General features: G+C 38.5%; 2 protein-coding genes and 1 long non-coding RNA gene across 3 annotated transcripts; 2 read left to right on the top strand and 1 right to left on the bottom strand.

Moving 5' to 3' along the window:
* Window positions 1–3,617: 3,617 nt before the first annotated feature.
* LOC139737132 (uncharacterized) lies at window positions 3,618–38,677 on the top strand. The gene is made up of 2 exons (XM_071647811.1): window positions 3,618–4,119; window positions 36,853–38,677. Exon 2 carries the CDS (start codon window positions 36,879–36,881, stop codon window positions 38,631–38,633), a length of 1,755 nt encoding a protein of 584 aa, XP_071503912.1. The 5' UTR covers window positions 3,618–4,119; window positions 36,853–36,878; the 3' UTR covers window positions 38,634–38,677.
* On the top strand, window positions 13,048–16,263 carry LOC139737111 (uncharacterized). Its single transcript, XM_071647790.1, has one exon. The coding sequence runs from the start codon at window positions 13,048–13,050 to the stop codon at window positions 16,261–16,263; it is 3,216 nt and encodes a 1,071-aa protein (XP_071503891.1).
* On the bottom strand, window positions 24,465–26,268 carry LOC139737131 (uncharacterized). The gene is made up of 3 exons (XR_011711361.1): window positions 26,130–26,268; window positions 25,586–25,691; window positions 24,465–24,629 (listed from the first exon to the last, which is right to left on the bottom strand). It is a non-coding gene; the product is annotated as an uncharacterized lncRNA (long non-coding RNA).
* Window positions 38,678–53,488: the final 14,811 nt, after the last annotated feature.

The following is a 53,488-nucleotide window of genomic DNA, read 5'->3' as shown; positions in this document are numbered from 1 at the left end:
ACCGTTCAGAGGTTTTCAAGAACATGATGAAAATAATAATAAGCAGTTGATCATAGGCACGATGGACGACGCACGACGCCCTACGGACTCCGGACGATGAGTAATCGCAAAAGTTCACTTGCGCCTTCGGCTCAGGTGAGCTAAAAATTCCACCATGGTCTTCCCATAGCAACTGTCCTATCATGCAGGCATGATATTCACCTTTGAAAACAGTCAGCGTTTGGATAAGGGTCATTTGTGTGCCTAGTTAATTGTGTCATGTTTTTGTAGTACATGTACATGTAAAGCTCTTATCTCCACAAAGAGCAAGTTTAGACAAAATAATTGCCATCACAACCACCATGTTATAGAAGAAATATTAGCTTGCATGACCAAAATTTTGATGGCAAACAAAGATTTATGCCGCTAGACAATCATGTCATTTTTAAAAGTTGATTTTTGTTCAAGAAAATTTATACACATCCTTGTCAATCACCAAATAAAACTTATTGCAAACCAGGCAGTACCGTTTTATGTTGTATCAGGGGTGGATCCAGGAATTCCGTAAAGGGGGGCGCAAACAATATCTCTGGTGCTATACTTCCTGATTTCATCACATTTTTCTTTTTATTTCTTTTGTTTTAAAATCAAATAAAGAGGGGGCGCGCGCCCGGCGCGCCCCCTATGGATCCGCCACTGTGTACGTACAATGGGAACTGCATACCTTATCAACACTCAAGGTACATGTCGACGCCCGCCCCTTCAACCCCTAAACTTGAAATCAAAGAAGAAATGACAATGCCAGGGAATCAGGGACAAAAGAGAAAATATGTGAAGAGGTATTAACAGGCATAGAAGGGAGAAAAATACACTGAGAACCAGAGAGAGGGGAGAGAGGGAGAGAGAGGGAGAGAGAAGCTGCCCTGTCAACACTGTTATACACCGACTACTCTTTTTTTTTCTGGATTTTACTGATCAGAACAGAGACATTGTCCTTTTTCATAAATCATATGACATATACATTTTTGACATCACAAAACAAACATTTTGATAACATTCAATGATAGTAAAATTACCAGGCGTCTGATCCTTTTTTTGGACTATCTAAAGGCCGTGTCACATCTTTCTGGGCAAGCGTTGCGTGCGACTTGCAAAGAGCATTTTTGACTACCCGGAGGTCCCCGTAGATGATCCGCACATGACAGTACCTAGCATGTATCTCAAAAGTAGTCTCCCGGAGGTACGCACGGTATTTTTACTTGCTGGACGCGTTCTACCAAGGAGCTTCGAAGCTCCTTGGTTCTACTTGAATAATACTTGCGAGTAAACTGCGTGACCTTTGTACCAGTCGCGTGGGGGCTGACAATTCAGTGAAGGAATTCCTCTAATGGAATGGCTGAAATCCCACAGAATTTCATTATCTTGGCTGCATACGGGACTGCGAAGTACCTGCGTGGGAGTTGCCTGGGAAGTGCTGCCGCTAAGGGCCTACTACTGGCGTTCTGCGTGGACCTCTACGGGCATTCCCACGACTCACCCGGAAAAAGCTTTGGTCATGCTCAAAACTTGGCTGCGGTTAAATCGGACTTGCGTGAGCACCTCCGGACCAACTGCGGAGAGCTCCGGGGAATAAATTTGTTTCCCCGCAAGTCAAGCCGCAAAACTTCCCCCGTACGGTATGACAAGGCATGAATGAAAATTGCAAACATTCTTGTTCGCCCGCTGAAAATCTTCTACGTGCTGGAAACTACCTCCTCGCCACAAGCCCGCGTAGCTTGCCCGGAATGGTGTGACACGGCCTTTACACACGTTTACACCAATAACTCTGGAATCGTATACACAGAAAACGAGGGGAAAAAAAGAGAAAAAGATAGCCTTAATGGAAACACTAAATATTACCAAAGACACAACAAACCAAAGGCACAAGAACACACACTAGACAATCTGAGAAAAATATATATATAAATATTAAAAAAAAACCAATCAAAGGTATTACTCACCTAGCTCATTTATGCACTCTCCGTGACTTCCTCTATATACTATACAACCAGCCCTGGGCTGAAGATGCCAAGTCTCCTGTCCCCTCTCCCGGCCCGCGGGAGGGGGGGGGGGGGGGGGTATTCGACGCTGCAGTCTTTGGGATGATAATGCAGAACAGAACAATTGGTTCATAAACATAAACTGCAGTAAAGGCCATGACAAGAGAGAGAGAGAGAGAGAGAGAGAGAGAGAGGGAGGGAGAGAGGGAGGGAGGCAGTTGAAAAGGAGTATAAACCGCGGTGAGGAAGAAAAGACCATCTGAGCAAGGAAAAGGTAAGAGAAAGGGGGAAGGGCAGTTGACTTTCTATAAAGATATAATATGTTCTATTTTCCTCCACTTTGCCTCATGCAAATCAAATTTATTTTTGCTTTTAGCTATTTCTTCTTCAATCAAGCTATATTTTTGTTTTTACATATTGCACAAAATGTTGCCTTTGAGGACACAAACTTTGATACTTACAGCTTAAAATGAATTGTTTACCTAATAATATTATGAAATTATACGAAAAAAACAAAATCGTTCGTCGGATGTTTAACACCATATTACATATTTTGACATGAAAACAATTGCAAGGAATCAATTTTTCTTTTATCCTCGTTAAACAATGATTCCCAGAATACTGACACCTTCCGGTATTCAAAAAATAAATGTTCTATCGTTTGCGGTTCACTTTTACAAAAGAACATCTTGAGTCATCTTGATTAACGGGAATCAAATCATTAATATCTCATGTTGCGTTATACTAAATTTTGTATCAATTGTCAAGCTGGCAGGTAATTTGAAAATAGATTGAACATCTTCAATCCAATGCCATGCATAACATCAAACCGATCAAAAACACTAGATTTTCCAGGGTTATTCAAATACGCATATATATCATATAACTGTTTTGTTGTTACGTTATGTAATTCCAACCATCTATCCTTAATCCAAATTAAAGGAAAAATACCAAGAGGTCTGATAAAGGGGTGATAGTCTTGACAAAGAAAAAAAAAAAGCTTCCATTCACTTGGCATCTTCTTGAAGCAATCAAAAAGAGTGAAATACTGAGTAAACTGCAAACCTTTACCCTTACAATCCTTCCAACGCAGAGGTCGGCCATGTTCATCTAACATATCGGTTACCTTCAAAAGACCTCTTTCTACTATATGTGTATTAAACATAGACTTTCCATGAAAGAAAATGTATTTATTATTCCAAATTATTTGATTGGGTAAACTTAATTCTCTGTTCTAAAGGAAGGACCACGTTTCTAATACCTCTGAAAACCATCGTGAAACATTAATCTTTAACTTTGAAACATCAAAGTTGCAGAAGAACAAAAATTCTCCTCCTACAGATGCTAACAAATTCAAACAAGTGGATTTCCACCCTTTTGAACATGACCCAAATAACCTCTGCACCCATTTTATTTTTTGAGCTTGCATCATTGACTTTAAACAGCACGTTTTCAAACCTCCCTCCTCATAATCTTTTACTAAAACATCGCGTCTTATTCTAACCGGGCCTCTCCGAATAAATTCATAAATAACTTTATTCACGTCGTGTATAAAAGAATCTGGCACTGAAACTATACTTACGATAATAACAACTGACATAAGGCATAAGTCTTAACAATCCGAATTTTCCCGTAAAGGGATAAGACTACTCCGAACTGAAAAACAGGATCACAGTCAAGTCAATGATATCACACCCATGATATAAAATGCTTCAATGATTTCTTAGAACGACGGACGAGGGTTGCCGATTTAGCAACAAATATATGATTGATATGATTCAAATAACAGGCAAAAATGTTTTTTTTTTCTCAAAATAATGGAACTGACGAGTCAATCTTTTTTTTCACAATTTGTTCCTGCTATGATAATTATATACCCCTCAAAATTTTCATTCGGAAAAAAAAAATGTGGGATAAAAATAGTTGTTTTGTTCACAGAAAGGGATTGTCACAACCGGCAATATGCAAGCATTCTTTTGCACAGCGTGCTAATTTGCGGATTCGTCTATGATGTCATTCACGGAAATGGCTGCCTGACTGTGCCAAAGTCCCTTCCAAGTTACTGGGTCTGCACCTGAATTTCACAAAGTAAACTGTGCAGGTAAGCGTTTCTACTACACTCTGAGTAACCATTTTTTCTGTGAATCAAAACTCTAGGTTTTCTGTAGTCACCGAATAATAAGTATGGGTCAGTATAGCTGGATCGTCACGAGAGGATATCATAATTAGTCTAACTGGATGATTTAATGTTCATTACTTCCGCAAGTAACTACAGGTGAAACCTATAAGGCCGACAGAGGTTTATGTGTTCGGTTCCGTATGTTTGTCAGTTTGTTTGTCTGTCTATCTATGTACAAGATCACTCGAGAAAGGATGATCGATTTTTTTAAACAAAATTTGCATTTGATTTCATTATGGGGCAAAAGAAACCACCTGATTTTATATAATAGGGATTATCCAAGGACGTAAAAAAAAGCTTAAATAGATCTATAAAAAAAAATATCCCCCAATAACTCAACAACAGATGATCGGATGCAAATCAAACTTACAGCTAGGTGTGTTTACTTCGAAGTATTAAAGATACGATTAAATTTGGGGTCATGAGGTCATAGATAGAAGGTCATTGGTGTTAAAGGAGTCCTAAAGGACATAAAATAAGCTTATAGGGATGGTATAGTATTGGTGGAGATGAGTATCGAGCTTTTAATTTTTGCTAGATACCAAGAACCATTTATGAAATAGTACAGAGCATATGCCATTCTGAGAGCGATTATAAGTTAATTGATGAAAATCGTTTTTGGAATGGCTAAGAATCTAAAAACAAAGTAAAACAAAGCGATCCACGTGTTAGTGTCAGTATAAGTAACACAATATAGGCTAACAGAGCATTTGCAGATAGATCCATAAACTTAAGAATAAGAAATGCGTCTGTTCATAAATGTACAAATGAGTTATTTTCCTACATAATATTAACAGAGGCTATTGTATTTTCTCCTAGTTTTACCGGGAACAATAAATGAACGCTGTGGAACTAAAAGTGAAAATGTAGCGTAAAGTGGAAAAAATGACAAATGAAATTCAAGGGCGTAGATGCGCTTTCACGATGGGGGGGGGGGGGGGCAAAAAAATGGACGGTATGTGCGAGGAAATGGAGAGACTGAGCGGGTGGCGGGTATGGAATGCGGTCCCACAAGAGGGAGATTTTACATTTGCAGACCTGAAATTCAACGATCTTGTGCTAAATTTTGATGAAATGTCCAGAAATCAGAGAAGTTTAGTATTCTAAAGTCTGTTATTTATGGAGGGAGAGCAAACGGGGCAAGGATATGTGAAAAGAGGTATCCCCCTCCCACATGAGGGAACTTTTGCATTTACAGAATTGAAATGAAAATATCCCGTTTACATATTCTATATTTGTTGAAATGTTTGAAAGTAAACTAAATCTATGAATGGAACTGAGAGGGGGTAATGTTAATTGAAAGGGGATATCCCCTTCCACAAGCAGAAACTTTTGAATGTGTTGGAATTGAAGTGCCTGATCTGGTGCACACTTTTTTTTAAATAAATGTATTCTGAAATTCGTAATTCCCACAAGTATACCAGGTGTATGGAAGGAGGAGGTTGTGTAAGGGGTATCCCCCTCATTTTCATGGGGCCAACTGCCCCCCCCCCCCCTGCTGAAGTTACAGTCGCATTTGTTTAAGGATGTTCCTCAGATAGAGTGAAGTCCATGTCATTTTCTTCAAACTTTCCGTACCGTATAAACGTTGACCCATCCGAAGCCAAATATGCAAATAAAACCAAAGGTTCATGTGATTTCTTTTTCTTCTGCGGGACTTTGAAGAATATTACAATCTGCCGTTCAGTACAAAAATGATAACGTTACAGGATCAAGACCATTTTTTTTAAATAATGCATAGACATACTTGTATAGTGCAGCTACTATATAGATATACTCTACTGAGATGTGATGTAACAGAGCTCTTAACGTTGTTACTGATTAGACACACGAAAAATAAGTAACAAATTAATCAAAGACTTCTGAAAAAAGATAAGTCTTCAACAAAGAATTATGAAGACAGCAAATGATGGGGCCTTCCTCATTTTCTCAGGTAATCTAGTCCAAAGTCTTGGAGCAGCACAACTGAAGGCACAATCTGGCAAAGTTACTTAGTTTTTTAAGTGAGGTTGCTTTAGAAGCAACTTATCCTGTGGGTACTTCGTAAATTATGCGCATATTGACATGATTTCAATGGTATTAATTCTGATGAATAACCAGGCGCTTGGCCATTCAGTACTTTGTAAGGAAGTAATAAAATCTTAAATGCAATTCTCTGCCTTTACTGGCAACCAATGTCTTTACTTTTCCTCCACAGCCAATATATGGGTGCAAGTGTGGAAAACTCCACACTGACCTTTTTGTTCCACCTTCTTGCAGTAACTGTGCAAAAAGTGATACTGGAGGAAGAATAATAAGGAAAGGAGAGTTCTGATATTATAGTCTGTCCTCTAAAGGAAAAAATAAATCTTGATATGATAGCATTTATTGTATATTGCATTTGTCGGTTGTTGCAGTGGTTGGTATGTTGCAAACTGGCGATATACCTTGAGTAAATGTGTCGAACACCGGCACTAAACAAAAATTGTGAGACAAGGATGCTTCCTGGAGCATGACCAGACGAATTTGAATCCAAATTGATTATACTTTCTTACTATACAAATTACATACCGTAACTCTCGATTACAAGTACATAGTTGCGCTATCTATTTAGAGAGCTTTCTTTTACATAAAAGGTTAAATGGAGTAGAAATTGATTGATCTGTGTTTGCAACAATAAAACAATATGCATTCTCACTACCAATGAATACATATCAATAATCCAAGAAATATAGAGGATGCTGTCCTTCAAGGCGATATGTGCTTCTAATCGAGAGTTTACGGTCACCCCACACTGTCAGACTTTTATTCTTCTTGGTTTACCCTGTTTCGTTATTTTATTGTGTTCTTTTTAAGTAGAGCAGATAAGCCGAAAAATGGTGCAAAATTTGACTAAAGCATGAAACTTTCACCAGTGTTAGTACATGCTATAAGATTCATTTCAAAATCAGGAGGTAAGTCTGAATTGACCTCTGATGATCTCCAAAGGTCAATGACGTCAAAATGTCAGAAAATTAATATTTTGCGTCATTGATTAATGTTAAACATGGCAATGATGTACTAAAAAAAATCACTTTTATTACAGTGGAATTGTCTTCATGTTACACAGAGCCCTGACTGGTTTCTACCTTTGACCTCTGATGACCTCCAGAGGTCGATGTCCTCAAAATATCAGAATATTGATATTTTGCGTCATTGGTTAATGATAAACACGGCAATGATGTACTAAAATCTTTTCTTTTTTTTTACAGTGGAATTGCCTCAATGTTCCACAGATTTTTGACAGGTTTCTACCTTTGATCTCTGATGACCTCCAGAAGTCAATGACCTCAAATTAACAGAATATTGATATTAGGTGCAATTTGTTGATGATAAACATGATAACGATGTCCTAAAATTCATTTGTGTTACAAGTGAATCGTTTTCCTATTCCTCAGATCAAAGGATATCATTTACATGTCTCTGGCTTTGACCTCTGGGGACTGTGACGGGTAAATGACCTCAAAATATCAGTGTATGTATTTGATGTATACTCATTGGTTAACTGTATACCTGGTGTGCGATCATGCTTTATGCTATTAGCATTTATGCTACAATAGAAGTGTCTTTTTATTTCACAGAACATTGGTCATTACCCTGTGTATATGCAACTTTGACCTCTAAAGACAATGTGAGGTCAGACTTTTAGAATATTAGAATTTGATAGGATTACATATATTGATGTTTGGCTTCACTGGTTTAATCCTAAATGTTTAATCACGTACAAATTACGCCTTGACGTTAAAATCAAAGTTTGTATGCATATTCCACAGAGCATTGGTTCATAGTAACAGGTCTCAGGAACGTGAGCGGTCAATTACTTCAGAAATGAAGCTTACGTGTGTTCAGTGATGGCAGCGACCTCAAATATAATATTTGTGTTTGTGTTAGTTATGCAGACTAGCTTGCACGAAATTATGTGCAACATTATTCAATTTGCACTGGACAAAGTTTGTACGCTTTAATTATAGAAGGTGGGGAGAGGAGTACCATGTTTTGGGTTGATGCCTAATAGTTAGTGAACAGGCATATGGCAAAGTCCCTTGAACTGGATGAAAGGATGAAAGATGTTAACCAGAAAACAACAGGCCCACCTCATCGGGTGTACGTCATAAGTCAAACAACCCAAGAGTCGTACAGCACATGAGTCACGCAGCCCACGAGTCATACATCCCGTGACCTAAACATTAGATGAACATGGTCCACGAGCTCGAAATCAAATATGATAGGCCCATGCACAGGCTGTGCGTTCCGCAAGCTCGACACTCGAGGAAAACAAGTCTCACGAGATTAATATTACATCAGAGAGCTTAATCTTTTCAGGGTAGGTCTAGTGTCAAGCTCATGGGCATTATATAGTTTCGAGCTGGCGGGCCTGTGTTGGCCAGTGTCAAGCTCGTAGGCTGTATGATTCCAATGAATGACTCATGGTCCTGGAGCATACAGTGACGTCATGGACTATCTGGAAAACGACATACTATGAGGCCTAACATGTATTCCACATGAAGAAATCCGGTGTCTTGCAACTTGTTTTGTCACCCAATTAAGTTTGGGTCATTAAGTCACAATTTGGCGCATTTTTTAATGACCTATTTAGGTACCTCACTTTCAAATTGGAGTGGAACTCCTATTTGCTCTAATTGTCTTCTCTATATTCTATACTCCTTAAAAATTGGGCACGGCCAAGAGTGGTGTCCCCATGCCCAAATATTGCTTGTTTCCAATATGGCCGCCATCCGGTTTGCATCCAATGTGTGAATAGTAGGTACGCTGGCAGCGGGTAATATCACCTGCATGATCCGATAATACTCTCTGCCAGCAAGTGATGATTCAGTGTAACCTCCTGCTGAATTTATTGGTCTAGATCTATACCCTTGATCTCTTTCAAGACAGGGCAGAATCTGCGTCTTCAGGAAAAGCACTCAATGGATTGCATTTGCAGGGATTGGAACACAGATCTCCTCCACGACTAAACTGGATATACATCCTGAGGTCAGACCAGCGTTCTCATAATGTGTCGGTCATGTGGGCCTTATTTGCTTAGTGTCGAACTCATGGGCTGTATGACTCGTGGGCTGTATGATTCGTGGGTCGGTCTCGTGACGTGCACCCAATATATTCCCTAGCCATGTCCAAGCACCTCAGAATCTTAATGGACCCTGAATGTCGTCATGAATGACGTATTACGGCATACCCAATATGTACCGCCTTAAATGACGTTATACCTGTAAAACACACCCTTCTATGGCGTGACCAGGGGATGTGGTACCAAGTACGATATAGTACTCTTGTCACAGGAGAAATGTATTTGTTTGTGTTTTTTTTTCTATTTTATTAGAATATATATACTAGTGAATAGAGTAGGAACAGTTGCCATTGCTGGTGTAGTATAAGTGCGTTGAAATGTGATGAAGCGCGATTTGTGTTGTAACAAAATGACGAGTGTGTTTTCTATAACCCACTGCAGACAGCTGTGTGGGGAATGCGATGAGACAAAAGCGATGAGACAAAAGGGTGGAATTTCCACAGGTGCCAGATTCCGCGGGCGAGCCGTCCAGGGTTTCTATGTAGTACATTGTGTAGTTTTGTACATGATAGGGTAAGAATATTTTTAGTGTGTGACAGACTGAGCAGGGATGTGGTCGAAGGAGGAGTCGTAGCAGAACCTCGCCAGTTATTAATCCTTTTAAGCCAGTCTGGAACACTTGAAGCCAGGGTTCTTTTTCCTCTCCACGGAGAAGAATACTCTCCATACAACCAGCAGTAAGTACTCTCGGTTATTTGTGTATTTTTTTGTTTTGTTTTACAGGAACAATAATGATGGGACATGAAACGCATTATTTGTCATGTATGCCGTGTGAGATTGAATATCACTAACGTGATGGTGAAAACAGTGTTATAACAACATGATATTATTGAAGTTAGGTATGAATAAGACTGATACATTGATGTGTGCTGTTTAGAGTACATGTTACATCGTGCTATTATACGAAATTCAGTATTTAAGCATCAAGATTTATGTACAAAAAAGTCAGCTGCCCGTAGTATGTAAGGTTTTGTAACACTGCTTTGATAATTTAGATGGCAACTGGGTTTCGGGACTTTGCCCCAAAGTCGGCAAGGTCATTCAAGATGCGGTAAAGGCTGCTGTCAACTGCGATACCGGCCAGTGGAAAACCAGTTCACTGGATGTGCTGAACGTTGGCTAAACTACGCTCTTCAATCCGCCTGTAGACACTTCTGTATGCTTTTTCGCGTCCAGCAACATTGGTGATGTACACTGACAATTGAACATTGGACATTTCATGTACTAGGAACAGTGGCCAAACAAATTACTTGGCGATGTTATACGCCCGATTATATTTGAGTTGGCTCACCACGTTGCAATTTGGAGAGGAGTGAGATGTTCATTAGTGCCTATGATACACGACAACAATATTTTTTTTATCATATATGGTGCGACCATGAGGTGTTCTTTTTTTTTGTGGGCATGACTGACAAGATGAAGGGCTAAGAAGCCCGAATGATTATTAGCTCAGCAAGAGGTTGTTGATTTTATGTCCCCTACACGTACACGCCTTCCTATGGCGAATTGTGAGTGATGTACCTGGAAGTTTGTTTGAGGGACCGTGTATAGTGAGCTTGAGCATTTGATGCTCCATTTTGATGCTCTTTTCGTAGCATTTGGAGAAGGTTGAGTGAATATATATATATTTTTTGTTGTTCGATAACACAGATTACTTAGAAGTTAAACACTTAATGATATATCAGTAGGAGGATATTTAGTCGCTTCATGTGTACCCCTAGGACCATATAAGTGAGGGTGGTATATAGATGTTAATGGAGTAACGATTACCCGTTTGTATAGTTACAATTATAATTTCTAACCCCCCCTTTTTTTTAGAGGAAGTGTTACAAGTGTTATCGAATGGTGTTAAACATGAGTATACTAGCCCATGTTAGTTAGCTAGGTCCCATACTCGCCCTAAGTGAAAAGTGAGTTGCAGAAGTGGTGTAAAAACGTACTGCAACAGTTGTAACAGTAGTAAGGGTGACGGAGTGGTTATTGATGTAAAGATATCACAGCAGGTTCATATCAGGAACCTGAGATATCCAATAAGGTACTTGTGTATGGATTTTAGAATCAAAATTCGTGTACACGAATGTGGAACTCAGTTGATGAGATATAAGTTAACGATGTTTTGAAATTGTGAAGCCCTGAGGGTTGTTGTGTCCGAATAAACACTACAGATTGGTTGAGATACTAGATCAGTAAGTGGCATGTGTGATTATATCTGACTCTGGTTTAACCCATGTGACAATTACTGGGGGCACGTCCGGGAGAAAGTGTAGCATGCCATTTACTGTCGCATGGGTGTGATATAGAACCCAGAGTCGGTTTTTTTTTCTCTTTCTCGTAGAGGGAACAGTAACTTGGCGTCACTTTGAGAAAAAAAAAAACACAGGACAAAACAACGAATAAAGTATCAAAATGGATGTAACCAAGCTCGCGAAAACTGGTGAGAAATTAGGATTTAGTGGATCTGAACTAAGAGCGTTTGTCAAAGAACAACAAGACATAGCGAGAGACGAGCGAGCAGAACAATTAGAAATAAAACGAGCTGAAAAGGCAACTGCCGAGTTAAGGTTGAAAATTGTAGAAACTCAAGAAAACGCAAATGCATCCACTTCCACCCCGGAAGTGAACAGGCCGAAGGCTAGGACCCCTAAGCTGCCACCATTCCACGCAGAGAAAGACGATCTAGATGCATATTTACAACGCTATGAAAGGTATGCGCAGAGCCAAGAGTGGCCCCAAGAAGAGTGGGCTATAAATCTGAGCGCGTTGTTAACTGGTAGTGCGCTGGAAGTGTATGCACGATTGTCGGCGGCAGATGCAGACAACTATAAGGTGCTCAAAGCCGCGCTTTTAAAGCGATTCCAGTTAACCGCAGAGTCTTTCCGTCAAAAATTCCTCACTTGTAGACCAGAAAATGGTGAGTCAGGGCATCAATACGCTACCCGCCTTGAAAGATACTTAGAGAGATGGATTGAATTATCAGGGACTGCCTTCACGTTTGATGGGCTGAAAGATCTACTCCTTCGGGGACAATTTGTAGAAGGCTACCCACGAGAACTAGCTTTATTTGTAAAAGAACGGCAGCCATGCACGCTAGATGAAGCTACTTCTATTGCTGAACAGTATCTGGAGGCGAGGGGCGGTACCTTCAAGCCTTCCCCTGCTCCGCGAGCTAACGCTCCTAGAATGCTACTTGGAGAGACGAAGAGGGCTCCAGGTAAGACAAATGCTAACGCGCGATCACTGTTTCCCCCTCAGACGCAGAACCAGCGACAGTGCTTTTTGTGTGGTAGGCCAGGTCACCTCGCTAGAGACTGTCCAAAGCCAGGAAACACTCAATCCCCACCAACATGTTTTGTGTGTAAGAAACCGGGACATTATGCAAGGGACTGTAGATTAAATCCCAAGAATGTCGCAGGGATGGTTTCCCATGGTATGTGGTCTGAGATGCCCCGTGAAGAATCTAACTCCTTTCCGGGTGAGTATTACTCTTCACCCCCCCCCCCCCCCCCCTCAACCCCAACGACAACTTACAGGGAATGATGAGCGGAGACCCTACTGTAAGTAACCCCGTCATCCCTCCAGAGGTAAGTTCCCCAAATAGAGTAGAAGCTTCATGCATGGTAGTAAAACTCCCACCGAGCGCTCCGCAAGCTTGTTGTATGGGCCCATGTGGCGACCGGGTGCAATTGCCGAGTGGACATTCACTGCCCATGTTGAGTGCGGCGTGTAGTGAAAACGTCGTGAGAAAGATGCCGGTGGTGATTGGTGCCGTGGGAGGTAAACGAGCCACAGTTTTGCGGGACAGCGGGTGCAGCAGTGCAGTGATAAGAGAGGATCTCGTTGATAAGTCTCAGCTGACAGGTGAGGAAAATACGTGTGTTCTGATAGATGGCACAGTGAGGAAGCTACCTATAGCTATGATCAATGTTGACACACCATATTTCACTGGCAGTATCGAAGCTTTATGCATGAAGACACCATTGTATGATTTGATCCTAGGCAATCTCGAAGGTGTACGAGCACCAGGCGATCCGGACCAAAACTGGACCTTGTCTACCAACCCGGCTGGAGCCGTGGAAACTAGAGGTCAGAAGAAACAGTTGGGTAAGCCATTCCGTCCGCTGAAGGTACCTGCACCCCTCGAGGAAACTGTCGCACCAGCATTGTTGAAACAAGCCCAAGCAGATGATGACAGTCCTCGAAAGCTCAGGGAATTAGGGAAATCACAAACAGAAAAGGTGAATGACCACTGTGCAGTATCGTCTTTCTTCTATGAAAATGGCATCCTGTACAGAAAATTTCATTCACCCAAAGTCGAGTCAGATACTCTTTTCACACAAGTCGTAGTCCCAAAGCCCTATCGTGCCCAAGTCATGAGAGCGGCTCATGAAACCCTGCTTGGAGGGCACCAAGGCGCAAAGAAGACCGTAGACAAAATACTCTCGAACTTCTTCTGGCCAGGAATTACTGGAGATGTTTCGCGATATTGTAGGTCATGCGATGTTTGTCAACGCACGCTGCACAAGGGTAGGGTTCCAAAAGCCCCTCTAGGAAGAATGCCCCTCATTGAAATACCCTTTGAGCGCATTGCTGTCGATATCGTGGGCCCAATACACCCGATGACTGAGCGCAAGAATAGGTATATACTCACCATCATTGACTATGCGACGCGATACCCCGAGGCCATTCCACTGCCTAGCATAGAAACAAAAAGAGTTGCTGAGGCCCTTGTCAGTGTTTTCACTAGAGTAGGGATTCCTAAAGAGATGCTAACAGATCAGGGTTCGCAGTTTACCTCTGAGGTAATGAAACAGGTAAGCAATCTCTTGTCTGTAAGGCAAATTACCACTTCACCCTACCATCCCGCCGCAAACGGCCTAGTGGAGCGGTTTAATGGAACCCTGAAACAGATGTTCAAGCGTATGTGTTCAGAACGACCCGTTGACTGGGATAGATATGTTGAGCCACTCCCCTTTGCCATTAGAGAATCACCTCAGGATAGCTTAGGCTTCTCTCCCTTTGAACTCTTATATGGTAGGAAGGTGAGGGGCCCAATGACCATCCTTCGAGAACTCTGGACGGGGAACATAGAGACAGGTGAGACCAAAACAACATGCCAATACATGTTCGACCTGCGAAACAGACTCGAAGAGACATGTCATGCAGCCCGAGATCAACTTCAAAGGTCAGCTTCTAGGTATAAACGCTACTACGACAGAAAATCTCGACAGAGACAGCTGGAAGTGGGGGACTTAGTCCTCCTTCTTCTCCCCACGGACAGGAACAAGTTGCTCCTCCAGTGGAAGGGTCCGTTTGCGGTAACAGCCAAGGTGAGTGACACAGACTATCGAATAGAGGTAAATGGCAAATCAAAAGTGTTCCATATCAACCTGCTCAAGAAGTATAACGAGAGAGAAAGTTCACTTCTCATTTCAGATCCCTCAGCTGACGTAGCGTGCACAGCGGTTCTTGAACCAGATGACAACGAGATGACCAGCCCCAACCTCCTTCCCGAGATGTCAAACTCAGCCCTACTCCAGCCCTACCCAATGGAGGCCAAAGAATCACTAGGTGATGTGGACGTAAACAACGACCTGACCCCGACTCAACAAGCACAGGTACGTGAACTCATGGGAAAGTATGAGGATATTTTCACTGATATTCCTGGCCACACCTCCCTTGGTGAACATGACATCGAACTCACCGTAAAGGAGACCCCAAGATCAAAACCCTATCCAATTCCCCATGCCCTAAGAGAGACGGTTCAAGAAGAGGTGAGGACAATGCTGTCACTAGGGGTTATTGAACGTTCAAATAGTCCGACCGCTTCGCCTATTGTTTTGGTGAAAAAACCAGACGGAAGCAACCGCTTCTGTGTGGATTTCCGACGACTTAACAAGGTGACTAAGTTCGACTCAGAGCCAATACCAGATCAAGAAGAGCTGTTCACTAGGCTAGCATCCGACAGATTCTTCACCAAAATCGACCTTAGCAAAGGTTACTGGCAGGTCCCAATGTCTGAGAAGTCTAAAGAGCTAACAGCATTCATAACACCTGATGGTTTGTATCATTTCAAGGTAATGCCGTTCGGCCTAGTGAACGCGCCGGCCACCTTCAGCCGGCTGATGAGAACCCTTCTCATTGGACTGAAAGGAGTTGTCAACTACATTGATGACATCCTTGTACATTCGGACACATGGGAACAGCACCTCGACACCCTGGGCCTACTGTTCCAGAGGCTGAGGGACGCGAACCTCACCGCAAGGCCAAGTAAGTGTTCAGTAGGTCATTCTCAGGTCGAGTTCCTCGGTCACGTGGTTGGACTCGGCCAGGTCTCACCTCGACCAGGAAAGGTGGAGTCGATCATGAAGGTAAATCGACCAGAGACCAAGAAACAACTCAGATCTTTGTTGGGAATGACGAACTACTACCGTAAGTTCATCCCGAATTATGCAGCCATCGCGGCACCCCGCACAGACAAAACAAAAAAGGCGGAACCAAACAAACTGGAATGGGGGGTCCCTCAGGAGGTTGCGTTCAACACTCTCAAAAACAAACTTGACAATGCACCTATCCTCCACCTGCCTGACCTAAGCCTTCCGTTTGTGTTGAGAACAGACGTCTCAGAGATCGGTGTGGGCGCGGTCCCACTCCGAGCCCACGGGGATACGAAATTCCCAGTAGCTTACATTACCAGGAAACTCCTACCAAGGGAGAGAAACTATTCGACCATCGAGCGCGAATGTCTAGCGATTGTGTGGGCCGTAAGAAAACTTGAACCATATCTCTACGGCAAGGAGTTCGTACTGAAAACTGATCATCACCCTCTGACGTACATGCAAAGTGCAAAGGTGATCAATGGACGAATCATGCGATGGGCGCTTGCCCTACAACCATATAGGTTTAAGATGGAGGCGATCAAGGGTACCGACAACGTCGGAGCAGATCTCCTGAGCTGCATGTAGTCAGTGAAAAGAAAAAGAAAGTGGAAGTGCAAATACATTTCTTGAAGGGGGAGTAAAATGTCACAGGAGAAATGTATTTGATTTTTTTTTTGTTTCTATTTTATTAGAATATATATACCAGTGAATAGAGTAGGAACAGTTGCCATTGCTGGTGTAGTATAAGTGCGTTGAAATGTGATGAAGCGCGATTTGTGTTGTAACAAAATGACGAGTGTGTTTTCTATAACCCACTGCAGACAGCTGTGTGGGGAATGCGATGAGACAAAAGCGATGAGACAAAAGGGTGGAATTTCCACAGGTGCCAGATTCCGCGGGCGAGCCGTCCAGGGTTTCTATGTAGTACATTGTGTAGTTTTGTACATGATAGGGTAAGAATATTTTTAGTGTGTGACAGACTGAGCAGGGATGTGGTCGAAGGAGGAGTCGTAGCAGAACCTCGCCAATTATTAATCCTTTTAAGCCAGTCTGGAACACTTGAAGCCAGGGTTCTTTTTCCTCTCCACGGAGAAGAATACTCTCCATACTACCAGCAGTAAGTACTCTCGGTTATTTGTGTATTTTTTTTGTTTTGTTTTACAGGAACAATAATGATGTGACATGAAACGCATTATTTGTCATGTATGCCGTGTGAGATTGAATATCACTAACGTGATGGTGAAAACAGTGTTATAACAACATGGTTTTATTGAAGTTAGGTATGAATAAGACTGATACGTTGATGTGTACTGTTTAGAGTACATGTTACATCGTGCTATTATACGAAATTGAGTATTTAAGCATCAAGATTTATGTACAAAAAAAGTCAGCTGCCCGTAGTATGTAAGGTTTTGTAACACTGCTTTGATGATTTAGATGGCAACTGGGTTTCGGGACTTCGCCCCAAAGTCGGCAAGGTCATTCAAGATGCGGTGAAGGCTGCTGTCAACTGCGATACCGGCCAGTGGAAAACCAGTTCACTGGATGTGCTGAACGTTGGCTAAACTACGCTCTTCAATCCGCCTGTAGACACTTCTGTATGCTTTTTCGCGTCCAGCAACATTGGTGATGTACACTGACAATTGAACATTGGACATTTCATGTACTAGGAACAGTGGCCAAACAAGTTACCTGGCGATGTTATACGCCCGATCATATTTGAGTTGGCTCACCACGTTGCAATTTGGAGAGGAGTGAGATGTTCATTAGTGCCTATGATACACAACAACATATTTTTTTATCATATATGGTGCGACCGTGAGGTGTTCTTTCTTTTGTGGGCGTGACTGACAAGATGAAGGGCTAAGAAGCCCGAATGATTATTAGCTCAGCAAGAGGTTGTTGAGTTATGTCCCCTACACGTACACGCCTTCCTATGGCGAATTGTGAGTGATGTACCTGGAAGTTTGTTTGAGGGACCGTGTATAGTGAGCTCGAGCATTTGATGCTCCATTTTGATGCTCTTTTCGTAGCATTTGGAGAAGGTTGAGTGAATACATATTTTTTTGTTGTTGTTGTTCGATAACACAGATTACTTAGAAGTTAAACACTTAATGATATATCAGTAGGAGGATATTTAGTCGCTTCATGTGTATAGGACCATATAAGTGGGGGTGGTATATAGATGTTAATGGAGTAACGATTACCCGTGTGCATAGTTACAATTATAATTTCTAAACCCCCTTTTTTTTAGAGGAAGTGTTACAAGTGTTATCGAATGGTGTTAAACATGAGTATACTACACTCTTAGAAAAAAAGGTTCTTTTGAGCACCATTAAATGGTTCTCAGCACTGTCACAATAGCGACACCCTTTTTGGTGCTCGTGAGAACCTTTTTTAAATGGTGCTTGTCGGCACCTTTTGCAAAAGGTGCCCATTAGAACCTTTTTTTCCGATGAAATGGTGCTCGTGAGTACCATTTGAAAGGTGCCCATAGGCACCTTTTTGACTAAAGATGGGCACCTTTTTGACTCTTTTCAAAAGGTGCTCATGAGAACCATTTCATTGGAAAAGGTTCTAATGGGCACCAATGTTAAAAGGTGCTGACAGGCACCATTTAAAAAGGTTCTCACAGGCTCCAAAAAAGGTGTCGCTATTGTGACAGTGCTGAGAACGATTTAATGGTGCTCAAAAGAACCTTTTTTATTTCTTAGAATGTAGTATGTGAATTGATGTCTGTGTATTGTCTGTGTATTTTCTGTGTGTTTCACACGCAGTGCTGGTAAGTTGCTTCACTGGCACCATTCTTAAAGGTACATTTGTACATATCTGCATTGAAAATGTGCATCACAAACTCATTTGAAATGAAATGAATTGAACTGAATTTCATCTCATCAGTCAAACCTTCGTACAAAACCTACATATTAGCAATACATAAGCATGTCATACATTATCGTTGACACTGGAAAAAAAGCAAGGATAACACACCCATGCACACACAGTTTCACAAGCATGAATACAAACGTGTACATGAAGAGTTTGTTCGCAAAAACCAATAAGTCCATATTTGCCAACTGGAGATATTTGCGATTAAAGGTCAAGAAAAATAAAGAGAATAATAAGAAACTTTCTGCTTCTTTTTTCATATTTGTCCTAAAAGCAACTACAAAGGGCAGGCAAACAATTCCATTAAACAGGACCTTTGGTATTGTCACAGAAAACATACATTATATTGCTGGTATGATACTTGGGAGAGGATAAGCTTTACACTTCTCCACTTCACTTCACTTCACATTTATAACGTCGAGTACTTGAATTAACTTATCTCTGTTTGTATACGAGTGCCCTTTTTTTTGTTCTGCAATTTGAAAGCACATAGACACATCTATACAACTGCAAATACAAGAAGAGTATCAATTCGGGTTAATCATGACCTCTGACAATTTACAGCATGTCCTACGAAAACACACACACACACACACACACACACACACACAAAAGAAGACATTGTTTTATGTGAAGGATAATAAGAATCCCAAGGGAAAAGAGCTAGGATACCACACCCACATAGTTTCACAAGCATGAATGAACAAAATTCCTCAACCATGATCTAAAATATATAACATTGGGAATCAATAAAAATTAACACTTTTTAAAAAGCAGAGCCATAAATTCATTAGAGTAAACTATATACAATGCAGGCCTAAAGCTGAGGTTTGAATTTTCTGTCCTATAACCTGCCTATGACAATAATATGTTGTTAGCAATTTGGCAACAGTCTTTTAAACACCACCACCACGTACATGTACATGTACATTTTGTATTTCTGCAAAAACATATAAACTGGTGACAAGAGGTGCATCAGTGCTTTGAAATAATTACATAATATTCAATTCTCTACACAATACGTAATTCCTGCGTGGGTATAAATGTAATAAGTTTTACCAGTTTAGGTGCAAACTTTAAAAGTGTGCAGAAATCGACCACACAATGACTGGAGAAGTATAAAGAGCATTTTCCGTTTGTGCTCTTAAAGTTTAAAACTATGAATGACTCCACTTCTCAGATTGGCATCCGGTCCTGATCTCATTACGTCTAACCTCCCCCCCCCCCCTCATACAGTTGATTCAAAGTTGTTAAATGCGAATTATAGTGAAACATTATCACTGGTACATTGTAAGTTGCAAATACTGTATTGGGATCATAACAAAACATATGTGACCCTCCATCACACAAACCAACAAAAAGTCCCCAGACATGAATTTTTGGTTGACGACAGATTCTGAAAGAGCAGCTATAAAATACACTATAGAAGTCAATGCAAACGGACTTACCTACCCTATCTACATATTTCTAAAAGGTTTTCTCTGGCAGCATCAGTGTTTTCTCTTTAACTCAGCTCATTCTTGGCTAGCGTAGGTTTCTGATCGATGCTGTCAACGGGCTATCCGGGCTAAAATTGTCATTCTGATCGATGTATTCTTTTGGGCACCCAGCTCATTCTTGACTAGTCCAGGGTTCTGTCTGATGCTGTCAACGGGCTATCACGGGCTGTCATTCTGATCGATGATTGCCTTAGCCACACAGCTCATTCTCGACTAGCCCACCATGTACCAGTTCTGGCTGATGTTGTGGATGGGCTATCCCAGGCTCTTATTCTGATCGATGAATTCTTGTGGCCGCCCAGCTCATTCTTGGCTAGTGTATAAGCCTATGGTTCTGGCCGATGTTGTCAACGGTCTGTCACGGGCTGTCTCTCTGATCAATGTAGAGTCCACCTTGTTCCCTAACCGCACCAGCGACCCAAACACGTCCGTACTGGTTATCGCCCCGGCCGGAGTTACTTGTTCCCTGGTTTCTGTGCATGTTGGTGTGTCCACTTCCCTGACATATGAATTGAAAGATACAATAGACCTACACCGCGTTAATAACAGAAAGTCATTGCTATAAATCGATAAACAGAACACAGCATTACATGACGTGACTCCTTAAGAACAAGGCTGAAAACATACAAAGAGATTTTGACCTAGGCCTACTGGGCTGATGTAGACAGACCTCTAGTATTGGCTCTAAACGTTAACACTATCAACAGTTATAACTTTAGAACAAATTTCCTTATTGCATGTACCGGTATAGGCCTTACCCCGGGGCGCTCCTTGTACACAGTTATATCTTTGCGTTCGGCGTTCGGGCTGTGTTTCGGAGTTAGTAGACTCTACTTTTGATAGGCATAAACGTTAATATGCAGGCCTAACTAAGTAACTTAGCCCGGCCCGGTCGCTATAAAAACGTGACAGCCATGCTCCGCACGGCGTCTGTTCGGGCTAGCCCATTGCTATGCCAAATTTCTAATTGTAAAGTGTTAACGTTAGGCCTAACATGTTATTGTTAGATCTTGATCAACTGTACTTGGTAAATATTACACAAGATAGCAGCTTCGATCAAATTAGATCTAAAATTAGGATCAAACCGTTATCGCCACAGGTTAATCACTGAGCCTGACTGAAAACGAAAACTGAGAGATGAATCTAACTTGAGACTATTTCATATACCGTCTTATTCTATGGGAAAGGAAGGGATTCGGTTAGTAGGTAGAAATGATGATAGTGGGTGTGGCCATTTATCTCGACATCGGTACGGTCGACGAATAAGGCCCTCGTCTGCATGTCATTGTCGATCTCGTCAGTGTGGCTGGACCGTCTGTTGAGCGGTCTGCCTTCACGCCCTCATTCAACTCTTCGTCACCATCACTGTCCACTTTGTATCAGTCTGGCAGGGTGCCTCAACATCTCCGATGACACCAGTTGACTATTGGAGTTTGTAATTGCACTCCAAATTGGCGTAAACAAAAGTTCTGTCTTTGATATTGTGATGTGCTGCTGCTCGCTGATTCAGTCATGGAAGTCAGATCCTCATCACATTCACAACGTATGTCGATAGTGCATTCAGCGTCAATAAAGATTAGTTGATTGACTTGGAGGGGGGCATGATGTATCAAGGAAGGGGAGCTCCTGACCTTATCTCTGTGATCTCCAACTATTTTCAAAGTTCCTCAAACTTCCAATATACGCTGCAGGGGTGCGGTGTTCAATAGAAATTAATTCCTTATTGATCAAATCGTCGGTGATACGGCGAACCGACGAAAACCGCCGCGCAGCGCAAAAACACAATTCCGAGAAAATCGCATTTGAAAAAAATGGGTAGCGTCAATGCACTAATTTCATACCTTCTCCCCATCAAACTGATGAGATGTTTGGAAAGTGGTGAGAGTAAGAGTTATGCTTTCAGAAAATGTTGTTTTCACAGAGAAACAAAGGCTACTGTTAATGAGAATAATGTGGAAACAAGGAACGTCAGTTCGTCGAATTCCCCCTTTTTGCGATCTCCATAGACCCCGTGTATAAGGGCGAGTACGACGAAGTGACAAATACCGCTGTGCGTCACTTCGTCGAATATCGGCGCGTAGGCGCAACGCGTGTAAGTCAGTGGAAATGATGATATTTGTCACTTATTACATGGTTCGGCCCATGCTCTAAAAATGTAAATGTTCTGTTGTCATGCCTGGAGTTTTAAACCAGGTACCACGCCAAAACAACAAAATAATATAGACGTAATTTGTTGTTTTTCCCCTCGTTCTGTGGATTTCCATGTTTTATTGACAAATCAACTTGTGTTCTTGTTAATATATTATGTACATGTACCTATGTGCTCTCTATTCTTCCCCTTTTTCACATCATTTGGTTCTTAAGAAAAAAAAACTTCAACATGAAAAGCAACAATAAAAAAAAACATTCTAGTGTTCATTAGGTCAGTGTTTTTTCATCATTTCTAGCATTTTCTGGTGTGATTCCGTCTTGCACATTGGAGCTCTATGACTTTCGGTCTATTTAATGTTTCAGTATATCTTTTTCTGTATCCTTCTATATCTATTTAAAAGCGTAAATGAGGGGAACCACCTCACCAAACACTGTCCTTTAGTGGGAACGATACATAAAGGAAATTTAAGGAGGGGCTCCTAGGAAAATACGTACATGCCGCCTTTGTCTCTCTCACACAACTCTCAGCTAGCAAATAAACTTATCATCACCGTTTTGCATCATGTCATATTTAGTTATATTGCAGAATTTATCTATTTTGTGATTTTGCAAGTGAACTTGCAAACAGTAGGAAGTACACTTGTAATCAAAATGTAAAACTCAAGGAAACATTCAGACATACTGTAGACAAGAACACACACACACACACACACAATTTCTCCCTCATACATACACAAATACAAAAGAGCATTTTGTCACCCAATAACTTACGAGTTGAAAATCACTTTAGATTTATTATATTACAGGAGTACAGTGATTAGTAAGCTATTCTTTATTCTTCTTTTTTAAATCCTACAAGCATTGCTTTTAGTAGGTTCCTCATATTTACACATCATTATATTACATGTCCTTATGCATTTGTGAAATTATGTCTAAAATTGAATGTTGTGTTATACATATTTTACTCTGAAATCAAATGGAATATGAAACCTGAAAATGGAATGTGGAATATGGAACTTGAATTAAAAAAAAAATCAAATGAAATTGCACAGATAAATAAAATTTACTAACTGGGTTACATAAAGTTTGCTGTCACACGCCTGGAAGTAGAAATATTAAGAATGCATGGCAACATGACAATAGATGGCTAACATATCTTTCATAATCATTAGAAATATTTTTCATAGTTTATCAAGCAAATCAAGAAAGCAGCTGAACTGCCAGCAAATCTATCATGGCAGAGATTTACTCGCATATACTGACATGTGTTCCAGTTCACATTCATTGCACTCTGAGGTTCTCTGTATCAATGTAACAATAATGATAATAATAATAGTAATAATGAAAATGATGATGGTAATAATAATGATAACAATAGTAATGATGATATAATGATAAAATCAAGCTCAAAGAGATTTGCATTTGTCCATTTTAAAATGCCTCCTTTCACTTATGAATCCGTTTGACTTTCCTGGTGCTATGATTAACCCCTATAATATTTATTCTTTTTCTGTTTTGTTTTTGCTTTATTTTGTTTTGTTTACTTTGCTTTTTTTTTCAAAGGTGATTTGTCTTTTTTCAGGTTTGGTTGATATCTGGCAGAGCACTTATACCATCGCCTATGGACTCATCTACGACAAAACTCTGAGTGAAGTTCAGGGGTTAGACCGCAACAGTCTGGTTGTAGCTCAATGCCTAATACTGCAATTGTTACCGTACATTTAAAAAAAAAAATCCTCAAACATGGATTTTTAGTTAAATAGTACATTCTGCATAAGCAGACTCTCAGCCTTTAATGGTCTATAACTCAATTGAAATTGATTCTTCTAACCTATTTGAATGTTGGAAAGAAGTACACACTCTGGAAAAGTATACTGAGAAATGGGCTCTGAAGTATCGCGTCTACTTAAGAGATTAAAATTACCAGTACGAGACAAAAGTATAATGGAAAGCTCCATAGCAACAGTAGTGAAGGGATGATCAGATAAAGCTGATAATATTAATGTAAACACAAATTAAAGAATCAGTCAAAAAATAAACAGTCAACATGTTTTATAAATTTAACATTATTTGTAGCATACACATGGAATTTGAAATTCATTATCATGTGTTTGAACTACACCACACAACAATAGACTTTTTCTTATTTTTTCACATGATAGCCTAAAAAGACTTGATATTGAACTTATTTGAATTTGAACTTACATGTTCTTGAAAGACATAGTATTTCAGAAATTTTTGTTGTGTTGGAAGATTTTGTCATAATGATCTATTAAAAAGTCACTATGAAGTCTGCATTCACGACTGTCATCACAGTGCAAGCAAAAAAAAAAAAAAAATCATAGCAGCCAAAACCATCATATCTTGCACTCAACTTGTCTGCATCACCCTCAGCAAGGTCCATGCCTTGAGAATCTATGTTTAAAAGAAGAGAAAGGAAGAAACAAAACGAAAGAAAAAAGCGAAACAAGAAAAAATACAGAAATGCAATTAACATTGGTAACATCCTGAAATTTTATGACACTCAAATAACATTCACTGTGCCTCATACAGAATGGTAAAAGTATGTAGGGTTTCGATTGAATGAATACACACACAACTAGCACAGATATGCAGAGCTGCTTTTCAGTGCTCAGTGATATGTAAACAACAGTTATAAATCAAGCAACAACAAAAAAATGTCTAGATTTTCATACACGAGACTTCGTCTCGCAGTTTCATTCTGATAACAAAAAATCTTTCTCTAAAGGCATGACCCACATGCAATGTGGGAATGTGATTACAAATAAAGACACTCCTTTGACGGAAATTTACATTCATGTCAGCAAACACTAAATCGATTTTTTGTTTTTGTTGTACAGCATTGTAACTTACTTCGTGTAAATTGGAGGTTCCGAGATAAAAATGAAATATGATTCAACAGGTTATGCAACAAGTCAGCTGCATTGCTATGCCAATGCATTTATCAATTTCATTTATTGATAGCAATACTGAAGCCCCAATTACGAACTACACAGACTTCAGCATAAAACAACATCCAAACGGGGTCTATAAATGCACTAGTTTCTTCATTACTTCTTTATAGAACAGTCCACATAAGAGGTGAGATGGCCTGTCACCTTGTTATAGTCTACAATGATAGCTAGAATATGAAAGAATGAATTCCTTGCATCTCATAAGCCATCACCTGAAATTGGTTGACTTCAATCTTTATTGAAGTTGTTTATTTAGGGAAAGTCTTAATACTTTCAGATTTAATTATTTGAGAAAAGCATGCCTGTGTTCTTTTATAGATGGATGTCAATATACAGTTTCTAGTCCATTGCTTGTTTTAAGAGCTAAAAAAAATAAATAAAAATGATTGAACATACCAAATGAAGACAGTGGAATATCCATGTCTGGGACTTTTCCATTTGCACCTTGACCCTAGTCCTTCACTCTGAAATGGATGAAGTTCACCTGTTTTCTGGTCCTTGCCTGTTTGGAGTTTATTCAAATACAAGAACAGCTAAGATTATACAAACAAAACACAGAGTGCCTGACATGGTATGATTAGAAAGTATGTTAGAGATGGGTGTATTTCTAGCTTTCGCTATAACTAGCAATAACATCAAACTGAAAAGCCCCACAACTGATGTTGAAAGATTGAATGATTTACTAGTATCAAGTGACAAGCTGTAATAAGGAGTTTTTACAGGTTGAAATGATTAACTCTGCAGAATATTGGGGTTTTTTTCAACATTGTAATAGCAGGAAGTTGTTTCGTTTGTAATCACAAATAATCACAGTACATCAAAGAACAAGTTTGCTTTAGGAGCTATGAAATAATTACTGGACATACCAAATAAAGACAGCAGGACGTCCATCCCAAAGTCACTTGACCATTTGATGAACACTTTGCTCTCCTGCCCTTACCTCTGAATTGGATGGAGTGTATCAGTCTGATTCTTGGCTGGGTGAAATTCAGCTGCAGTCGCGCCATACACCTGGATGAGACTCAGCTGCAGCCTGTCTCTCTACAGCTGGATGAAGTTCTACCATTGTCTGGTCCTTGACTGTTTAAAGTTCATTCAAATGCAAGGAGAGTTATATTTTTGGGTCTATATCATAATACAGATTAAAAGCATACACATGTATTGCAGTTTGCAGGGTATTGAAGCATGTTGGAGATGTTTTTGGGCAGTCTCCATCAAAGAATCTATTTGCAACCAACAATAAACTGAGGAAATGCATAGTTGTGAAAAGGAGGTGTACTAGTTTCAAATCATAGATAATGCAGGGTATTCCTGTTTGCAGCTTTGTAAGAGCATGAAAATATTTCAGTACTGAATTAAGGAAATTGAACAGTACACTATTGTATGTACTTTATAACTCAGTTTGTTTCTGGTGCTAGGAAACAATCATTGACGATAACAAATGAAGACAGAGAAATACTTGTCAGTGTAATTGTCATCTGATGACTGATTGCTTTCAGCATTTTTTCTTTTTGTGACAGCTTTCCATCCTGATCCTCTTGACCCTTATACAGTATTTGCCCCTTCCCCGTCCCACAGGCCTAAATTGACTTCTTTAAATAAAGACAAGTGGGTCCACCCAGTTTCATGATATTAATCTTTTTGGTTTGATCAGTATGTGAAGTTAAAAAAAAATGCATACAATTCCTAGAAGTGTCACTTTTGAACATTATGACTACCAAAAAAAAAAAGAATGCTTATTTTCAATTATCTAGTTTGACATAACAACAACCATTGTTTCTTTTTAACTTCTACTGACTGTGACTATGCAACTAAGAATTCAGAGACAATGTTGTAATTGCAGTTTTAGAAAATACACATAATGCTGTATAGTAGTTAAAAGTTTAAACTAAAACACTTGCATTTTGCCCTAGATGAATCTTGACGAGCTCGCTGGACTGCCATAGAAGTCTAGCTCTTGTGGGGACGTACTCAGCAGCTTGGTTCTGGGCCGGCTAAAGTTCAGCGGTCTGACTCTGGGCTTTGTAGCAAGGTTCAGAAGTCTGGTTGTAACACTGCAACCAATGATGTGAATACAAAATAAAAAGTGTGCATCACAGCTCTTGTTTGAGTATATATGTTACATATATTACAAGTTATTTCTGGCATCTGTATCAAATTTGAAATCTATTAACATGATTATGCACTACACATGTACACAGACCTTTTTTTTTTTTGAAGTTTTTTATTATTGAACAAAAAGACAATTCATTAATTTTGTGTTGTCTCATTTCAACATGTGGGCCCATAGTTTGGGATTAATGACCTCAGATTATACTAGGTCTTATCAATGAGCATCCTGGTTACAAGGTCTACATCTACCTCAGATCTGTATCTATAAATATAGATCTAGACACAGTTTTTTTTTTGTGGTCAGAATCTTTATGTTTATCTATCTACTGTAGATTTTATAAATAAATTCTTGCATAGTTTAGAGAAGTACACTAGTACAGTAGGTACACATAACTACTAGTTTTACAGTGGTAGGATCTAGACCAAGTGGTATCTATTATTCATACACACATTGGCAGTATTGAGAAGAACTTGGATGACCACCTACACTAGCTTTGTCTTTGACTGCCATAGGGCCTACACTTTGTCAAATGTCTACAACATATTTTTGGATATGTCTAAGGATTACTGGTACCAAGAAGAAATCCTAAAGCTACACTATCCGCACCAGTTTTGTTAAACAATGATCAATATGCTGGTACCAACAGTCCCCAGGCCTGAGTTACACTGTCTGAGGAACCATTTGTACCATTATTATCCAGGGTACAGTTATATTGGCCTACTGTGGCTTTCCAGTGGGGCTGGACACGGTTAGGTCAGGGCCTGAAGTGCAGCCACAGTCAGACTCTGATCACCGACTGTTGTCATGTCATCATGAAATTGATTTGTTAAAGATTTGTTGCCTGTTGTCTCCTAATACTAGAGTGTTAATAGTAATATGTATTTCTAGTTCTACTACCGGTACTACTCCTTTACCAGCATTGAAGTACGGGCCTATAGATAGGCCCAGATTTGCTAGTGTAGGCCTGACTAAAGACTCTTATTCTTAAATTTCTACTACACCCAACCGTTATACCGTTATACCATTGGCATTTAGCTGGAAGTTAAACTAGATTCGTTGATCTAGAACCCCTAGGTAGGTCTAGGAATAAGAATAGGATAGACTATAGTGTAGGCCTAGAATTAAAGACTCTTATTCTTAAATGGTAAAACGGTTAGGTGTAGTAGAAATTTCTACTACAGTCCCTACACCTAACCGTTATACCATTTAAGGATAAGAGTCTCTAATTCTCCCTCTAACCCTGTTAGGCCTAACGTTACACAGTCTATATTCTATCCTAGACCGCCTGGCCTCTAGCCTAGGGGTTCTACACTTCTCTACTGAGATCAACGAATCTAGCTTAACTTCTAGTTTCTCAGTCCCAGCTCTAAACCACGATTTCAGACATTCTATAGATTTATTCTAGACTCTCTAGATAGTAGGGTGGGACATCCAATTACCGGACGCTTTTTTTCGTGGCTTTGATTTTCGTACTCAGTGGATGAAATTTCGGCTAAAAATAACACCACTTATTCACAGACTCCTGGAAATCACGAATTCAGCCAACTTATGTCAATTCTTCGTTCCAGTTTTTTAGAAAATATGCTTCAAACATACCCCTCTAAAAATAGTTGTTTTTTGCGCGGTGCTAAATCGCATTGTATTACCGGACGCGATTTTCGTAATCTAATAATCGAGGTCTTTCGCACCTAGTCCTTGCACCAGAATCATAATTCATCCCACAAATCACCGTAAACATTCTCACCGAGCGGATGACAAAGAAAAAAAATCGGCAAATGAGGCTCAAATGTCGTATTTTACGGTAAAATGTCTGTCTTGAACATTTCGAACAGTTCACGCAATAAAACCTTGTGAGAAATCGACAACTGGATAGACTCTATACTTCTAGTTTACGTGCTTTGTCTATAGGAGCTGCACGCGCGGGTGATGAGCTGCGGGCCCCTTAGCGCGCAACTATTCCGCATCGTTCGCGTTTGAGAACGATAGCTACAAATATCCGATATCGATCAGTGAACTTTTGGTTTTATTGGAATCTTCAGCATATTTCCTGTATGTGAGTGGGATTTCATAGAATTTCAGTCGTGAAATGTGATTCAAACATGCATAAATATTAACTATGAAGAGGTGCGGGTCACTCAAGTATAAATTTGACGTAAAATGTGATTTTTTTTTCGTGATTTTACATTTTTATGTGGCGTTTTTTGCGATTTCGGTCCACACAAAGTTCTGTGAGGCTAATCTACGAAGTCTCGCGCGTACAGAATGTCATTAGTACGCAAAAATGTGCGTGTCCGGTAATACCATGCGTCCGGTAATACCATGCTTGCCCCTACTAGTACCCAGGTACTTGACAAATATTGGTTGTCACACTGTAACTCTCATTTCAAATGTAAAACAGTGTCTGACAGTGACACGCAGATTCGCCGTGACATGCTAGGGGGGTCAACAAGCAGATTTATGTATGTGTGGGACTAGGATGCCTACACCTTAAACAACGATCGTAAACATAGCGATTGAGGACAAAATGAATATTTGTACCTTTTCTGAATACTATCAGGGTACATTATATAAGTCCTAAAGGCATTTACAAACAAATTTATGAGAGGAAAAACTACGAAATCTACATTTTCCTTCGATTACTTACGGAAGGGACTTGATTTCGTCAGTTCGTCAACTTCTTACATGCAATTCACTCCATGCATAAACAAAAGCCGGCGAAGCGACGAACACGCTTTTCGTCAGTTCGTCAACTCTCAATATGCCAAGGTCGGGATTTTTTACATTTACATTTTCTCATTTTCTCAAAAAATATGAGTTTTCACGGCACGAAATTTTGATAGTTGATAGAGTACCTCAAAAGCAATCTTTTAATGACAAAAACTCAAAATCGAAAATCTGACCAAAATTTGGGTTTTTGTCACTTCGCCGTATCATCCACGAAATGTTCAGTTTGCTCCTCCTATTCGTTCCGGTGAAAACTCAATTTCAATTTCTGATTAACTTGTCTGTTGGTTTCTTCAATTACTGCTTCTCTGTAACCACTGGTAAAGACTTTATTGTTTCTTGGATAACAAAATGATAAATCAAATAAATATTAGTGTCCTTGTGACATCCAACGTCATCGTTGTTCTGGATCGTTGTTCCTGAATTTATCTTTGGAATTCCTGACTGACGCATTCCACTATACAATTAGTGTTAAAATAAGAGGGATAAATTCTGGCAGGGGGGGGGGGGGCGACCTTTAAGCTCAGAGGCCCATTAATGTTTGGAGAAAACACGTCATCACGTCATTCCCCGTAATTTGGTGCGGGGCTTTGAGGATGGAGAGTGCATGGAACTGACCACTAGCCAATAGCCAAAGTCAAAGTCATAAATTCCTAAGATCACAGACTTTTCTTGGGAGAGGAGAATTGAAATAAAAGAAGGAAATAGCTGGAAGGAAGATAAACGGTTTCATAAACTCCAAGAAGGGAAAAGTCTGAGCATATTGACGTCACAGGTTGACTAGGAAAACGACTGCAGTGTTTTGTTTTCTTTACTCTCTATCCTATTCTATTCCATTCTATTTTATCCTTTATTATATGTGCTAGTAGCCATCTGGGCTACAATAATTGTAAAACATATATGTTTGTTTTGTACATCTTAACCATGTTCATCATTAAATAATGACATCACAGATCAATATGGTGATATGTTGAGGTCATTGACCTCTAAAGGTCATCAGAGGTCAAAGAATGGTATTAAATGGGAGAAGTAGTGCAGCTTGTTGAAAATGTGGGTGACTAAATTTTTATTGATCTTAGAAATGAAAAGGGGGATATTGTTGTCGGTGTTGTACTATGCAAACCTGCAAATGGACTTTCTTCTCTTTCTGTGAATGTCATTAATTCCCTATTATGTGGTCTAGTGGCTGAAGATAAATTTATCTATCTCATGGGGGTTTAATATAGATCTATTGAAATATGATAAAGCAAGGGACGCACAGAATATTCAATTATTCTCTGCTCAGCAATTATTGTGTGAATTTATTGGTAACACCAACCAGGAGAACTAACTGTAATGATAATAATAATAATAATAATAATAATAACAATAATGATAATAATAATGATGATAATAATAATAATAATAATAATAATAATAATAATAATAATGGAGTCTTGTAATGCGCCATGTCTGTCGCACAGTGGCACTCCTGGTGCAGAAAGGTAAGACCTCTCACATTGCTTCATTCAGGAAAAGATCCCATTCATATGCCCGTTTGTTTGTTTGTTTGTTTGTTCAAATAACATCTTTGTAAAGTGCATTGATGCAGCAAATAACTTACTCGGAGCACATAAAATTTTCCAAGCAAATCATTGTTGCCTTCTAAAATGCACCTCAAGATTTTGACTGGAATGTTGTATTACATTGTGAAGAGGTGAATTCTGCCTATATGATGATATATGTACGGGATTATATTGCGAGATGTGTTACAGTACGAAAAACGCTTTCCTTCGCAATCAATGCAACAAAACTGCCGAACACAAAAAGAGAAATTGATAAAACCTTGGATGATTGAGACTATTCTGAAGTCAGTATTAAAGGTCCTGTTTTTCTTTGGGAACAGTAATTAAAAAGGTTTTCAGGGTATCACATTTGATGCATATTAGTGTATATGTATAGGTCAGTTGTATAAAAAAAAAAAATCCTACCATGTTAACATTTCGCAATAAAGTCTTGAATATAAGGAGATATCACTATTTTTCCAAATAAAACATAACTGTAGACGATTTAGTCTAGAAATACTTTTATTATAACTATCCTTCACAATATTTATGTTCAGCAATACTTAAACAGCAATTCTGATTCAAATTTTTACATTGGTTGTTTCTATCTCTACCTCATATTCTAGAACTATACAAGCTCTAAAGCTGACTATTTGTTTCATCTGCAAACAGTAAATTATATCTTTAAGACGCAAGAAAAAAAATTGAACAAATTGCATAAACCCAATTTAACCAATGACAGGCAATATAGTCTGTTTAGAAACATATTTAATGTTCACATTGAGAAATGTACAAGAGATTATTATCAAGATCAAAATCAATACCGAAAAAAAAGGTACATGGGGAATAGTGATTAATTCACTGATTGGTAAAAAGAAAATTGACAGTATAGAAACCCTGATTAAATGTTATGGGATATTGACGGAGACCCGCATGACATTGCAACTGTCATGTGATTGCATTGTCATTGCACTTTGTCAATGATTAAAGGTGTTTTTTTTTTCCATATCAATGTCACATTGCCAGAGTTACTTATGGAGTAAGTAATTACCGTTCTATTTCCGTTCTTTCATATTTTTCCAAGATACTTGAAAGACCTATTTATTAACGAGTGATATTTTTTGAGTTGGAATCAGTTTAAATTGAGTACTCAACAGCTCAACATCGATGGCACTGGTGAACATGTGTGATAAAATTGTGGATGCAATTGAATAGAGCTCAATGATTGGCATTTTCACAGATTTATCAATAATGCTTTTGTTACGAATAATCCCAGTATTACGTATCAAAATTGAGACACTATGGCTCGAATTCACAAATGTGGTACAATTTTGTCCATGGTTTAAACCATGGACAAGATTTTACCACCTTCGTGAATTCGGGCCATTGGCTTCTTAATGGAATTGTTTATGATTGGTTGAACAGTTATCCCTCAAATTGCTTTCCTTGTACTAAGTTTAAATCACGTGTTTCAAGTCTAAACAAATTTCCTCTTTGTAGTGTTCCTCAGGGATAATTTGTATGATCTTTACTCTTCATTTTATTCATTAACGACATTGAGAATTCACCCTATGCTTTCTTTTCTTCTCCGCGCTGACGATACTAATACCATTTAATGTATGAACACAAAAGTTTGAATGATCTTCAGTCAAAGACAGACAAGATAAATGTTCGTTTGGAGAAAGTGAGTGTATGGTTTAGTGCCAAGAAGCTGTCATTCAATCCGAAAAAAAGTAATTTCATGATCGCAGTTGATTCCATGACTTTAGTGCCTTTGATATTAATTTGAATGGTTTAAGAATACTCATAGTTGAATAAGTTTCTTGGCGTTTATGTGCACTAAAAGTTAAGTTTGAAGTATCACATGAGGGAAGTTGAGAAAAGGTATAAAAAAATTGTTTTATCTGTAGACTCCGGCACATTTTGTGTAACTTGAAATGTCTGGCGATTGTCCTATTCCACACTCATCCTCCCCTTTTTCTTTTACTACATATTTTTATGGCCAAACACATGCCAGTTGCACCTCAAAAATAGAAATAAACAAATAAATTAACAAACAATTTTTGTTCAAAATAAAATTGTTCGATTTATAGTTGATGCATCCCGAAGAAGTAATGTTGAACAACATTATCATGAAATGAGGCTTATGATGATCCATGATACACTACTTTTTCCACAAGCAGTTTTTTTTTTAATCACTAAACTATGAACAAAACCATACCAACCTGCTTTAGAGACCTCCCCCTCCCTCCCTCCTTCAATAAGAGCTATCATACTTACGGCACACGATCATAGGATCGTCTATACCTTGCAAGACATAGGACACAGAAAAACATCATTCCAGTATAACATTCGCTTTACCGGACCAAAACTAGAACCCACTTCCCCTTCACATTGCTTTTACCTCGTCGTCTATGAACGTTTTTGAAAGCAGATTTAAGAAATTCCTGTTATAAATCCACTGTAAAAAAAAAAGTAATGTATGAACACAAATCTTAATCCAGGGTTGAAACGAGCATACATGTACATTATTATTTCTTTCGTATTACGTCTGTGAACCTGTACCTTGCTAATATTCTTTTCTCTTCTTCTTTCTTTTGTTTGTTTGTGTGGTGTGTATGTAAATAAATTTTGCATAAATTATTTTCAAACTGTTATCAGGGCATCCCAACAAAAGCTACCTGTTTACCTGTTACTTCTCGGGACATATCCTGCATATCATATCTCTGTAAAGATATCTCATTTCATACGAATGTATCTTTGCGATTGATCCGATATATTGAATCCGAACAAAACTCTATCATCCCTTTAAGTAATAGATTCCTTCAAATCAAAGAGAGAAAGAGAGCATGATAAGTAACCCCATTTTAAGCAAAGCAATTATCGAATAACGAAATTTTAAAAAACATTTATAGGTACTACCTCCTTGGTCCAACAGAAGCCAGTCAAACATCCGGGCAGTTGCTACTACGGGGACAAGATGGTTGAGTAGTATATTACATCATGATTTAAAAAAAAAAAAAAACAGAAAACGGAACGCACGTGGTTACAACCCAAGAATCTATTTTATTCATGCTGTAGGGATGAATGGATGTCTATAAAATTGCATCCTGATTGGTTAAAACCTAACAATCATTCGTTTATAAACTTTGCAGAGGCATGGTTGTCTGGTTAATCGAATCCTGAATGGTTACAATCGCACGGACGTTCGGGAATGTATGTATTGTATGTATGTCTATCTAGTTAATCGCATCCTCGTCGACGAAACCAGACAAGTGTTCCCTAATACAAGCATGGTTGTATGGATGTCTAGTTTACAGCATCCTGATTGGTGTTCCGTAATGTATGCAGAGATATTTAGTTGTTCGATGTGGCACTTCGGCCCGTACGAGTGACAACCATACAGGAATTCTAGGGCTGCACAGTTGCATAATTGAACGATTTCTTGCGTGCTGATTGGTTAAAACATGACATCCATTCCATACATTGCTGTATAGTTGTTTGGTTGTGTTGAATTTCGTCACATTACGCCCGTCATAGAAGTAGGTTTACGTAACGCGTACAGTACACTGGCCAAGCGAGACCAAAAGAAAAAGAAAATGGGGTCGAGCGTCGTTAAATCATTTAATCTTTATTGAAATGCTGTCGTTGACTGGCTGCGTGCCGCGGTCGTTGCCACTTTCAGTTGAACAAACGTCATTTGTGTGGAATTGCTTTGTCGTACTACTGTGTGGTACTATGCAGTTAATATGCTGTGTGGTACTTCTGTGTGGAACTGCTGTGTGGTATTGTCCTGTGGTAGTCCGGTTGTATGTCCCAAAATTCCACAGGAATATCCTATGGTATTTTCCTGTGGTACTTTCCGTTGTATTTTCTCAGGCTTTGCTGTGTGGTACTTCTGTTAGGTACTGCTATGTGGTACTGGTGTGCGATATTGTATGGTTTTGCTGTGTGGTACGTTTTATTCAGGCTGTGGGGATGAACTATGTCAAAACACATTTGAACGTTTCTTCTTTAAGTGACAGCATTATTATTATCATTATTATCATTATCATTGTTATTAATGTATTTATTATTACAATTAATTCGGCTTTCAATCAATAATGTCAACAATACGTAATTAAAAAAAAAATCAGAACACACAATAGAAAGATACGGGTGCACCAGGTTGGGCAGTCCGGGTCTGGAAAGATCCAACTGAATGACTCTGGCCATCAGGCCATCCTCCCCAACCCACCTGAAGTTGGGTAATGCCTGATCTGGTCTATGACTGATGGAAATCATTAATAATTACACGTTTTTACGTAATTCATTGTTTAACTTAAAAAAAACCCTACCTTAACCATCGAAATGTATATTGCCTTGCAGGTAAGTAGGCCTAATCCCAGACAACGTGCTATATGCAAGTATGTAGATATTGAATTGTTGTGAATGGTAACCATTACCAATGCATTTTACTTGCTTGACAACTAAATCGAGAACACCTTAAATATGACAAAAGTAAACGATTACGCTGTATGTAGTACAGATGTCCGCTCTAGAAAAAAAAAGATTGCAATGTTCATTAGACATGTGTTATGGCTATTTTTATTCTTTCTTTCCTTTGGGAAGTTCCATTTTGCCCACTGGACACGCTCGGATTATATCCTTAGATTTGCGTTGTTCCTCAGACTTTCTTAAAGTTTGTTTGTTTGTTTGTTTGTTTGTTTTTTCTTTCCTTTTTGAGAGTACCATTTTGCTTATTGAGATTGTATCCTAAACTGTCCCCTTCAAAAAAGATTGGGCTGATATTTTGACCCCTGATTTTTCATTATATGCAAAACAAGAATGCATTAATATTCTCCGTTGTTTAAAATGAAGGAGGTTCTACAAAAGACGTATTCTGCAATACGAACACAAAAATGTTTCTGAGATGTCGCTTCATTTGCGTGTACCGATATAATCTGCCGTTGTTTTGTGATTTTACAAGACATATATGCATGTATTCTTTTAGATGATAGAGATAGGTTGAGAGAGGAAGATGTCAATACATTGTTCCCTTCTCCGATTTCATTTGAACGAAAATAACTGATAACAGCTCAATCTTTCTGAAATGAAATCTCGTTCTTTCATTTTATCTTTTTCTTTCTTTCTTTCTTTTTAAGTATGGTTACTCGACATGAATTTCAATGTCAAACTTTTAACACTCACCACTCTTGCATGTCAAAACCACAAGCCAGCTCTAGATTTAGTGGTTACGATTATTGATTGTTTTCCGTCTGTTTGTTTGTTTCCACTGGCAGCGTCACTCCTGCAGCATACGTCGAACATGGCAACCAACTTCTGTGAAGATGATAACACTGACTGTGAAGGATGTCACAGCAAGACCAAGTCACACATCACTTACCGCCGGGAGGTTCGTGAAAGGCTTTGTGACGATTGTGCCCGAGAACGACAGGACACTATCAAGGGGGTAGCGCGAAAAGTTAAATGGTTTTGTGACAAACACGATGGAGATGAAGCCAAGCTTTATTGCAAGTCTCATGAAATTCCAATTTGCCTTGCATGTGCCTTAACCACCAATCATGAAGCTTGTCAGAAGCATGACATTCAGGACGTTAAAACTGAAAAAAGGGATCAGTTAATGAAAATGTTACAGGAGGGGCAGGCGAAGAAAGAGAATATCGCGAGTTTTGAAGAAGACGTCAGTCAGCATCACTCACATATAAACTCTCACCTTAGGATGATCGAAAGGCAGATCAAGGGCAAAGAAGAAAAAGACAGAAAAAGTAACCTTCGTGAAATGGATGAGAAGAGAGTCAGGATCAATAGAGAGGCGGACGAGAATATCAGAGAAATTAATGAAGAAAGAAAGAAACGTCTTGAACAGGTTGAAAATGATGCCAAAGAATCCAACAATAAAGGGAAACGTAATGCAGAGGCGCTCTCACTTGAGCTCGGGAAAATCAAAGATGTAATTGACAAGTGCATAGTCAAGCTGCAAACAGAGCTCCGAGATAGGAGAGAGGAAATCAATGGTGCCATTAAGACAGCTGAGGATCTAATCATCGAAGAGGAACGACTTCCATGCGATATCTCTGACGTTACTAGCTTATTGAATCAGGGTCTTACAGTCAATGTGGAGAACATTAATCAGATCAGACAGCAGGTCGAAAGAATCAAATTTAAGACAAGAAAAGGACTTAGGATTGGTAAACTTGATGGAATGCAAGAGAAGTGTGTCCTGCATGGTACATGGAAACAATCTGATGGCACAGAGTGCATAGGAGCGATAAGCAATCACGAAGTAATGCTGACTCGCAACAATGCTCTGTATGTCGCCAATATAAAAACTAGAACAATTACCCCTGTGAAGATTCCTGGAATAGATCGAGTTGAGGACTTACGTATAGCCCGACTAGATGATTTCAGACTCGTCGTTACGTCTCAGGCATCTATGGACTACAGTCTCAAGATATTACATCGTCATTCGAGCAATCCTGATTCTGACGTAATCGCGTGGCGTCCCGTGAGAACAATTGACACATGCGAACTAGTTACGTTTCTCCATGTTGACAAGAATGGCTTGATTCTAACAGTGCTCTGGAATGATTCTATCATACACATCTATAACCCCGAAAATGGAAAACTTGTGCAAACTGTCAATTGGGGAAAAGGCATCGAGAAACATGTATTTGGATTGTCATCTATGTCGTCTGGATTAATCTGTGTGCTTACATATGAACTTATTCGAGGGGAGCGCGCCCTTTATGTAGTAAATAGGTTATCCGGCATCGAGTCCACTATTACCTTCAATGACTACAACAGTAGCGATTTAGACATTGCCGTTGATGAGTCAGATGACATCTATCTCACGTACTATAACAGCATCAAAAAACTCTATGTAGTAGATGTGCTTTCATCCACAGGCGTGAAGATATCTGAAGCCATAATAGAATGTCCTGGTCGTCCTAAACTCGTCACCACATTACCAAAACGGTTTACTGTATTCAATGACTGTACTATTTACAGGTATGAAAGGAAATCATTAACGTTTGACTGTCTGAATGCTCTGATGCCGTAGATTATGCATTTCTCTTATTCACTTTGTCGATATCGCAATATTAATCTTACTGTGTAGATTATAGACACTTGTGTTGATTTTTGTAATATAAGAATTGAATCACAGAAGAAGTCAAGTAGAGTAGCAGAAGTTTTAAAAATTGCGTAACAAAGTTCATAACATTCATACTCTGTTCTGATGTCACAACCGTCTCATAAGTGTGGTACATGTGAGCTTGTAGGGTGAATACCATCATCTAGTCCAGTCTTTTACGTGGTTGCAAACTTGCAATGAATATCACTGTTCAAGGAAATCACAAGAAACTTGAATTCTGCAACTTTTGTAGATGAAACCGCATCCATTCCGTCTGTCTTATTTTACTCTAATACTCTAGTCATTTAACGTCAATATGCTTGTGCATACAAATTAGTGTATGTCTGTAAGTTGAATGTCCATTGGTAAGAAACAAAATTGTTGACCAGCAGGTATCAAAAGCGCAATTAACTGATTAAGAATGTAGGGCTTAGCATGAGCTTACGTCTTCAGTGATCATTTGCAAGTATCAAATATCATCCTATTTATGTACTCTTTTCTTCTTCTTCATTTTTTTAGCTGCTACCTGCAGGGAATTTTCATTTCCAAACTTTGACAGTCTGCCGAGAGCGGCATTCCTACACCCACAGCTGTGAATAGCTTTCTGTTTGGAGGGTGAAAATGGTCAAACCTAGTAACAAAAAGCAAATCCACTGTGATACTGTCAAACATAGACCGTGGACACAGAGGGATATTCTACGATTTCAAAGTTTCCATGTCTTTTGCTATCTATATGGAACATACAGTATTTGTATCTGAAAATTATGATAAAATATTGGGATCTTGAATCGGCTCGTTCCCATTTGAAGGGTTTGCACGTTAGTGAACAATCTGCATGAAACATACCTTCTGGAATTTCATCAATCGTCTCAAAGAAAAAAAAAGAGGATGACGTGAATTGACATGGATATCATTAGAAATGAAAATGAACGTACTCTATGCACAGTAACAAGCTATCCGATCAATCGGCATCGTTTAACGAGCATTCATCCACATTTTTAAAATTCACGGCACGATGGTAACAATACTTGTGACTGTTGGCAATGCGATAGCTCGAGAGTTCATACAAATGTTAGCACCCAACGCAAGTCGTCCTTATCGGTTTGATTACATATTTTAAGTCTTTCTTGAAAGATCGATTAAACATTATGGAATGCTGTCTGTATCCTGAATGATATTCTTGAACTTGAGAAAGATGGTAGGTATTTACCTATGTGGTGGTAATTACATTAGCATATGTAAAGTAATGGACCCCCCAAAAAAATCTTTTCTTAAAGTCTTGATAACAATTTGAAGAGGATTGCATGGAACGCATAAACAAACTAAATAGGAAAAATCAATGTCGTTCCACAATTTTGAGTCAATTTAAAATTTATTGATCGACTTAGATTTTTGCAACTCCCCCCCCCCCCCCCCCCCCCCCCATTTCCAAAAGTGCGACAGCAGGAGCAACATATCATATTGATGGTGGTTGAGCTGGTCTCCAATCTTCCACTGCCACAAAACCATCATCTGTTTGCCAGGCACACGTACATGTTGGAGTTATTTGCAATCTCACGAATTATATTTCTTTTGTCATGAACATGATTTTCGAATGTGATAACTGTTAATATATATCTTTGATATTGCTTAGTAGAGCTACGTATTTGATGGGTAAATAATTTGTATTCTTCTAGTACAATGTAGTACAAGAAGTTATCTAGGGCTTATAAATCTAATTTATACACACGTAAGTAGGTTGATAGGCTATATTGTTTGTAGCATACATCTACTAATGTGTTCCAGTTATTAATATTAGTGGGGTTTCTGTCATGACGGGTCTCTCATGGGTCTATAACGCATTAGTACAAAAAGACGTGACTACAATAGTTCTGGGTCCCGTTGCATAAAACTTTTTTAGCAACCTTAAAAAATTCAGGTTGGGATTTGCCCAACCTGAATTTTTTAAGGTTGCTAACCTAAGAACGTAAAATCCTTTGCATAAAAACTCTGGTTGGGAGCTTCCAACCGGAATTTTGCGATTTCAACCGGAAAAAAATTCGGTTGGAGTTTTATGCAACGGGCCCCTGGTATACAAGAGTATTATACTGTTCCTGAATAATGACTAGTGTTAGGTAAGTTAAGCGCCCATCTCCAATCTTTCAATGGTAATATTTACTAGAAAAGTCATCAAATGGCCATGGTTTCTACTTTCATGATTTGGATAGACAGGATTGAATAGGACTCAAAGCAAACACATTTGAAGTGTCAGTACGTGACTAAACCAACATTGACGTTAAACGCACATTGTCTCTTTAGCACATAGGTAGGCAATATCATAAATATCTTTTTCTTTTCATCAGCGTGCCAGTGTAGACTGTACCCATTCACCCTCACCGATAAAAAGAAATAATGAAAAATATAAAAAGATAGTGATGATATGAAGTAATAAATGTCACATTTTGATAATCCAAAGTACCTGCATGCATGATTTATGGATGAATTGGAGACATCTTGATGATTAGGAGTAGCTTATTTTCTACTAAATTAGCAAAATAAAATACAACGCACGTACTCTATATTAAGATGAAGAAAACTTAGAGATATCTGTAAAAGGTTAGTCGCCCTGGTGTCACTTTAGTGTGATAAAATTGTGTACATACAACCCACAGCAAACTAATATATTTACCGGTCATGTGTATGTAACATATAGATGAGTATGTGAAGGTTGTTATCCGAATGAAATCATTGTGCTGCGTTGTTGTTTATCATGAAGACATGCATGTTCATTCAAACTGTGTTGAATGTTATTTCTTTACTCTGCGCTCTAACAGTTAAAGTGCAGAATGCTAGTGTATGGGTTTTCTGTAACTGATCAGAAGTGTCTCTGTTGTTTCCTTTGAATGTCAAGTTATAAATGTGTAAATTTTCCTCAGTACCTTTTGCGACTTCAAAACGCTTCTAAATGTGCTTCATGAACAATCAACTTTTATGGGAACGCAGCCAAAATACACATTTGGGTTGAATGTATGCAGCATTTATTATCATATTATGTAGAATAATACAGTTTAAGTCACATCGGACAGTCTGTTCAAAAGTTATCCTCTATTTTTTTTTTTTTTTTTGTGCGGCCATCACTTAGGCCCCCTTCTCACTAGGAAGGTGACCATGGCGACCATGGCGATCTGTGACGATTTAACAAATCGTGGCGCGATCGCCGTCCGTCTCCATTTTTGGCCTCCGAGGCGATTACGCTACGGTTTCTCCACGCTCAACCTGCGCTGTAGGCGATAGCGCCACGATGATAATACGACTCTGCCACGTTGTTCCCGCGTTTCCAGGCCGACGAGACGCGCTGCTTCTGCGATCGAACCGACTGTGTTGCGATATTCGTACGCTTATCAAGACCTCGCTACAACAGTGATACGATCGGAGCGACACAGTGATACGTTTACGCCGGGCTCATGCTACGATCTCAAGCGATCGGGGTATAAAATTTGTTTCATAATTGAATTTCTTCAGGCAGATGTCAGTGTCAAATTGGATATTGGATATGCAGAATCACTTTCTATCGTTCATGTTGCTTCGTGTTACGTAAAACTGGTAATAGTGGTAATTTTCATAGGCAATGGGAACTGCTTTTGATGCACTTGAGTTACGTTTTGCGCGATGCTACCCCGTCAAAGCTACGAATGTGGCGCTTTTAATGCGCTCCTGAGGCGATGGTGATACGCTCTCAAACCACGGCGATCGGTCGCGACCTCGCTACGGAAGTTTTGGACATGTTCAAAACTTCCGTAGCGAGGTCGCCGACCATGGCGATGGTGGCGATCCTCCGCGCTTCTGAACCGCTCAAGATACGATGGAGAAGATTTAAAGCGATCAAGCCACGATCCGCCGCTCTTTGTTGATTTGATGATCGTAGCGGAATCGCCGTCTAGTGAGATGGGGGTATTAATGATAACGATACAAAATTGTCAGGAAAATCCAACAGACTTTCCACGTTTGGAAAAGAAGGCATACATATTCTTTTGACATTTTACTGTCATAATTTATATTCATTATAATATCATTTCCTCTGCTTACTGAAAAAAGGTAAGTCAAATGCTCTTTTATAATGCAAAAAAAAAGAAAAGAAAATGTGCTGAATTTTCCTTGTATTTTTTTTTAAATCTCGTTCTTCATATCTGACGTTGCAAACTGTAGTTATATTTGAGGGTACGTTCGCGTCAATTGCTAAGGGATTTGTTAGTAAATATGTTCAACGTAGTTTGTATTTATGAGCTATTCGTTGGGATTTGTAGAAATTATCTGTTTCGAGGCGATTTCTTTTTTTTGGGGGGGGGGGGGAGGGAGTTCAAAATGAAAATCGGCTCCACCGTAGATAACATACATATACAAAAATTGTACAATTGAATCAAAGCTCTGCGTGCAGTGATATGCTCCTTACATGTCTGATAACGTTGTGTATTTCTATCTAGAGCTCTCTTTTGCCAGTTGAGCATTTTTCACATTCACATAGTGTACATTATGTGTACTGTGATCTATTTTCCGTGTCATTTCTTTTTGTTGTCTGTTTTCTTTTTTAGTTTTTGTGTTATGTATGCGGAATTTGAGTGGTGTTTTGGGCATTCATGATTGCTAATGATGAAGTACTGACTTTTTTAGATGGCTTGAAAAAAAGAATGACAAGAAACTACAATTTCTCTGATTAGATATATGTATCTGATACCTCATATTTCATATTCTAATGTAAAGTATGTAAATTTCACCGTGTTAATTTAATTGTGGCAATATTTCTTGAAAACTCAGTGCACAATTGGATTGCAATAACATATGTGATAACACTGATCGCAAATGACAAGGTGAATAATGATAGTACATACATGTATAGTGTAACAAAGTGATGTCATGATGGTGCGTGTGCGCACGTTCTCTTGGAGGATGTGGGTGCGGACGGGGCGTGCGTTTGCACGCGCGCGGTACGAACAAGAGTCTGTACGGCAACTGACAAATGGCAGTTGCGTTCTAGCCACGGCCGGGTAGGGACAGTGTTTGGGTCGTCCGTGTGCGAGCAGTTGGTGAGATTGCGAAGGGCTGTGGGCAACCCCGCGAGATACTTTCCTATGTTTTATTCGCCCATCTCCGAAAATAAAGGCAAGTAAAGTGCTTGTGCCATATACAATTCAATTACCGTGGCAACAACCGGTGTGTTTATTTGTGATATCTTTTACGTACGAATGCGGTGATATAGAGAGATTTGTTGAGTCCTTTGTATGCCAAGACAGGAGAGTCCCGACCTCGATACACAACGGTCCCGGTTGTGTTACAATATATACATGTATATAGCATGAAATACAGAAAGATAATGCATCGTTTTGGGTATTTTCCTGCTTTCCATGTACTCTTTACACATTCATCAGATATTTAGACATTCTGGTGCTGCTATGTTTATCCTGTATATGGAGAAAGTGTGTCGGTATAATGCATGCAGCTAATAGAAATTTTTTTGATTTGTGTACGATAAGAAATGAATCATAAGTCGAACAGAATTGTGGAAGTTCCATCAAAACTGGAAGATGGCATTTAGGTACATGTACTTTACTTTGATATTATGCATATATCATGAAGAGCCAATAATGTGATTGCGCCATTAGGTAAACAGCATAAAGTTACATTTCATTCACTTGCAAGAGGTTATTATATTTCTATGTCTACTTTAAGATTATTTTTTTTCAAAAGTCAAAATGGTTTGGCTAAAGCGCTGCATTGCTATCCAAAACGATAATGGCTTTTTGTTGTGGAAGTCCATGAAAGGATGAAATCAAGTTAGAAATTTATAATAATGACAGTCATAACCATTCTTCAATCTTACTGACAGTTAATGGTTTGATTTTTGATAAGTGGAAGCTGAAAAACACTTTTCCTTGTCTCTATTCAGCTGTTTTATTGCTACATTGTTAGGGTTAGTTGAATCACATATTGAATCACATAATGAATCAGCGCTGATATTCTCTGCTGAATATTATTTTTTTTCCGTTTTGTATACTTTTTATTTCATTCCAGGTATGGGACTTTACATCTGATGTAAGACGTACTAGTCCTAGAATCTACTAGCATGATTATATACCAAGTTATGATAATGATTTATTTTTGTATAAAGTACGCTGGCATATTTATACCCAGAAATTCCAAAGATGATCTTATCTGTGTATTTTCAACCGTGTTTTTAAAAAAACGAGGAATTTCATGTTTACATAGCCTACCAGGAGAAAGTTTTTTTATGCCATTCACATGAATTGTTTTGCCCCAAAACAATAAAGCAAAATGGTACTAAAGTCATAAATGGTCTTCCTGATAACGTTATTGTCAATACGTCCCCATGTCCAAAAGCAAATTAGAATACTTAGTGTTAAAAAGTTACGACAGTGAATTAATCTTATCCGCTAGATGCTAATAAGAAGATTGATTTTTCATTCCTTTGCGTTCAGGCAGATGAAAATTCAGTTTGACATTAATATACTTCATTTTGTCAATATATTTGTTCTTCTCAACCCTGAGTATAAAGTGCTGTATACATGTAGTTCAAAGAGAAGAATCATGGTACGTTTATCTTTCTTACTTTTTTCTGTCTTTTTTTTTTTGTTCGTTACAGATATCAGCAAAAATTGAATATCTTTATTCGCGTGGCTGATTTTGCTTTCTATTATGTATCCCAAATAACGCATTCAACCTTAGGAACTGACTTTAGCACTTACAAGCATCGCTTTTATTTAGTTCACTCATATTTCACACTCCTATGCGTAATGGACATAATCCTCAGTTTCGTCATTTAATTTGATTATGATAACGCGCTTTGTGTTTCCTAATTGGCATGCATCTACTTTAGTGTAGGTTTCTATGTTTTGAATTGTAATCTGATGGTTTTTGGTTTGTTTGTATGTATGTATGTTTGTTTGTTTCTTTCTTTCTTTCTTTGTTCGTTTGTTTGTTTGTTTGTTTGTTTGTTTTGGTCCAGTGAATATGTATCGCATTGGTCTTGTCGTGAAATGTAAGAAATTAATTCTAATGTAGAATCAAATAAACCAGAGCTTCCCTTCCTCAGTTTGAATTTGCAGGATTGTTGCAGTTAAGGGAAACACAAACTATCATTATGCATTTTTAAAGCAAATGAAAAATCCTTCGTTTTCACAATGATGGTCCATACAGTCCCAGCAAACAAGAAGTAGAATTTCAGATGTTCTTACCGGTTGTGTAACATTGTATTATAATTGTATTACTCCTAGTACAGTACTTGTACGATGATTTATGTATGATTTACCTCTTGTGATAGAAAGATATGTGAGAAATGAACAATCAAGTAAAATACACGTACATTCTCCACTAGACAACAAATCTGTACAGTCTCCCAATGCACTAATCTATAATGGCCCAAAATTTTGTACTACATAGTTATGGTAAAATCAATATTTTTACACATTCAAGCGCAAAAGAAAATTGACTGAGTGATAATGATAATTTGCGATTAATTGTTAACTATATACATACCTTTATTCAATCACTGCCACAATCCTTTGTGAAACATTAATAGGCCTCCTCACTGATTGTCAGTGTTCGAAGAGGTCAACGGAACCGTCTTGTTCTTCTTGTATTGTACAAGTCAAATAAAGTAGTATTGTTTATATGTCATGTTATTTCTACGCAAAAAAAAAGTATCCTATTATAAATCATCTACATTCACGCAGCTGCACATATTTCCAAGAATGGCTGAGACGCACCACCGCTTTTCAAGTGCATTTTTATCATGTCTATGTTGAAGGGGTTCATTTTCTTCGCCTTTCTTCCCATCCCCTCAAATGAGTGCACAAAATGAGTAATATGCATCTATAATAATAAGACAGTACTTAAAGGAAACCAAAACTCAAAGAGAAATGTGGAATGAGTGAAAGCAACAACAGTTGTAGAGCACATGATGAGTGAAAGTTTGAGGAAAATCGGACAATCGATGCAAAAATTATGAATTTTAAGTTTTGGTGCTCGAACCACTGGATAAGGAAACTACTTGAGTTTATGACATTATGTTTGGACAACAATATAAAGAAAATATAAAGACAAGTTAACATGTTTTTACTTTTTTAGCGTAATGAAAAAGCACTTCATTAACTGCTCTCTGAAAGCAGAGGAATAATTACTACTTGACATATGTCAGTATCAAGTTGATAGAATGTATAATTTCATGAAAAATGAACTTTTGTGGATTTTTCTTTATATTTTCTTAATATTACTGTCCACACATGACGTCATGAACTCTAGTGGTCTGCTTATCCAGTCATTACAACACCAAAACTTTAAGAATTAAAAAACTTTGCATCGATTGTCCGATTTTCCTCAAACTTTTACTGATGTGTTCTACTAATGTTGTTGATTTCACTCAATCCACATTGCTCTTTGGGTATTGGTCTCCTGTAACGAGTATGTGTGCAAGCGTGCGATCAAGTTAGGTGTTGTTAAAGGGGCTCGTATAGTTTTGGCTGAGGCCTAACGTCAGGTTTCGAACATTTTTTTTTTTCGTGAGACAATGAGAAACCTTGTATGAAAATATGAAAGAGCGTGTAAATCAAAGGATTCAACTTTTATTTGATGAAATTTGGTTTTGACCACTTCACCGGGTTAAATACCCTGCTCTTTGCGATGAATGAATGAAGCGGGAACTTTTACGTGCGTGAATTGTGACTCTCTCACACACGGACCTCAATTATGTCATATCCGAGGGACAGAGTGTTTTGTCTCTTGCTAGAGGGGATTGTATGATTACACACAGCATTGCCCAGTCCAAACTCGGGTATCGAACCTGGGTCGCTTGGGTTAGAGGCAGATATATTCAAACCACACTGTCTACGAGTGTACTATCCGTTCCTGTGTATACCTTTGTGTACATGCGTTTGCTGTTCACCCTTTCCTCTTTTCGCTTTATCTCCTATTTGTCTATCTCCTCTGAAGGAACTTTTCTACACAAGCCGTGTTTATCAGAAGGTTCCAGGAAATAGAATAAAAAAGAACTCTCGAGTTAACTAGACGTGCTATTTGTTTCGCTCTCTGGCGCTTCGTAGTTTTGTTATGCTAAGCCTCGTATAACTTCAGATTGTATTCGCTTGGTTAAATTTACCCCTACTATTTAACAAAAGCTCTGTAGTACAATGGTCTGTAATAAAATTGTAAATTATTTTTTTTTTCACTTGATGCCTCCGCCAAGGGGGTTGTTTTTGTTTTTGTTTTGTTTTGTTTTGTTTTTTTTTGGGGGGGGGGCGTTGGTTTTCTGTTTTCAAAATAACTAAAAAGTAATGATCGGATGTGGATGAAATTTGCAGGAAAAGTTGATAATGACACAAGAAAATTTTGGTAGGGATACGGATCAATGTTTGAATCCTTGAAGTTGATTTTTTTTTTTTTTTTTTTTGGTTTGTTTGTGTTTATCCCCCTTGGTAGGGGCACTCAAGAACGCTAGATGGCGCACTTGCTTTGCGACTCTCAGAGCCATTGCGCTTTTGGCTAGCAAGTACGGTGGAAATCACTTTATGGGTGGAACAGAGCTGCTATGTGGAGGTCTGGACTCTCCGAGTGCTTTTCTAGTGAATATATCATCATGTTTTGTTTATATCATATAGTATGTTCCTAATTAGCAGTGTGTCATGTTTGCTGTGAAAAGTGGGAATAACGTGAATCGAAATTGATCATGTATTGCACAGCACTGCAGTGTTTACAGAGGTCAGATCTGCAGTCATCAGCACGCTGGCTGCAAGTAATGTGTTGCATCCCTCTTGTGGGCTTTCAGTCATGTCTTCCAGAAATTTATGAACAACATAATCTACTTAATTATCCTCTTACAATTGCCATAAAACGTATGGCAATTCCAAACTACACATGTCCGAGTAAGAGCGAGGAAAAACACTGTCTTCATTTATCATGTTATATTATTTTTCATTCACTGCCTTGCTTTGTAATCAAACTACCTGTGTAAGTGACGCTAGTACTTTTGAAAGAAAAATAACAAGCTATAGATATTTCAAATTGTTTGAACAGTCCCTTGGAATAATTGTTTCTTTACGCCGTTACGTCCAGGAAAAAAAAAAGTTGCAGCAATGCACGATTATAACATAATATGATCTTCTCTTACACTAAAATATCTTTACGAGTGATAGCTTGTAGTACAAAGCTTGTAGAAAAATACATAAATATCCATACACGACTATGGACAGACAAGAGGATGTTTGAATAACAACGTGAGTTTTTGTAGATTTAATTAATTACATACAAATCATTTTAACAGTATTTCATTATTTTTTTCATTTCATTTGTCTACGACAATACATAGGAAATAAGCCTCCACTGGCTGACAATAAGTTGAATACAGCAAATAACATACATGTGTGGGCACGTGAAATAAACAAACTTAGAAAAGAAAGGCTGTGCACGTGCTTCAGAAATAACTGGCAAAATAATTATAAAAATTCTTAATCTTGCAAACAAAATGATAACACCTAGGACATTTATATACCAATAAAATGAGGAAAAACAATTTAGAAACTAGAGACACTCTAGAAAAAAAAAATATATATATACAGTGCCTACATAGCCAGGCCATTGAAACAAAAACAAAACAAAACAAATGCTTTTGTAGACATGGATAGGTTTCCATTTCAGGAAACGCCAATTGTAACAGCCTGTTTATGATTTATAGATCTTAAGAAACTTTAAATAATGTAAAGTAACTACTGCCTTGAAATAATATACTAGCCACTAAAAACGAACAAACAAACAAATGCTGTAACTGATTGACAAATTGCCCTCCCACATCTACGTAAATAAGCACTGAATTGATCAGTGTTTTAGTAGTAGCCATGATAAAAAATCATGGGCGTACATATTCAAGTATGTACGCCTATGATTTTCTTTTTATCATGGCCACTACTAAAACACTGATCAATTCAGTGCTTATTTACGTCGATGTAGGGCAATTTGTCAATCAGTTGCAATGAAAACACCTCGACGGAAGAATTTCATTGATTTGAATAAACAAATACTGTTTGTTTGTTTGTTTGTTTGTTTGTTTGTTTGTTTGTTTTTTACATGATTAGGCTTTCATTTTAGGAAACATCGAATGTAACTGTCTCTCTATGACTTATAAACCTTTAGGATTGCAATGTGAAAAGAATACATTAAGTCAGTCGGACATATTTAGACGACTTCATAAATTCATGATATAAAGACAAGTGGTTGTAGTACATGTATACGTGTAGTTAAATTTGATAGTAATTTCTATTAAAATAGATTATTTGGCAGATGACCAGTGGAGTTGTGCGAGTGTTGAGTGGACGTGAGGGTGGGAAGGAATGGCACTGTGCAGCAAGACAGCAGAATATAGACTTCTATCGATATGCTGTACGCTGTATTATGATGCAAAAGTGTGTTACAGTTACATTTACAGTTACATTTATAGTTACAGTTGCTGCAAAGTTTCGTGAGAAACATAGTACTACGCATGCTCTTTTGTATTTCGTTGATAGAGTGGTTCATGCAATTGATAACCATTCTCATTCAGTTAGTATTTTCTTGGACTTCTCCCAATGCCTTCGACACCATCAATCACGATATTTTACTTTATAAGTTATCGCATTATGGAATACGTGGGAAGGCCTTGGAATGGTTCAAGAGTTATATAGTTGATAGAAAGCAATTTGTTACAATTAAAAATAATGATTCAGTTATCAGAGAAATTAAATTTGGCGTCCCACAGGGAAGTCTTTTAGGGCCGTTATTGTTAATTATTTATATTAATGATTTTTGTCGCGTATCTGATGACCTCTCTTTTATTCATTTTGCAGATGACACCAATGTATTTTTGCCCTTAACGATATTGATTTTCTCGTTCACAAAATCAATATTGAATTGAAAAAAGATGACATACTGGGTCAGAGCTAATAAGCTATCACTCAATGCTCAAATATATGCTTTTTGGTAATACTGTTGATAGTTTAAGCACAAATATAGTATTAGATGATTCTCATCTACAAAGAGTATCACATATCAAATTCTTGGGTGTCATTGTAGATGACAAACTTTCCTGGAAATCACATGTTGATAATGTTTGCAACATAATTTCGCGTAATATAGGCGTTATAAATAGATTGAAATTTCATATTCCACAAAAATCATTTCTTATGTTATATTCGTCCTTAATATTGCCTCATCTTAATTATGGAGTTTTAGTTCGGGGAAACACGCATCAGAATTCATTAAAAAGAGTGTCCCTTTTGCAAAAGAAAGCTCTCCGCATTATCTGTTATTCCCCTATAAGTTCTCATACAAATATACTGTTTGCCTCTAACAAGCTCTAAAAAATGTTTAATTTAGGGCAATTTATGTACAAGTATAGCAATAATTTGCTTCCGTCTATTTTTGACTCTATGTTCCACAATAATCAATCATTTCATGAATATCCCACAAGGCGTTCCAATGAATTTCATTTACCTCTTTTACGAACGATTTTTGCTAAAAAAAACACACACACACTTATTTATGTAGTCCCAAATTATTGGAATTCTTTGAAAAATGACATAAAAAACACCCCATCCATATATTCTTTCAAGAGGAGACTGAGGTTCTTTTTATTGCAATCGTATGACGCTACGATACTGAACTAGCCATTTGGCCTTCTTTCTTACATACTGACTTACTCACTTTGTCTCCTCTTCGAAGAATTGATTGTATTTTTTATGTTTATTGTCATGTATGCTATTGGCCAAAGCGTCTAGGAGTTGAATTTCCCTTTGTTACTCCTATTCATACGTCCCTCTATTTCCTTGTCTTTTTTTTCTTCAGACGTAAAAAATATTACTTTTTCCCCACAACTATCATCTTTTTCTCTTGGCATGCTTCTGCCGAAGATCGCTGTCTCCGTTGTTCGTTTTTTGTCTGCTATTCTGTCTTCTGTGTGTCAGTCTTGTCCATTCCGTTTTTTCCAGTACAGACTTTTCTTCAGTAGTTGTTTTGTTGTCTAGTCTTGTTTCATGTTTGTTCGCGTCTATGAACGTGCGTATCTGTTAAATCTAATTTTCAGTGAGCTTCCAGACTTCTTCCTCTTCTTTTTTTTAATATATACGATGCTTCAATTTATCTTTCCATCGATGTTCTTTTCCAGAGGAGCCCACATTCTACAAACTCTGTCTTTTTAGTGGGTCCCTCCATTTTTCGCACTTTAAGCAAGGTTAAACATGTACTTCACCTCGATCACTTTTGTTTCTTTTTACTAATATTACAATGTATAATTACTATAAGGTCCTCAATTATTGTACAGTCTTTTCATTTCACAATGTTCTGTAAATTATTCACCGTTATCAAAGGAAGTGAAACATATATGTTTTGTCGAAAAATGAAATAAACTTTGAAACTGAAAAAAAAAAACGGGGGAGGGGATCGCGTTGCCATTCTCGCAAGTAAAAAGGCTGTTCACAAGCCGGCGCCTTCTCCACAGTCAATCATACACATGAATGGCGCTGGCTTTCTCCATGGAATAGCGCCATCTGTAGATAACATCTTTCCCAATACAGGGCTCACACGGGTAAATAATTCCCCATAGAGACGTGTGTTAAAATTCAAATTTCAAAAAATTCTGTAAAATAGCTGGGAGAAATGAGGTGTTTCATCTTCACTAACCTGAATAAGTGAGATATTACCTTTCATCCATCAGATTGCCAGGGTGGGTTGTTCTGCTCTAATTCTGTCCAGGGGTCCGCAAAGCCAGACTACGAGTTCTTGTCACTCAAAAAATCACCTATTTTCCGTACACGTACCCAATGAAATATAGTCCCCTCAAATTCCATCAGAAAAGCTTTCATCTTCCAACCAAAATGCAGTTTGTAGAGGAATTCATACTCAATATCTACAGCTATTCAGTTTTTTGCCAAACTACATCATTGATTTTTAATTAATTTTTTTCTTCATTTATTTTGGTATCTTTGGTACGAATTTGTGAAGGGGTCTGGGACAGTCCATTTTATTTACAGGTGTGAGCCCTATAGTGGAGGTCATATTTCTTATTTGACTTTTAAACATCATAAATGTGTTTTTTATGATATCTGCCCCTACATCATATGAGAAATTACACTTTCAAGGATTATAAAGCTTCTCAAAGGGACACTTTTAGAAAATCATGCCCTTTAGGTTTTTTTAGAAATAAATCTTGCAGTTTTGATCAGTTCTTCATAAGATGAATACATAGATCCAAGCAGTTATCCTTGATTGTGGGTGTGTCATCATCACCTTATAGCCTACAAAGTACTTGATAAGACTTTGTTTTGTCAAACAGACTAACTTTATGTATTTTGAGCTGTTTCAGTGGTAGCCAAAACAAAGAAATACATTAAAATAACACAGTCATTCAAAGTTGTGTGATACTGATGACTGACTGCTATGTACTAAGATCTAGTGACAAGAACATAATATTAAGAAAAGAAATAGTAGCAAGGCAGAGTTGAGGAGAGGGGGGGAGTAGAGGAGAGAGGTAGAGAGAGGGGGGTAGGGAGGGGAAGGGAGGGAGGAAGAGATCTGACACAATACAAGATACACAATACAAGATTAACACAGTCATTCAAAGTTGTGTGATACTGATGACTGCTATTTACTAAGATCTAGTACCACAAGAACATAATATTAAGAAAAGAAATTGAAGCAAGGAAGAGTGGGGGGGGGGGAGTAGAGGAGAGAGGTAGAGGCAGGGGGGTAGGGAGCAGAAGGGGGAGGGAGGA

The sequence above is a fragment of the Diadema antillarum genome, unplaced genomic scaffold (genome assembly GCF_040938485.1).
Source record: "Diadema antillarum isolate AM-2024a unplaced genomic scaffold, OU_Dant_1.0 seq00000682_RagTag, whole genome shotgun sequence".
In the NCBI taxonomy this organism is placed as follows: domain Eukaryota; kingdom Metazoa; phylum Echinodermata; class Echinoidea; order Diadematoida; family Diadematidae; genus Diadema; species Diadema antillarum.
Note: the sequence above shows the minus strand (reverse complement) of the source record. Positions and strands in the feature narration are given on the sequence as shown.

Coding starts and splice junctions, on each gene's coding strand:
- LOC139737132 (XM_071647811.1), top strand. CDS start 36,879: ATGGCAACCAACTTCTGTGAAGATGATAACACTGACTGTGAAGGATGT.
- LOC139737111 (XM_071647790.1), top strand. CDS start 13,048: ATGCCGGTGGTGATTGGTGCCGTGGGAGGTAAACGAGCCACAGTTTTG.